The sequence below is a fragment of the Mercenaria mercenaria genome, chromosome 10 (assembly GCF_021730395.1).
Source record: "Mercenaria mercenaria strain notata chromosome 10, MADL_Memer_1, whole genome shotgun sequence".
Taxonomy (NCBI): domain Eukaryota; kingdom Metazoa; phylum Mollusca; class Bivalvia; order Venerida; family Veneridae; genus Mercenaria; species Mercenaria mercenaria.
This window is the reverse complement of record NC_069370.1, coordinates 76,515,488-76,581,491: the sequence shown is the minus strand read 5'-3', so window position 1 is coordinate 76,581,491 and position 66,004 is coordinate 76,515,488. Positions and strand designations below refer to the sequence as shown.

The 66,004-nt window shown below is 36.6% G+C and overlaps 3 protein-coding genes across 4 annotated transcripts; 1 reads left to right on the top strand and 2 right to left on the bottom strand.

Annotated features, from left to right (window-relative positions):
* Positions 1-11,866: 11,866 nt before the first annotated feature.
* Positions 11,867-21,001, bottom strand: LOC123561087 (tetraspanin-18-like). 2 transcript variants are annotated; one of them, XM_053516542.1, is made up of 9 exons: positions 20,870-21,001; positions 19,874-19,962; positions 18,328-18,454; positions 17,046-17,188; positions 16,587-16,661; positions 15,587-15,691; positions 14,471-14,650; positions 13,333-13,419; positions 11,867-12,623 (listed from the first exon to the last, which is right to left on the bottom strand). In XM_053516542.1, exons 2-9 carry the CDS (start codon positions 19,931-19,933, stop codon positions 12,504-12,506), a joined length of 897 nt encoding a protein of 298 aa, XP_053372517.1. In that variant the 5' UTR covers positions 19,934-19,962; positions 20,870-21,001; the 3' UTR covers positions 11,867-12,503. The 2 variants fall into 2 exon arrangements, with proteins under 2 accessions (XP_053372517.1, XP_053372518.1); XM_053516543.1 differs by having other exon boundaries at positions 20,758-20,887.
* A 1,732-nt stretch (positions 21,002-22,733) lies between these two features.
* Positions 22,734-39,193, top strand: LOC123561089 (tetraspanin-9-like). The gene is made up of 9 exons (XM_053516541.1): positions 22,734-22,884; positions 27,321-27,395; positions 32,053-32,173; positions 32,694-32,839; positions 33,317-33,391; positions 33,545-33,649; positions 35,367-35,567; positions 38,118-38,204; positions 38,530-39,193. Exons 2-9 carry the CDS (start codon positions 27,336-27,338, stop codon positions 38,593-38,595), a joined length of 861 nt encoding a protein of 286 aa, XP_053372516.1. The 5' UTR covers positions 22,734-22,884; positions 27,321-27,335; the 3' UTR covers positions 38,596-39,193.
* A 22,264-nt stretch (positions 39,194-61,457) lies between these two features.
* Positions 61,458-62,198, bottom strand: LOC128546463 (uncharacterized protein F54H12.2-like). The gene has a single exon (XM_053517003.1). The coding sequence runs from the start codon at positions 62,196-62,198 to the stop codon at positions 61,458-61,460; it is 741 nt and encodes a 246-aa protein (XP_053372978.1).
* Between the last annotated feature and the right edge of the window lie 3,806 nt (positions 62,199-66,004).

Genomic DNA, 66,004 nt, shown 5'->3' with positions numbered 1-66,004 from the left:
GGCATATAGCTTTGAAACTTATTTTTTCTTTTTCTAGGTCAATTACAACCTCTCTGGGTCAAGTCCCATAACTCTGACATGTATTTTGAGCAAATTATGCCCCCTTTTGAACTTAGAAAATTTTGGTTAAAGTTTTACATGCAAGTTACTATCTCAAAAACTAATGCAGATATTGAATTGAAACTTCACATGTGTCTTCGGGGTTATAAAACTAGTTGATAGCAGCAAGTCCCATAACTCTGACCTTCATTTTGGCCAAATTATGCCCCCTTTTGGACTTAGAAAATTCTGGTTAAAGTTTTGCGTGCAAGTACATACAGCTATTACTAAAAGGCATATAGATTTGAAACTTATTTTTTCTTTTTCTAGGTCAATTACCAACCTCTCTGGGTCAAGTCCCATAACTCTGACATATATTTTGAGCAAATTATTCCCCTTTTTGGACTTCGAAAATCCTGGTTAAAGTTTTGCGTGCAAGTACATATACAGCTATTACTAAAAGGCATACAGGTTTGAAACTTATTTTTTCTTTTTCTAGGTCAATTACCAACCTCTCTGGGTCAAGTCCCATAACTCTGACATGTATTTTGAGCAAATTATGCCCCCTTTTGGACTTAGAAAATTCTGGTTAAAGTTTTGCGTGCAAGTACATACAGCTATTACTAAAAGGCATATAAATTTGAAACTTATTTCTCTTTTTCTAGGTCAATTACCAACCTCTCTGGGTCAAGTCCCATAACTCTGACATGTATTTTGAGCAAATTATTCCCCTTTTTGGACTTCGAAAATCCTGGTTAAAGTTTTGCGTGCAAGTACATATACAGCTATTACTAAAAGGCATATAGATTTGAAAGTTATTTTTCCTTTTTCTAGATCAATTACCAACCTCACTGGGTCAAGTCCCATAACTCTGGCATGTATTTTGGGCAAATTATGCCCCCTTTTGGACTTAGAAAATTCTGGTTAAAGTTTTACATGCAAGTTTCTATTTCCAAAACTAATGCAGATATTGAATTGAAACTTCACATGTGTCTTCGGGGTTATAAAACTAGTTGATAGCAGCAAGTCCCATAGCTGATATGCATTTTGGTCAAATTATGTCCCCTTTTGAACTTAAAACTCTTTTGATATTTAACCTTTTTGGGTAATATTTTCCTGCTTCTGGGACAATATTTCGAATAGTCGAGCTTGGCTGTCTTACGGACAGCTCTTGTTTAATTGTCATGGAAGGCAGATAGTTTTTAGCTCGACTATTCGAAGTGACAAGGTGAGCTATTGTGACCGCTTGATGTCCATTGTGCGTAGTGCGTCAACAATTTCTCAAAAAGTCTTCTTGAAAACCACTGGGCAGAATTACACCAAACTTCACAGGAATGATCCTTGAGTGGCCCCCTTTCAAAAGTATTCAAAGAATTGAATTCCATGCAGAACTCTGGTTGCCATGGCAACCGAAAGGAAAAACTTTAAAAATCTTCTTGTCCAAAACCTGAGGGCCTAGGGCTTTGATATCTGGTGTGTAGCATCATCTAGTGGTCCTCTACCAAAATTGTTCAAATTATCCCCCAAGGGTCAAATGTGGCCCCGCCCCGGGGGTCACATGGTTTATATAGACTTATATAGGGAAAACTTTGAAAATCTTCTTGTACAAAACCACATGGCCTAGGGCTTTGATATTTGGTGTGTAGCATCATCTAGTGGTCCTCTATCAAGATTACTCAAATTATCCCCCTAGGGTCAAATATGGCCCCGCCCCGGGTGTCCCAAGTTTTACATAGACTTATATAGGAAAAAAAGTTTAAAAATCTTCTTGTCTGAAACCACAACACTTAGACCTTTGATATTTGGTTTGTAGCATTGTCTTATGGTCCTCAACCAAAATTGTTCAAATTGTACCCCTTTGGTGAAAAGAGGCCCTGCCCTTCGGGTCACAAGTTTTATATAGACATATAGGAAATAGCTTTAAAAATCTTCTTGTCTGAAACCATACGACCTAGGCTTTTGATATTTGGTATGATGCATTGTTTTCTACCAAAATTCTTCAAATTATGCCCCTGGGTTTAAAAGAGGCCCCGCCCTGGGGTCACTTAGTTATTATGCGAGTTATAAAGGAAAAATACTTAAAAAATCATCTGATCCTATTTCCAAGACTGTTTAATTATAATTACCTGATGACCCCAAGTAATATGATGTCACTTGACTGTGACCTTGACCTACTGACCTACTTTCTTGGTTTTAACTCACCTGAGCCAAAGGCTCATGGTGAGCTTTTGTGACAGCTCAATGTCCGTTGTCTGTCATCAGTCGTCCGTCGTGTGACGTGTGTCTGTCAACATTTTCTAAAAAAATCTTCTTGAAAACCACAGTGCAGAATTACACCAAACTTCACAGGAATGATCCCTGGGTGTGCCCCTTTTAAAATTGTTCAAAGAATTGAATTCCATGCAGAACTCTTTGCCATGGCAACCGGAAGGAAATGATATATAGGAAAAAATACTTAAAAAAATCATCTGATCCTATTTCAAAGACTGTTTAATTATAGTTACCTGATGACCCCAAGTAATATGATGTCACTTGACTGTGACCTTGTCCTACTGACCTACTTTCTTGTTATGTCTTCCACCACACAGTGGTGTGGGAGACATATTGATTTACTCCAGTCTGTGTGTGTGTCTGTCTGTCACAAAGCTTGTCCGCACTCTAAATCGAACATTTCTCATCCGATCTTCACCAATCTTCAACAAAATGTGTCTGCCAATAAGTGCTCGGCCAAGTTCGATAACTCGCCAAATCGGCCTAGGCACATCGGAATTATGGCCCTTGATTTACCAAAAACACTCACATTTCTTGCGCAGTTTTACCCCTAAACCGGCGCCTATACTACTAGTAGTATAAGCGTCCTTTTGGTGTCAAGAAAGCGCATGCACATGTGGATTAAGTAAACAGTATATAAAGACTGACTTACTATTTAGATGATTAGGTAGTTGTGTGAGAGACATGCGCTTTTCTCATAAGCATCTCTAGTTTTATAAGATACAGCCTTGAAATTTTGATGACATACACAGTTTTGCACACCAGTCGTAAAACTGAATTTCATTGACCATGAATGTGACCTACTGACATTCTTAATATTTTATCATCAGTTTGACATTTGAAACATGTAGCTCATATTACTCAGGTTAGCGATCCAGGGTCATCATGACCCTCTTGTTTAAGATACAGCCTTGAAATTTTGTTGACATACACAGTTTTGCACACAAATTGTAAAACTGAATTTCATTGACCATGAATGTGACCTACTGACTTTCTTAATATTTTATCATCAGTTTGGGGCACTCTTGTCCAGATATGCAGAACCCTTGGAACCTGGAGGTAGGGTGGATGGCGGTTAGAGCATGTAGCAAAGATAACGTCCGTTCAGTTCGAGATCCAGCGCTCAAAGAAAGATGCTGGGGTGTGTATTTTAGAACGAGGCAAAAGCAGCCCTTGAAACTAAGAAATATTCCCCGCTTATTGGAACGAGGCTCAGTGTAATGCTGATAAGCCCAAATAAGGAGCAGGCTTCGTTATGCTGCCCAAAGAGGCTCTTGAAGGGAAATTGACTCACTCTACTAAACATAAAAAAAGAAGGGGCTCGCAACGGGATATCATTGGCCTCTTTAAAACTCGGTTGAATATAACTATACACAAACTCCACTTGACATTTGTAACATGTAGCTCATGTTACTCAGGTGAGTGATCCAGGGTCATCATGATCCACTTGTTTCGAACAATTCATCAATTTCATTTTATTATTTAAAGCGTTAAAAGTAAGGTAACAAACTGAAATTTATTTTAATAAGTAGTATTGCCGAATCGAATATTAAAAACAATGTTCTTCCCCGAGGGGCACACCGTCGGGGAACATTTGCTGAACTTTGCCATTTTTGGCTTAAAATATTAGCAGTAAAATAAGGAAAAAGTGCTTATAAAATGTTTATTTTGGGTAAATAACCACAAATAAAAACTTGTTTTGAAAGAAAATGACAAAATCTGAATGTTTGTGACACAAAAGACAACATCTGTTCGTCCGTCTGTACATAATTTAGGATAAAAGCTGTTTTTCCGTAGGGAAACTGTCAGTGTTTTTCATTAACTTCAAATAATTGTAGAATGTTCCAAACACAAGATATTTTAATGAAATAACTTTTATAAATTAAATTTAAGGTATTAGATTACTAATAGTAATGTTTACAAAATGGCTATTGCTTGGTATATTCTGAAAGGTAACCGTGTTTTGCACTATTTTGCAGTTTTGAAACAACTTTTACCGTGCCGTTTTTTTTAAATAAATTTTGTATAACTTATGGTATCTCCTCAAGCTCAAGTAGAGACAAATTTCAAAGTGACAAAACTATCCAAAAACGTTTGCAAATTCAGCAAATGTTCACAAGAATATTGTTTTAGATTTATATTCAGTTAGACAATACTACTTATTAAAAGAAATTTCAGTTTGATACCTTACTTTTAACGCTTTTAATAATAAAATGAAGTTGATGAATTGTTAAAAAAAAATGCGACCAAGATTAGCCGGTATTTATTTAAAGCACCTGTATTTATTCAAGTGAACACCGGTCGACGCATAACAATGCGATACGACATCGCAACAACGTTGTTGAGAATGTCGTTTGTCGTATCGCATTGTCGCGCGTCGTATCGCATTGTCGTGATGTCGTATCGCATTGTCGTGTGTCGTATTGACATGTTGCTTGTTGTGCTATTGGCGCATAAGCGACAATGCGATACGACACAACATCGCAACAATGTCGTTTGAAATGTCGTGTGTCGTATCGCATTGTCGCGACATCATTACATATCGTGCCAAAATTGCCAACTCGACACACGACATTGCGAGGCGACATCGCGACATTTTGACAAATGTCATATCGCATTGTCGCGATGTCATATTGCAATGTCGTGCATTGCCTTTGAGGGGTGACGGACGACATTTCACATGGCACTAACTGGATTCTGTAGACAGGTGAGGAATTAACCTGTATTCACCTTGTTTTCTTTGGCACAATGCCAATAGGCGAAATTTGTAAATTTTCCAACCTTGAAATTGTAGAAGGGCCTGCTACACACCCCGCATCGATTTCTTTTTTAATTTTCTTCATTGCAACTTCATGCAGTTCTTTTATGGATTTAAGATTTTTTTACCAACGTGCTTGGCGAGGACCAGAATAATTCATTTTAAACCCAAACTTAAAACCGTTAAGGAGAATGTCTGCATCGGCTGATTTATATAGTTTCAACCAGGATTCTTAACTTCAAGGCCCTGGGATATTTGGCTTGTAGCACTGTGTAATGGTCCTTTACCAAGTTCAGACTGTGTCTCTGGGGGTCAATGCTGGTCATGTCTGAGATTTTGTCTGAAGCTCTGGTGTGTAACTTTATTTAGTGTTCTTTACCAAGATCAACGAAGTCCTGTCCCTTTGGTCAAAAATTGAAAATGCAAACATGATCATACTCTAACACGCTATATCACCTTTAAATGCGTAAAATAATGAACATCCACTTTTCATATGTCATATTTGAACTTTAAGCAGCATAGATCCATTGTGTCAGGCGAGCAATATAGTAGTCCGGCATGTACAATACGGAAGGTACAATACGGAATTTAAAAGGTACAATACGGAATGTTTTCTGCCTGTTCATATTCAGTTGTGAAATACAAACCGATTTTTACAGAATTTTTATAGGCATATAATAAAAAAGAATATCTTGTCGTATCCTGTAGTAAAACACACTAACACACTACTTAATAGGGAACAGCTACCTTACAAATAGTAAGAATCGCACAGTTCTGTAATTTAACTGCAAACCATGGTAATCGAGTTCAAATATTGACATATTCATAATATAATATTTTTGGGTAAATACAATATTTTTTTCAATATTGTACACCAAGCTGTAGAAAAATTACACTTACCATGTTATCCAGATTCATATCAGTTTAGTCATCAAGTTTTGAGTAAAATAAGCATAAAAATGGATTAAGAAAACTAGATCTGGTTGCAAACCCGCTATGTTGGTTTTCTCATGGTGCGGCTCATATTCTCTTTGTTTTATAACGTAAGCACATATATGTTTCACTTAGCTTGTGATTTTCATTCACACAATGAAGTTCCCTCTGTATACCAAATAATGTTTAAGTTTCTGTTTTCAAATTGATCAGTGCCGTCTTTGTTGTTTAAATGTATGTACAAATGAAAGCAGTAAGATACAATAATACAACCGACGTATAACTTAGCTTGAACAAATATGTTACTTTGTCTTCAAGTTACTATTTGTAATCAAAGGTTCTAACATGGTAACGTATCTATTCAAACAATAGTATTAATTCAGAAAGATATGAAATGGGTTTGCGATCAGCATGGATCCTGACCAGACTGCGCGGATGCGCAGGCTGGTCTGAATCCATGCTGGTCGCACTATGTTGGTTTTCTCATAGCGCGGCTCAATTATGTCTGTTGTAACAGTTCGAGATCGGATCTGCGCTTATAGTGTAAGTTAAAAATCTTAAGCCGTATTTATATATATAAAAAAAAAGACCGAACATACACAAATCAACTGAATTGAAAAAATCTGAAAACATAACTGAGGTCATTAGAAATATATAGCGACGTTGAAAACAAAAAGTCTTATGTTTTATTGTTTAACCCACGATGAGTAGTCTCAATTCAGATTTCATATTTTTTCTTTTTAATTGCAAATACATAGTCTCCTGTCAGTACTTTGCATTTTGTTATGAAAACTTTTGTGAGACTAAATACTAAAACAGCGAAACTATTTGACACAGCGAGGTTTATTTCTCATGAATGTACCCTTTAAGCGTACATCGCCATCGACAATCATTTTCAGAATGTGTTGATAATTGTCAAGTTCAAATATATTATGTAACGGGTATAATTATGACTGAATATTTAATAAATTTCTGTCTGCCCATATTACATTTCGGTCCGTATAAGTAAACAAATTGCACGGACGGTTGTTTTAACTGTTGAAATGTCCTTTTCTACCCATTAAAATCACAGCATCCGGGATCATTAACTCTGTATCCGGGATCATTAACTCTGTTCACTTCATTGAAAACAGAATCCGGGATCATTAACTCTTTTTGTTCACTTCATTGAAAACAGAATCCGGGATCATTAACTCTTTTTGTTCACTTCATTGAAAACAGAAACTTTTGTAAACGCATCTACCCACTCGGTTGCAAACGACCTTTAGAACATATTTTATTTTGTTTTCCCATACAAGTCACAATATTTTACTGACGTATGTAATTTAGAAATATATATTTACGGATAAACGCTGAATAGTCTCTATTTTGCAAATGCGTCTACCCGTATGAAATTTTATTAATTTTAATTCATATTTACCGGTTTCTATAGCTTAAGTGTCTTGCAAACTATGCAAAGCCTGCAATAGCTGTATCATGTAATGGATCTTGAGTATACATGCAATGAGATGTTGATATTAATTAAAACAAATGTAGGCTGTAATCCCGGTTGAATGAAATATTTTAGAAGAACCTTTGCAAGCAAAGAAAATAATACCAGACTCGATTTAATTAAGTCTAATAATGGGAGGTAATGAAATATATAACACCCCTCGAGCCCCCTCATACTGGAAACCAAAATAGAAGTTTCTAAGTCACTTAGAAATGGTAGTGAAGTTTGCCAAAATCCTGGTTTTGCAAAGATATCCTGGTGGCTGTTAATAACTGAAAGTGGCGCCAGCTGCTTTTCGGTGCTATAAAAATGTAAAAGGCATTCTGATTGGCTGATCGTAAAATTAGTAACATCACCGGAAATGGGAGATAAAAAAACCCGGCATGATGCGGTTTATAAAAAGTACGTGCATACTGGTTCAAATGTATAAAAAGCGCATCTTGCGGCTTAGAAACCGCATCTTGCAGTGTTAAAACCGCAAGATGCGGTTTTTGAGAGTTTTGAACCAGTTCGTACACCATAAAGTTGTCCTTTGCATAAACTAACACACCACCATAGGTATCACCAATACGATCCTTTCGTACAGTGTCATCAGTTGGATTTGCATTACTCAACCACGTCTCCGGAAAGTCTAGGAAATCAAAAGTTCTGAGTTCCGTATAAAGATCATCAAGTTTGTGTTGAGCACCTTAAACATTTAGATGCACAGACGAAACATGGTTAGAAAAGCATATAAGATTTGAATGCTACTTCTGTAGCTAGCGCGATTCAGATCTCGGACAGAACTATCTGGAGCCAAGTACTGTACACTATTATGTAATACTATTAAAAACAGGGCACACCATTTGCTTATAAATAGAAACGAAGATAGTAATTCACTCGAATATAGTCCATATCAGTATATAGTGCCATTTTCCCGACTATTGTAAAGGCCATTTCATGCCAGATATAAGGTTTATTAATGTTCCATTGTAAAGAGAAACAGCCGGATGATTTTAAGCTACGATATATGCTCCCAACTTTGTGTAAAAGCTGTTGGATATAATGGAAGTGAACGTAGATATTTCCTATAATGTCTAACCACGCAAAATTAGCGTTTCTTCCTCACGTATCACAGTCACGTGACTATGGTTTCATTGCTTTGTGGTCAACCCCATACTGATCGGCCGAAGACAGACCTTCAAGATAAAGGTAGTCTCACAAGAAGTGAAAGGTTGGAAGTGGTGTTAAAAACGTGTCGTACATTGCTATTTTTACAGCAGAGGCATTTGATACCTCCAATCCCGCCTTGTAACGATAGTGTTTTTGATAAACCGCACACGATAGACGAATTGACACATTAACCTATGTTTGACAAAACGGCCAATGTTATAGTTGCTGTTTACTTACCGTTCCACGAAAATGACGCCCTGGACGTGTCAGCTTGGTGTTTTGATGTCTACATTCAGTTCCTATGTTCGACCTTGATGTAGTTTGCCCTTACAGGTGGTGAATGACCAAAAATTAGATTATTTCTCTTGGGTAAATACAAGAACATTTTCATTTAACCCTTATTTTATAGATAATGACAGGAAGAATTAAATAATATTTCAAAATTTTCTTAACGATTTTACAACTTTTAATGATTTACTTTTGGCCCCAAAATTTTCGCAAACAATGTTTCGTGAAAGTTGAATCGAAACTACGACCATCGGATAGGAAATGATATCAATAAGGAAATGAGCGCCCATATGTACATTTCCTGCAGAAATAAATAATGTATCAATTTTTAATGTTTTCTGATTTTACTGCTGTCATCAAAGCTATACAAACAATAAACTTTGGAACTCTATGTTACTCGTTAATAGAAATATTGTTCTCTGTCTGCAACAGCATATATCTACTTACTTTCTAAGTAACTCATTCACTTACGTGCAGCTTGTCATGTTGTTACTTATAGATAATAATTTCGGGACATTGGAGTGCACAGTGTCACGTATACATACAAAAATAACAATTTCCTTATTTTCAAAGCAATGTCGTATTCATTGTCAACAGTAGTTTTTTTATACGTATTTTTATAACATATTTGATAAAGTTCATACACCACGGCATGTGAGACATCTTAACCAAATTAAAAATGGCACCGCACTAAAGACATGTAGAAAAAATAATGAATTGTTAGAGCGGACGTACTGGTCTAGCGGTAAGACCTCGAACTACGTCACTAATAGTCTTCTGGATGTGACTTAAATCTATGTTTTGCAACTTGCACGTAAAAGAATGATCAAGGGAAGCTCTTGAACTGAAGCATTTCTTTATCTTTCACTGTCCTTCAAAGATTCTTACAAACTTATTCAAAAGATTTTAATTTTATCAACTTATAGAACAGAAATTTTAAGTGCTGTGTTGCGGCTGTAAAAGCTTTCAAGCTTAAGGTTGTTATATATCAATTGGAGTGCATACAATGTATACAAGTAACAGGGTTTCTTATAAACCGGCGCTAGTGGCTGCGAGGGGTGTGGCACATTTCGTTACCTTTCACGAACACACCCAGGTTTCGTATTATTTTTAGTAATGATGTTACAAAGCAGACCCAGCAGAGTTTAAGCTACCATTCGCAAAAAGTGATTTCGAAGTAAGTTGCCTGTGATAATGAAAACGTCCTCGCTGGTCTAGGTCGATAGGTTAGCTAGCTCTCACAATCGTCGTCCGTCACGACCGGTGGTTCCTCTATGCGAACATCAATGCATAAAATAATGCTCTAACAGGTACCCGAAAACGTGATTGAATAGTCGCTTTAAAACCCTAAGTGTGTCGGCAATAAAAAAAACAATAACACGTATCTGTACATTCTTTTATTTGTTAGAAGCTCATTTTATTTCTGGCATATAGGGGAATCTAAATATTTCAGGGGATAAGTTATTTTTTACGTTTAGACGTCGGCTATACATCACATGGAGATTTCTTGCAAATCCAGGAATCGCGCTAATGATCCTTTGATGATCTGCAAAAAGTCCCAGTGTGGTTTGTACCCGTTATTCTTTCCTTATCGTCAGAAAAATTGATTATAGCTATAATGTTTTGTTTCTTTTTATTTTCGTAGTACACTCACTATTATAATTGGTACACATTTGTATAGATATTGGATAGTTGATTCCTTTTCCCGAAAACGTCAAACATTTGTATAGTATAGCGCATATCTCTTATTTGCTGGAGGAAGAAAAAACCATTAGTGAATTGTTTATTATCACGTAACTTGTAATAGATGACTTTACAGGAGTATGTCTCCAGATGTACCTCTCAATATCATATGATATACATTACGATATACATAGAATAATTCATATAACATACACCAGACGGTGACTAAAGAAAGAGTTTGAGAGCTATACTATCTTACTTTCTACATAGAATTCAGTACAAAATTTACAGTCTATCGTCGGTACCTGCCAGTTTAATTATGTATTGGTAAAATAGTGTGTCTATTTTATGACATTACTGAGAGTACACTACTTTTTACATTCAGAGCACGAATTTTTCAGTCCATAACTTAGTTTTGCGACATTGTGTACATGCTGTGGCCGTAACTGTTATAATACTTAGAACTGAGAAATACTGGTTTAGGCTACGTTAACAATCACTTACAACTTATTCTTGAAATAGTTTATTAGTCCAATATCCACCATAACCGATCTGGTTGTTTTTATATCCCTGTTGATCAAAGTCATATAGAAAAACACCTCTTGTAAGGCTGTAATTGTCAAGAGGCATCAGTTTATTTCAAGGACTAATCGTGCGGAGTCACAGTCGATATTCAATCGGAACCCATCCAGTGCCATTAGTCGCATCTAAGTTCAGTGCAATCATGATATCTTGAGATCAGGGCTGTATTTTAGAGGTTATCAATAGTTTGGTGGTTTTAAATCCCCATACAACAGCGCCGTAATCTAGAATAGGTGTAACACACCTAAAGTACAGCTTGTCAAACGTTTTAAAAAACAACTATTTAAATGGGCGATTGTTTTATATTATGCTACCAAAAGCTGGATAACTGGAGGTATTGTTCTGGGGCAAATGTAAGGTTTGAAACGTCAGAAGTCAAAAGGTATGTTATGAAAAGAATGGCAAAACGTCAACAACTGTATCCCAAGGTATGCACTTTTACACATTTTTCCGTTTGATTCAGTAAAGATATTCAACCTTTGGGGTATCATATCTTCTGTATTTATAATTAACCTTGTACCCCAGGCCAATGACCTTGGCCTCAGCGTTAAACATTGAAATTTTATGATTTTAAGCAAACTATGTCAAATGTCAGTTATCATGGACGGCATTATTTTGTTTGAGGGCCTTTATACATGTGTTTACCTTCGTTAATAAAAAAATAATAATAATAGTAATAATAATTATTATTATTATTGTTCTTTTTACAGACAGAAAGTATAATTTCATGAATGAATACTGCTTTATTATTTACTTATTGTTAACAATTAGCATATACATACACTGAAAATAGATGATAAAGGGTAACCTTAGTATTTAGGAATTTAAAAAAACATGCAGGGGACCATATGTAAAAACTATTATATAACATAAGTTGTTGCTAGTCATCGAAATAACTTGAGCTATATATCTGATTTGAGCAACACATTTGAATTTCTTTAAATATCACAGTAACAGTTTTCAAATATAAACAAACATCAGCGGTTAATCCAGCAACCTGACAGTCAGCAAAATTTACACCATCACGACAAAAAGAAATATCTTTGAGAACGACGTTCTTGAAAGAAACGTTTTAAACACGGCAATAACGTCATAGGAATTTCGAAGTTTTTATGGCAACTATATTTGAACATATGAGTAACATTTCTTGAAACAGAACTCTGAAGAATATGTCCAATTGGCGTAAAAATACCAAATGTTCCTTTTTGGAGCGACGAGGCATTTATAAATATGATATTGTTTGTTTTTACAAAAGAAGTGCGTGTATAAACCGTTGAGTGTATATAACACTTATTGTCTGTTTTTCTACCAAGATGATCGAGGATTCCTCTGGCGTTTTCCCCGTTGTTGTTGGTGTTCCATTGGGGTCACTTTGTTGTCGTCATCTTTACAGTAGAGCACCAACGCAAACACAATCATCAGCAGCTGAAATCACGAGTTTAATATTGTCATATTGTGAACTACGTGATACCTAGCCAAGCATCAAAGTAAGAGAATTTAGGTAATAACAATTTGCCCCCTTTATAAATCACCGGTTCATAGATTGTACTTTTGGCCGGTCCAGCTGGCGAAAGTCAAAACTTGAAGACGAAAATATGAAAATTCATTTATGAAGTCATAAAACACTTATTGAAAGTCTTGCCTATCAATATTCAAAACTATTTGACCTCGGTCCTTCAGATTCCAGGCAATAGTTTTGACCGTTGACCTGCAGCCATTTAATAAACATGTACTATTAGCCCGGGGTCCAAAGCCATTCAACTAGAACGTTGTATTATGAAAATAACTCATTATCTCAGCTATATCAGAAGTTAAAAAATATTTACAAATACTAGTAACTAACATAATTTTTATATATGTAACATATGGTCCAAAATCCTTAACACTTTTTTTTGAAAAGATATGAGTAAGTGTTGTTTTGCGTGTATAGAATATGACAAAATGAAGACGAATCTTCGAGTAACAAATTTAAATCTTGAATATATGTTTTGTTACTTTTGTATAATACATAATTATGAGATTAACAATAAAATGTGGATTCCATAACGGTCTCCATAAATATCACCTTGATCAGATCCACAGCCTTGGATATAATATATCCCTTATCATCATAATAATTGTTTGACACACTTACCTGGAACGCTAGTATTCCTCCTGTGCCTAAGTAGGTGTACTTTTTGTTGTCTTCTATCATAACTTTCCAGATTTCGTCAACACATCCCTACAATGACACTTTGTTAGATACACGTGCGTCTTAAAGTATATGTTTTTGATGAATATGTAGTAAAGTTTTGTTTTTCACTTTATACAGTTTTAAGAATCATTTTAAGGAGTGTGCTTGTACAGTTACTGTAAGAATAATGCGATATTTTAAAAATGGATGCAAGGTAAAGTCTGCAAGTGAATATAATATTTATTATCAGGTATGGGGACGAGTATATTGGTACGAATACTTATTCGCGTGTTTTGAAAATATTAGGACATTAATCTGCATGAGAATACATTTATACAACTCAGATATATATATATATATCTCAGAACCATGTTTTGGTAAGGCTTCGGAATAATTTCCCAAGTGAATCTTTGCGGTTTTTAACTGATTTAAACGTGCAGTTCTCTGGTATCATTTAAATTATTTTCAGCATTCATATAAAAATGGTAGCACTCTTTCTCGGTGCATGTATGACGCCAAATGATATGTCGGCGTTACGTCAATATTCCCACTGAGTTTAAAACATATGTATGTATTCTTATTGATTTTGTTTTCAAGTCTGATATGTTTAAGTAGCATTTCTTAAATAATATTTCTTCCATTGTTGTATAAATATATATCAAGTTGAAAACCTATCGTACATTGCTTATGAGCCAAACTAATGAAAATAAATTTTGGATTGTTTTATACGCGTAGCTGCACTAACAACTAAGTACATGCACTAACAACTAAGTACATGCACTAACAACTAAGTACATGCACTAACAACTAAGTACAAGTACAACATCTAACGCGACTCATGCGAAGCCATTCTCGTATAGATTTCAGCAACATGTATAAGTTGTATTAGATTTTAAAATTTTGATACATCCCTGTGTAAAACATATAGTTATGTAGGAGATAATATTCCAAGGTTTTAAATCTCTGAGTCCAGTCTCAAATCTCAAGCATTTGACTGGTAAACTCTAAGGTAAGTTTTAAGATTAACCAATGATAAATCTGGGACTGGTCTCCTATAGGTGTTTTAGAACCTTGAACCCAGAATTATGCGAGTTTGTACCTTGTTGTAATTGTTATGTTCTGCATCATTTCCATTGGCCTTAGCACAATCAAAGTTGTTGGTTGTTGGGAGTTTTTTACAGCAAGCGACCGGTGTCTTCCAATTAGAGTCTTCCTCACCAAACCAAGCACTGTCACCTCTCTTGAAATCGTCCGATTTCTCAAGTCCACAGCAGCCAAACTGACACAGGTAGAAAAAGTTTATACAATGATGCGAACATTGTGAAAAAAACGTTTACCATTACAGTGAAATGAAGCAGATATGTAGCTGTTCTTTAATGATTATATAGACGTACTGAACGGCAGTGGCGTCGGCCTGAAATGGTTTTAGTACGAGCACGAAGTTCGTCGCTGAGGACTAATATGGGTATAGGAGAGCTAAGAATCATTGTTGCCGAGTTGTTTATTATATGTCTAAACATAATAACGATAACTCAGTTGCTTGAAAAAATATTATTTATTGTGTTGGGTTTAACATCGCACCGACACAATTATTGGTCATATGGCGACATTAGAGCTTTAATGGTGGAGGAAGACCCCAGGTGCCCCTCCGTGCATTATTTCATCACGAGTGGACAACTTGGTAGAACCATCGACCTTCCGTAAGCCAGCTGGATGGTTTCCTTACATGAAGACTTCAACGCCGCGAGTGAGGCTCGAACCCACATCGATGAGGGGCAAGTGATTTGAAGTCAGCGACCTTAACCACTCGGCCACAGAGGCCCCCTTGAAAAATATAATCATATAACATGAACGTAAACGAATTTTTATTGCCATGACCCAGTCTCAAATCCCATCAAAGTGGCGTAATTCATCTCCGGCGCACCAATAACCCAATAAGACTTCCTGTAACCGCTTCCAGTTATTATTCCAAGGTTACAGAACAAATGTGTTACTGACAGGCGCACGAATTGAATAACGGATACGTGCATGCGTGAACTGGGAACATTACCATATTAAAAATCGTCACCAGCGAGAAATAGCAAGTCGAACAATTTCAGAAGTGTTCAACGGGTTGTAAATTAAGCGTCAGAAGATAATTCATATCTTGCATAGAATGTAGATTTATAAGATGCAGTAGTTACATTTAAAAAAAGTACAGAAGTCCAATACACACCTCTGTCATGGCAAAGTTCCAACCAAGAGACTCTACATTTGTGCCGTTTAATCCTTGGTAATTCTTCAGCAGTGTTTTAAGCGGACTTTTCATCGCATTCTTCAACTGCAAAATATAGGTGCAAAAGTATTTATATATTCTCAACAGTCATTCATGGACCGTTTAGTGCTGACACAAAACATGTATGTCCATGTATCTATTTTGTATCATACGCAAATCAACTTTTAAAATTGAACACCATGTTTGACAATAATTGCAAGTAATCAACTTTTCAATCGGTAGACAGTTTTGATATCGTGATTTAGAAATGTAACACTATTGCTGTGGAAAACGGGTCCTGCAAAGAGGTATTGTTAAAATCATTAACGTAAGCTACATTTCTGGCATGAAACTAGTGACATGTGATGAAGTTTGTAAAGCTCTTATTTTATAATGAAACAATATTAAACCCCGGTATGGGAATGTAGTTTTCCGACAGGCAGATTATATTTACATATTTGCAGTTGTTGTGCTCCACTTGCCGCACTTTTTTATTATATAAGCTGATCGTGTCTACTGGATGTTACAGTACATCTTGATGATATTCGTTTTATGTTCTTCAGTGGTCGATACCATGTTTAATCCCATTGGGCACCAGTTAAATTAAGCTTATATTTCGGATGTCAATGTATTTGATTTTGAATTTACATAATTATCTCAGTCTATACTTAGACTGTTTATTACCAGACCATTGCAGCAAAACAAGACATCATCAGTTTAAACATGACGACTTTTAGTTATATATATATATATATATATATATATATATATATATATATATATATATATATATATATATATATATATATATATATATATATATATATATACACTCGTACATCTGTGTGGACAACCGTAACGACTTTTTAAAGTACACCTCTGTGCAGCGAAACCAGCCGTCTTTACTGAATTCATATATGAATACGCAGACATAACGACTGTGTAACGAAAATATATTTACCACGTCTGGGTAGCCAAACAGGAAGACGATGAAGACAATCTGTGCCAGCACAAGCACAATTAGAATCACCGAATACTGTTGAAAAGAAACAAATATTTCACTTTTTCAATTTCGTATGTTTCATGCAAATAAACGTTGTTGAGATACACACCAATACTAAAATTCATTGCACCGAAATTCATTCATATCCAAACTTTTCTTGGTAGCTGACAAATACTATATGCATATAAGGTTATATATATTTATGAAAATGTTTATTTCTTCTTAGTTGCAAATTAAACACACCTACCTGATTATAACACCAGTGACTGAAAATAACATTCGTGTCTAAATATAACACACGTCCAGTACTAAATATAACAAAATTTTCATTACTGTAACATACGTTACAGAATAAAATGCGATATTAAATATAGCATACGTTACCTATAACAAGATATATAACCAACTATAACTCACCAAGAGGAGCATACACTTTACTCCACAGCAGGCTCCACAGGACCCAAGGAAAGAAATTGTGAGGAGTACAAATCCAATGATGATTAACATGGTTGCAGTCGTACCAAACAACTCCGCAATGTCAAATTTTTCTGCTGTGAAATCTGAAAATACACGTATGTGTGTAACTTCGGATTCACCTATTCGTAACAAGATTTTCTTAGTTTTTAATACTGAAAGTATACATTTAATACTGAAAATATTCATTTCATACTGAAAGTATACAATTGATACTGAAAGTATACATTTAATTTAATAGCTTTGTTGATGCTGGACATTCAAGTTTTAAACATACGCATGTTTGAATTTACCATCAAAACTAACAGTAAATGGATAATCCCTTTTCGCTGTAAAATAAACTAATGTTGTCTAAATATTTATTCTCTTTCACATTGATTCAAGGAAAAAGCATGGAAAAAACTCATGATGTTCGAGATTCAGTAATCTACTGTTTAATTTGTTTTGTTCTAGATATTTTCTAATAGAACGACTATGGTGACACGACTTTTGGCGAGTAAAATGTTTTATCATCTCGTATCAGCATAAAGGTATTACAAAAGGACTATGATAAAAAGTATCTAAAACTCAGATTCCAGTTACCCTTTATTTATAAACAGAAGCCGGTGACGAAATAAAATGAAATAGATGAAGCGACTGGCTTATGAAAAGTGACAGTTAAAACGGGTCTTTCAAAGCAGATACTGTTCTCCATACTCCGCTGTCATTGGGATAAATAAAGTCTGCTGCTCAATGGTGTGGACAGTTAAAATCAAATGAACTAAGCTTTCAATGGGAGGGAACAATGTGGCTTTTATTTCTGTTTTACATCTCACACTAAGAGAACATAGCAAGCCGCATAGCTTAAGTTACCCTGTCCATATCGGTTTGAAACATCATCTGCCATATGCAGCTGTATATTGGAAGGAATTCAAATTTATGATCTGATCATGTAAAGTTCGGAATCTCTGCCAATATGTTAATAGCCCTGAAACGATTCATTAAAGACATCATACAAAAGTGTTTTACCGGTTAATTTACTTCTCATAACTTTCAAATCAATTTCATTTTAAATATAGTATCCCGGCGTTTAAAAGTAAAGCCTATATCTTTTACATCGCTTGCAGAGGAATTTCTCAGTTAATTTATGACGGGTTGTGAACAATGCGGTCAAATATTCTAAGCTCACTACTCCCAATTCAGCACCCTGGAAATAATTATTATGCAAAATTTAACTTTTATTTACCAGCGTCGCCAAAGGAACCCTGGGAGCTTTCAATGATTTTGTCAAGGGCAGGTTCTGTATATTTCTCGAAAACATCCCCTGAATACTTCACGAGAAAACCTACTATGATAAGCGCCAACGACACTATCTGAAATAAGATAAATAGGTGTACTATATCTGTTTTATTAACCTTTATCCTGCTAAATTCTAAAGTGGACTGTTCCATCATTCAATATGGGCAATGCCATTTATTATTTGAAGGGGCGTTTTCTGAAAATTTACTGACTGATTAGCGAACAGTGCAGACCATGATGTTCAGGCGGATCTTGGTCTGCACTGGTCGCAAAGGCAGAATCACTTGCCACCAGCAGGCTAATGGTTAATAAGCAAAATAGACGACGTAAGAGTAAAAACGGTCTCTATTTTATATCTCTCGTCGTTAGAAAGTTGAGGCATCCATATTATAGGATTATGAGTGCACAAAAAGAGAGACATCAAGCATAATTTTTAACTGGGTTGAAAATGTATACGTTATCAGATTTGTTACGAATTTTTTTTTTGTTATAGACGAATTCTGCTGCAGAAATTGATATCTGTCCCATGAAAGAATGAATGCTTTTTTCGAAGCAAAGGTAATAGTATTTTTAAGGATGAATTTGGATGTAAAATATTGAGTTAAAATAACATTTTTGATGATATTTTTTGCATATATATATATATATATATATATATAGAGAGAGAGAGAGAGAGAGAGAGAGAGAGAGTATGAGAAAAAATATATGTTCAAACAGTGTCAAAAGTTTAATTATAAACCCGAGCGCTTTCGGCTTTTTAAAAAAAGCCTTTTTCAAGGGTAGCATAAATCAAAACAACACAGCAACGGCGTAAATACTCTATAATTTTATCTTTATGTTCTTGTATCCTTCCGGGATCCAGTGTGTTTGAAAGGCATTTCGTTGATGTTTTTTCTTTAATATCTCACTTATATATATATATGTGTGTGTGTGCGTGCGTGCGTGCGTGCGTGCATGCGTGTGTGTGTGTGTATTCTGCAATGCAGTAGAGGTCTATTGCGTAAATCGACGGTTGACCAACATTTTCAGATCAGTCTTACAAAAAATCAAGCACAGGGCATTATTTTTATTGGCTAAATTTTATTGGGATATAATCAGTACGTTGAAAAAATATGATTTAATAAAATCCGGCAATGTAGAACAATGTTCGTTTCAAACGTGCAAAACTGTCTTAAATCCCGATGCGAATAAAATAGTAAACGCATTTTTAGTTCTTTCTTTTTCCTCAACAGATAAGAAGTGATAACATGCAATAGATGAAGTGCATTTTATTTCAAATATAACATGTCCTTCGGACGACAAGTTTACTTTATCATTTTATGCATTTTTTTTTATATCTGTTTGATATATTTTCAATTCAAGGATTTTTAACTTCTTGATAATTATTGGTAGATCTGTTAAAAACGAAACATACAGTTTAAGATCCATAACATTATCATGAGCAGCTTTGAAACACGTGAATAGAAAGGTACTGGTTCAGCACTATGACTCACCACAAGTATCAGGTTGATAATAACCAGCAGAAAGCGTCCGACAGTCTGTATCAGTCCCATCTTTACCAGTCCCTTTTTTCTTTAAGATTCTATATCAAAATAATAGAATAAAATAATTAGAAAGGTTTGGCAACATAAGATTCTATATCAAAATAATAGAATAAAATAATTAGAAAGGTTTGGCAACATAAGTAAATGTCATATCAACAATAGGTCTACTTCTTGTTTATAATCACATGACAAAGGTAAGTCGATACGACAACCTCATATAAACATTTCTGTTATTCTGTCTAAGAGAAAAAACAGCCATACAGAAGGACAACGAAATCCAACACTAGGTTAGATAGGTCGATACCCGGGCTAGAAAAAAACATTCACCGGAAAGAAAATATGTAAGTCATTTTGTCCCTGATCTCTGATTCACGTAAGGAAATTGAAAAGTCATTTGCGGAATATATGTCCGACAGCGCAATACTTGTACGTAATCGAGGAAAACTTGTTCGGTTCATTAGCTGTAAGGCATTGCATTGATAAACAGATTTAAACTCAAACCAAGCTGTCAAATAGTCCTAAAATCCAAGAGTTCGACCAGTTATTAAAAGAAGAAAAAAAGATATTAGTTATTTGTTCACACTCCCCTCCCTCCCCACCATAGAAAAAAATCATAAAAAGGATTAAAACACTGCAGAGTTTTCTGACTTGTATTCTTCAACATTTATATACAAATTGTTATCAATATTATCAAGAAGAAAGTTGTCGAAGCACATTAAGACAAGAAATATCAAATCATTTAGAATTTTCCTTAAAAAGTCTTAATATTATTCTTTGCGTAATTTGAGAGCAGATAAAATTAAAGAAGAAAAGAATACTGAAAACGCACTCACAGTTTTAGTCCAAGTATTGACTATCGTATAATATAATTCATAAAAGCTCCAGGAGATAATGAAAACCATCCAAATAATGCTAACAAAACACTCAATAAATAAAAAAATTTACCTATCAAAACAATCCACCTTGAATGTCCTACCCTAAGCGGAAGAAGACGTAAAACTATCTCGGTTATATGTTACCCCTCTTAAAGCTTTAGGATAGATTACATTAAACAATCTTTAAGAACAATACAATTTATCTTCAGATGAATAAACCGTCAACTAACTTTAGAACAATGGGAATGTATCCTATAGTATTTGCAAAAGAGAGGCACACGGGTGTATTGTAAATAATAAGATATGCACTATGTTTGTTTCGCATTTATATTTTGACAGTTTGAACATTTATGATTTCTTTCAAGTAGGGCTTTGTTTGGTGCAAATCCACAAGTTTTCGCGGATGTTAAGAAAACAATTTTACATGTACATTGAATATCTGAATTTGAATGAAATTATGTCAGTTCAACAATAAACATTGTGACATACATTTATTGTGTGATAAACACTATCATGTAAACCCTGTGCAATTTTAGGGGGAAATATGAGTAAACGTGTTTAGCAGCCCAGCTAAATTGTCTAGCTTCAAGGGATGAAAAATCTTAATTTTTCTTCTTTTCTTTCCTATTGTTAAATGAACACAGCTATATGCTAATTTCTGCGGAATTAAGATTCTCCATACAGTCAAACAATATCATTGTGCTATTTCATTTTCCTCAATTCAAAGTACTAGAGCTACAGATTATTTCAAATTAACATCTTTTACTTGTTTGTATACGAGAATGAAATACCTAATTTAACTCTAGACTGTTTCTATCAATAAAAATATTTAACTTGTTAAAAAATACGAAAGTGACCAGATAAACATGGGTATAGATTATTTTTTAAATTCATTAGATTGAAAGATCAATAAAAAGTTTTGATAAAATGTCTTCAAATGCTTTGATAAACTGGATAAAAATCGATATAAAAAGGTCAAAAGTGACCTAAAATAGGGACGCGGTGTATAAGAAATATCTTGCAAATACCCTTGTGCTGATTTGTATGTTATACCTATACCTGAAGCATGATGACGGCAATAATTCAAATAATTCAATCTGGGCTCCTATTGTCTTGAAACGTACTAAATTACGTATACAAGTACTCTTTCAAAGTCACCCGTTACCAATACAAATATTGGAGTCGTGATTAAATACAAAAGAATTGAATGATACATATCAGTATATTGTTTCACGAATAGAACTGGTTAAAAAGATTTAATAAATTTGTTTTTCAAAAAGACAATGTCAAAGCGACCAGTTTCCTTCTTGGAATTTGTACATGTTCGATATCTAATAATGGTCAACGGATCAACAAAATGAATATTCCACGCTTTTTAACACTGAAAATAGTAGAATAACCAAGCCTTACTTTAAATGAAAGTTTTTTTCTTTCTGTTTTTTAATTAACTATATGGCTCTTACATTCAAATCTAAACTGAAATCAAATGCCGTGAGTTCGATCCTCGGGCGGGGCGTATGTTCTCCGTGACTATTTGATAAACGAAATTGTGTATGAAATCAATAGTCCTCCACCTCTGATTCATGTGGAGAAGTTGTCAGTTACTTGCAAAGAACAGGTTTGTACTGGTACAGAATCCAGGAACACTGGTTAGGTTAGCTGCCCGCCGTTACATGACTGAAATACTGTTGAAAACGGCGTTAAACCCAAAACAAACAAACAAACAAATAAACTGAAATCAAAGTTATTGGCGTAAGTTCAGTGAGATTCTGTATTTATTAAACCTTCAAATATCGCCTAAAAGAACCCACCAAATAAAGAACGTCGTGACGCAAAGACAAAAAAGATATATCAAATTACGGAAAAAACTTCAAAAACTGATCATTTGTTCACAAATATTCCTATCTATCTTACAATCATCGATTTAATTATGACTCTGGGATAGACCGACTATTGAAGACAATGGTTGATATCTTTGATTACCTATATCATATACATACGCAATACATCAGCCAAATTTGAACACACGCTATATTTTTTATTAATAGCAAACATTGGATTTAATATTTTTCAAGAAAGAAAACGGTAGGCTTTTATTTTTGTACGTTCTCAAATTATTAAAATTTGTCCGTCTTTATTTAGTAGAAAACTCACGCAACATATTATAGAGACCGTACCATAGCTCTTCGCATACTTTGATTTTTCAAACTAAAGTGATTTTTACAAGTGCACCGGTTACGATAACAAGAGCTGTCCGTAAGACAGCCAAGCTCGACTATTCGAAATATTGTCCCAGAAGCAGGAAAATATTACCCAAAAAGGTTAAATATCAAAAGAGTTTTAAGTTCAAAAGGGGGAATAATTTGACCAAAATGCATATCAGTTATGGGACTTGCTGCTATCAACTAGTTTTATAACCCCGAAGGCACATGTGAAGTTTCAATTCAATATCTGTATTAGTTTTGGAGATAGAAACTTGCATGTAAAACTTTAACCAGAATTTTCTAAGTCTAAAAGGGGGCATAATTTGCTCAAAATACATGTCAGAGTTATGGGTCTTGACCCAGTGAGGTTGGTAATTGATCTAGAAAAAGAAAAAATAAGTTTCAAATCTATATGCCTTTTAGTAATAGCTGTATGTACTTGCACGCAAAACTTTAACTAGAATTTGCAAAGTCCAAAAGGGGACATAATTTGGCCAAAATGAAGGTCAGAGTTATGGGTCTTGCTGCTATCAACTAGTTTTATAACCCCGAAGGCACATGTGAAGTTTCAAATCAATATCTGCATTAGTTTGGAGATAATAACTTGCATGTAAAACTTTAACCAAAATTTTCTAAGTCTAAAAGGGGGCATAATTTGCTCAAAAAACATGTCAGAGTTATGGGACTTGACCCAGTGAGGTTGGTAATTGATCTAGAAAAAGAAAAAATAAGTTTCAAATCTATATGCCTTTTAGAAAAAGCTGTATGTACTTGCACGCAAAACTTTAACCAGAATTTTCTAAGTCCAAAAGGGGGCATAATTTGGCCAAAATGAAGGTCAGAGTTACGGGACTTGCTGCTATCAACTAGATTTATAACCCCGAAGACACATGTGAAGTTTCAAATCAATATCTGCATTAGTTTTGGAGATAGTAACTTGCATGTAAAACTTTAACCAAAATTTTCTAAGTCTAAAAGGGGGCATAATTTGCTCAAAATACATGTCAGAGTTATGGGCCTTGACCCAGTGAGGTTGGTAATTGATCTAGAAAAAGAAAAAATAAGTTTCAAATCTATATGCCTTTTAGAAATAGCTGTATGTACTTGCACGCAAAACTTTAACTAGAATTTTCTAAGTCCAAAAGGGGACATAATTTGGCCAAAATGAAAGTCAGAGTTATGGGACTTGCTGCTATCAACTAGTTTTATAACCCCGAAGACACATGTGAAGTTTCAAATCAATATTGCATTAGTTTTGGAGATAGTAACTTGCATGTAAAACTTTAACCAAAATTTTCTAAGTCCAAAAGGGGGCATAATTTGCTCAAAATACATGTCAGAGTTATGGGACTTGACCCAGAGAGGTTGGTAATTGACCTAGAAAAAGAAAAAATAAGTTTCAAAGCTATATGCCTTTAATTGATGGCTGTATGTACTTGCATGCAAAAACTTAACCAAGGTGTGACGCCGACGCCGACGCCGACGCCGACGCCGACGCCGACGCCAGGGTGAGTAGAATAGCTAGACTATTCTTCGAATAGTCGAGCTAAAAATGTAAACAACGGACTCTGTCTATGAAACTTTGAAATGAATGAATGACAGTCGATCTCAGTCATAATACTGATTGACAGTGACTGCTAATGACTCCATGTGTTGCAGAAAGGTATTTAGTTTGTAACTGTAATTTCCCGTCAATGGAAATCCTCTCAAAACTGGTAAAATAATTACTTATATTTGGACAAATCTCATCGTCTTTGCCGTTCGGCAGCTGCAAAAAGGGCAAATATAAAAGATTCAGTGTAAGTAATATTTCACTGGTACTGCCAGTTAGTAAGTTCATACTCTGAACAACACGTCAGAGAAATTTGGGCAGATTTGACCAATTATGACGTTGGCAGCATTAGATTATACTTTTTCTTTACACAAAAATTGCCGTTAGGTAACAAAGTGAATACGCCGATAATCCGGAGTTTACCGATTATTGTTCCAGTTCACGCAATGTAATCCAGCAATTAAACTGCATAGCTATTAGCTACTGCTGTTATAGGGAAGTGGTAGAGTGTCTGCCTAAAGCATAGTTTTGCTGTTAATAGACTGCTCCAGATGTTCTAAATATTTAGCACACAGTATCATGGATCAGTATTTAGCAATCTAGATCAAAGTTGAATGTTAAATCAAATGCACCCAATTAGAAAATATTGACTATATTATGTCCCTTTGATGTTTATGCTCTCCGTGTTCAAAAAGAGTTACATTTCCTTGATCACAAAATTTTCGTTATCATGAAAATATTAAATGCTCATAACTCCGCACTTCTGGTTAAAATATTGTCTATATTTCTGTTTTTGAGAAAAATATGGACATTTCTCTTCATTTCAAAGCTTTTTAACTTCAAACCTATGATTTGAAAAATTTAGGTACTATCTCTACATATTATAAGATTCTTTCACTGGTTATAGGTGCAGATGGGAATTTCCGGCCTCGAGGGTAACTGTTTAGGCGGTAACGAGGTTCCTACCATATTCCCATCTGCACCTACAACCAGTGATAGAATCTTTTTCTTGCATACCGATATCAAGATATAATGATAAAAATAAAATCAGTCGAACGGCTTTCTTTTTAGAACTATTTCTTGTAGCAGCGTATTTAAACAAAGCGCGGGAAATCAACGTCCGTAAACAGGAAAGTCGTCATGACGTTTCAAAGACAAATAACAATGTTTAGCTCCGGTTTTGTTTTATCAGTTCCAGCGTAACGTTATGAATTTTTGATAAAATAACGTGTTTTGAATCGAGAAATATACTATCAAGAACAAAGAGGAACTGTCAAGGTATTGGATTTTTATTCCGTTTTTCGAAATAAAATATAAATAACTACATAAATCTTCTACATATATGTAGTTCGTAATACGTCATTTAAAGCACGAGAGTCATCTTACACCCCGGGGTGTAAGATGGATTTTTCCAGCACCGGTAAAAATACCGGAAATCCCCGTCTGGTATGCAAGAAACGTCGATACCGAACGAAGCCGAAATTAGATTAGGCAAAAAGGCGACCTATGAGGTTTTCGTCCGGAGATTCTGATCTTTGACGTAATCAAAGAAAAAAAAAACCCTTGAAAGCAATTCTTTAAAAATACACAAAAAAAAGAAACAAAAGAAAAAAGACGGGATCGGTTCGGCATCCGTTTCTATTCGGTATATATACTAAAGGGCATTTTTGTTATTATAATTTTAAAGTTTATTTTGTATTGCATGCTTCGTTCATTCAAATGAAACGCATCTTTAAATATTTTTTTTTGTTTTTGTCATATTTTTTGTCTTGTAGCAATAAAATTTTCGATGTATTAATTCCCTAGTCTTTTATTCGTTTAGACTTCGAAAAATTATTTCTTAAAAAATAGTGTATCCAAAAATAGTTGTAGCTGAATAAAATCATTGTTTTAGAGTATAGATGTGAAGGAATAATATTAGGTAGATTCAGAATTTGTAATTTTTCTATACTTCAGATAATTTGCAGAATTGTTTGTAGTTGCAATATAGATCTATTTCATACTTTTCAGTGGTCTGAAATTTAACAGTGCAATATATTTGTAGCTTTGACTGTTTCAAACAGTTAAATTTGAATTTTCTACTTAACAACATTGGAACAAAAAAGAATAGAGATACAGATTATAAAAGTACATACAAAAATAATTAAGCATTGAAATGATGCAAACAGAATACATATATATTTACTTGGGTCATTTACTAGTCTTACAATGATTAAGAGTGAAAAGCTGAATATACTAAGATTTGTTGACAAAGACGCTAGATGTTTATTTTCTTATTACTTTCAGAAATTACCATGTTTTTACACTCAAAAAAGATATGAAATTAATCTTTTTAAAAGGTTATTTGCTAAATAGATAAAGATTTCAGCAGTGTGTAAATAACGTCATAAACACACTAAAATGGCTGCCTCCATAATTCGCCATTTTTTAAAAATTCTAAACTGCCATATCGTTTTCAACATTGGTCCAGTTTCAAAAAATTCTTTCAGCATTATAAAATACTTGAGGACGGCTTTCATATAAAATAAACTCATTGTCAGGCATTCCTTGCCATTTAACTGTAAAGTCTTGTCAATAAATTTACTAACTATAGCTATATTTGTGATTATTTTATGTTTTTCGGTGGTTTATCGAAATATAACGGTGAATTATATCCTGATAAACTCACTGGCCACTCAGTGAAAATTATCAAATCTGATACCCGGATTAACGTCAAAAAGTTTACCCAGAATGCAAGTTTGAAATTATTGTGTTTGCAATTGCAGGTTGGAACATTCAGGATGGGATTACTGACATTTGCAGGAAGGATAGTGCTTGTTGTTCTCAATATCATCTTTATTGTAAGATTTTATCCCATTTTTATAATCCTTCAATCCAAATAAGGCCCGTTGTGAAATTCAAAGTTTCACATCAAAAGTTTTGAAAACAGAAATTTTTGTCAAAGATGTCTGTTTCACTGTCAAAGTTACTTGACGTTCTTCTTTTTTTGTAAATTAAGCAAATATAAACAAAGACAATTTTTAACCCACCTAGCATTTCTATTTCTATAGTAAGTTTCTATGATAAACATTCTGAGAAAGATAATGCGCAACCGTGCTAGGTCGAGAAGAAGGACTAGACAAGCATTTTGTCTTTGCCGAGATTTCTTCCGATTTGAAGTTTCTGCTCTCTGTTCTCTACCATTTTAAAAAACCTCCTGAACCATTTGTTTTGGCTCTTTTTAACAGGAGTTTTTGTATTGTGATATCATCAGTTCTTATACATAGTCAATGAAAACATAAAGCAAAACAGGATTGAGGCCTACTTCATCAAACTTTAATAAAGTTTTTGATAATAGTTTTTCTTGATCAAAATCTCTTCCACAGGTTTACACTGGAAGTGACTACGGGCCTTTGATATCACGTGGACTCATTTTAACACCTAAAGTTCTATAAGGCTTTTATGTTAGAAGCCAATAAAGCAACTGCTCATTTAGATTAAATGCACAATTAAATGATTAGAAAATCATTGCTTTCAATATTACACATGAACTTATAAAGGTAAAGCAATAAAGGGAGGTAATCATGAATTATGGATTCATTAATATTTTCCAGTACGTTAGTTAATATTAAATTTTTTATCAAAAATTTGAGAAAACAGTTATCGAAAATAGGATTTGAAAAGGAAAAGATATAAGTCATGGCCATAATAAAAATGTGGCAGCCACATTGTAGACAAAGGCGTTATGAGCCTTTAATATCACCTCTCCCTTTTAAAATGTATCAGATTTTGTCAACCTTTATATTACCTTTAGTATCACCTTTATTGTAAGACTGTATACTGTTTTTAATCATCAATATAACTTTTATTTTAAGATTATATCCGAACTTTAGATTTTTTAACCTTCAAAATACTAGTATTATGTTTGCTTTTTTCTAACAAAGGAGGCTAAAGAAACCATCTTTTTGAATTTCTGGTTATAATTGCTTACAAGAGACCTACTAGTTTAAATGATATTCTGGTTCATTCTTCTTTTTACAAGACCAAGTAGATATGGTCAAATTTCTAAATGTAATAGAGCTCGCTGCTCACATTATTCAACTATAAATGAATCTAAAATTTTTACATCTTCTGCAACTACAGAATTAGAAAGAGTCTTTCATGTAGTTCCAAAAATGTAATTTATGTTATCACATGTAAAAGGTGTAATTTTCAATATGTTGGACAGTCCAACCAGATGTGCTCTAAACGCATGAATAGTTATCGTTTTGATATAAACCATTATCCCGAATCTTTAACTAATGTTTCTGAACATTTTAATTCCAACCTTCACACGATGACTTTTTATTCATGCCCATAGAACACATAAATGGTGATTGGAAACGTCTACGGAGGCATGAGTTAGACACAGTTTACCCAAATGGAATGAACTCAAAATATTTGTACTAATAATTAATTTAAGATTTTTAATCTTTATGTTTTAAATTTCTTACATTTTTTCTGTATAATCAGTCAATTCTTGCATAAAAACTACTTTTTTCACTAGATCCGCCCATGTATTAACGGGAGAAAAATCGTGTGCAAACAAGGCGATTCACGTGCTGTTAATACATGATTTTTATTTTTGAAATGCTTTGCCAGGGATATATGTATGTATTTTTGCGCACACTGATATTTGACATCTGCGTCTTGTTTCTTCCTTAACAACCTCTTCTTGTAGCATTATAGATACAATGTAATCCACATTATGTTTAGCTGTATCTGTTTCCAATCCCAAACGTACTGCCCCCATCAATGTACGCACTAGCTTCTCTTAGAGTTCACTCCCTTTACAAATCTGTTCAGTTATTGTAAATAACTGTGAATAAATAAGTATCGCGTGTAACTTATGCTATTGTTCGTTTTTAGGTATTATATTTATGATTTTGTTAAGTATCAGTCGGTATGTTTTTATCTAATTTCTCGAAGAATTTGTATAAACAGCTTGGAAACTTGACACTACATTCCTACTCATCCGTACTCCAACTGCGTGTCCGTACTCAATATAACTCGAATGCAAAGTTATTATTCTTGAAATTGTGATCGAGTCCACCAAATTGTGAAATGATATGAACAATTATTGGTAATTTTATGTTTGTAATAATGAGAGATAAAAAATCGCTTAAAAACCTTCAGGATGTGCTTTTGATAGTGTTGTTTATTTCCGGGCCCTGGATACGGATATTTAAAACATGTTTGCCGTTTCCAAGAACAACAGGAATGGTAAATAAAAAATGTACCGGAATCGTCGAGTCATCACATATGAAAACAATACATAAATCGTCGTGAAATATTTTTTTATGCAAGAATAGGGACAATACACGTTTGTTTTGTGTATAAACGTCTGCTGAAGCCCTTGGGATATGTTTGTGACCTCGACCTTCGGTCTCGGTCAAAAACAATCCCGCGGGCTTCTGCAGACGTTAATACACAAAAAAACGTGTATTATCCCTACATTCTATAGACTACTTTTGATATATAAAATACAGTAATAATCATTATAAATGTTCAAGTTTTTTCCAGACTTTTAATGTTATTTGCTATCTGCATTTTCTCTGAAAATAATGTATCTTCATAGATCCTTTACATTGTGCATTTCTGTATTATATGTATAATGTTTTTGAATGTTAAATTACGCCAAGCTGTTGCATACATTTTGACGTCGTTGTTATGACGTCATGTTCTACATGACGTCATCAACGATATTGGTTGTAAACATTATACCCCTGATGAAGGCACTGAAAGCCGAAACTAGTTGGAAATAAAATAAAAACCAGTTTGAAGTTGTTCTTCCATTTTCATTTGTATTATAGGTTATAATTATAAACATATATACTAGAGGGTTTTCACTTTAATGTATTAATTTTGGAATCTTACAGTCTTTTTTTTTTCAGTATACTTTATCATCCGTTACGTACGTTTTCATGTGTTTAGGACAATAAGGTTGTTAAGGTCCATATTTTTATCAAATAGAGTTACACCACACACAGTTATAACGAATTTCAATTTTTCTGGAACACTTTAAAAATGTCATTTTTTTTGTTTTGTATACTAGGGTTATGTATGTATAGTAGGTAAATATGGATATCAGAAACGTAAAATATAAAAAGAAAAGGTGTGTAGGCTATTTATCAATAGCCAGCCCTTAAAAAAAGAAAGTGCTGAAAATCTTATTTGAAAACAATTTTTTTTTTCGAAAAAATAGAGCATTCATATGAAAGAAATAAAAATCGCCGTTTTTCTGTTATAGGTTTTATCTTTTTTTTTTCGAGGAAAAATATCTTACGTTTGGGCCATGTTATAAACGTTATCAAAGAAAGTTACGGGCTGCGCTTGGAAACCACTGAGGCCAATATGGATGGTGCATTCCTATAGTAATCATGTTTAACTTACTTTAATGTCATTTAGTTGTAGTAAATCTTTCGATTTTAATCTCAGTCTTTTGCAAATCCGTGTCAATCTAAAACCAGTTTTCTTTTAGTGTAGTACCTCTGCCTGATCTATATTACTTCCGTTAAGCAGATGGCAGATTATAAACCAAATATTTTTAGAGGTAGGATGGGAGAGGGTGTAGTTTTTCTTTGCTTTCTACAACTCTTACTTTATTTTGTCTACCATTTGCTAAAAGCGATTGGTTTAAGTTCTTATCTTCGAAAACACGTTGTCCGCCATACTGCAGGTGTACTTGTATATCTATACATGTTAATTAAGGAAATTATTGAAATATTTGAGTGATGTTATCAATAAAGTGATAAATGAAAGCTGTTATATATAAATACTTTTTGTCAGGCATTATTTTCATTAAATTAATATGAACCACACAGACAAATGCAGACACACATACATACATACATATACACATATCTGTATGTTTCTAAGTAATCTGGTTACACACATACGCACACCAGTATGTTTTAAGTCAACTGGTAACACATACACACAGACACACACTGAAGCACTCACAACATACAAGCACACACTTGCTTATACATATAAATCTGTACTTGTTTAGTAATCTGGTTACTTTTAATGTATGTATCGTTATTTCTACTATTTTATACGGGTATGTCTCTTATAATTCTAAAATTGAATGGCCATTTACATGTGTTTTTAATGCTGTGATGTTTATTTATTTGTATATATTTGATGTTTGTAAATGGAAGAGACTGAAATGAAATAAATGAAATAAATAAATAAAATGTATTTTTTTTTAATATATGAAGTGTGATAATTTTGTTTTGGTTAATTGGTCTCTATTGCAAGAAACATCTCCTTTTGTTTAACAATGTTAAATGTATGATATTTAGCCTCATTGATATTACATGTCGATATTTTATTTGCCTCATTATTATCATGTGTATCATGAAATGAGAGAAATAAAGAATTGAATTGAATATACGTGCACGTACTAGTATACTTTTGCATTCAATGTAAAATTTCGGTTGAAATATAACATGATCGTTATTTTCATTATTGCAGCTGGTTTCGCTTGCGCTGATTATCGGTGGATTTATTTTGAGATTTGCACATGAATGGATCCGACCAACGATTAAGACCGTCCTGGATTCAATTTCTAGTGCCGCCGACAAGATCTATAGCAGTAAGTATATGTAGTTTTATTGCAGACAAAGGTATACTTTGTATCCTTGTGGCATTCTACGACATCATTCTTCTCCCGGGCAAACATGTTTTACAAAGTGTTTCACATAATGGTTCAGTTGTTTTGTTTTTGATAAGTGTAACTGTATGATGGTGTTTTTTTCCTTACACTGCGTTCATCTCCAGAAAAAGATTTAACATGCAAACTATTCCCTTCATCAATCATATAACCACTGTCATGGACTATATATGGCTTTGAACCAAAGACAAAATGTTAAAGCCTCTTAATTCAAATCCTTCCTGAAGACAAATACAATTGCAATTTCCAGTTATCAATAAATTAATTATAAATTTTTGAAATATTTAGTGAGAAAAAATACTGTACATTACAGACCAATTTTGGAGAAAAAAAACCCAGCAAAATATCATATATAAGCAAAAATGAGTTATAAAGTAACATTAAATTTGAAAGTAGCACTATACATCATTTTCATCGTGTTTAAATGCTGTTTTCGTTGCAGCCAATATAGACACTGATAAATTTGAACTCGGCAGTGTTGTGAGCGATATTGCCACAGTGATGATAGTTCTAGGACTGGTTCTCCTAGGACTCTCATTTGTTGGTTGTTGCGGAGCATGTTGTAACTTTTCTACAATTATGCTGGTGGTAAGTTCTTGTTTTATATTCATGCAATCGTTTGCCTGTCTTTAAATGATGTTGATTTCAGTCTTGCAAGGTTTGTAGTATTTCATGTAAAGACATTTTTTTTCTTGACTTGTGGAGTGTGCCAAGTGTTTATACTAAAATACTCATCTACACAATATGATCATCATGCACTCCAGTATTATCTTAAATCCCAAAATAAAAGAAAAGAAACCAGGATGCATTTTTATGCTATCATTTAATTCGTTTTCTCACGCAGTGCTCTCTTAAGTGTAAGTCATACTTTCCTATGCGTCTAAACATAAATCATTCCGTTTTTCATTCAGATTACGTTGGATAAAATAATTAACATGCATGATTTAATAATTTTTCAAGATATAACGTTTTTCAATATCCGTTATAATAGCAATTGTCAAATTCCAGAAATATTGATGAATTAAAACGCATTCAATTTTAATATTCTTTATGTTCATCTTTCAGTATGCAATAATCCTTATCGTGATACTACTGGCCCAGGTCATAGTGATCATTATAGCTTTTGCTTTCCCGAACGAGGTATGTTATATTTCAAATTACGCCGTAAAACATATTCACATTATAATAACATTGTTTTACACGAAACGTAAAAGAGCAACTCCTTATACCTCTAGTATGTCTCGCTTATTATTGTCATGTATACGCCGTCACTTTCTATATGCTTATTGCCAGATAAAGAAGAGAATAAGACCAGTGATGAAGGATTCCCTGGACGAGTATCAAGGTTTGAAAGGATCGACAGTCAACTCTCTAGCCTGGAATTGGGCAATGCAAGAGGTAAGGTATCGTTTAGAACTAAAAGGCGTAAGAGGCTTAAATTTTTAGCCGGAGTAGCAAAGACACATATTTTAAACGGTATAATGCAAGAAGGTTTATTATTCCATTAAAACCTCTCAAATAGAATTAAAACGATAACTCATACACAATTGAAGAAACAAAAAAACCCCCATCAAATTAGTTTTGAATGAATGTCCTTGGTTACATAAATCATTGTAATGGTAAATTTGTGATGCACTGAACTTTTGAAAGAATGTTCTTGGTTGCATGAATCATAATCTTAGAAATAATTTAAACAGAAGATAATCCGGTGTTCCGTAATACTACACTCAGTTCCAAAAGAAAGTGTGCACTTAGTTTTCTGTTATTTTTTCTCGGTTATTTTCATGAAAACTTATAATGTTTGGTACCAAAATTTAAATCAGTTCGTAAACAAATTGGTGTGCATTTTAGATTTTGAGTTATACCTGAGAGTTAGTGTATGAAAAAATGAAACAAAAACGTCGGGGAATTTTTTGAAATATTTAAACTTAAAAAGTGCACACTTTCTTTTGGAACTGAGTAAAGTTAGTTTTCATTAATAATCAACTTGAAGGAAGCCGTAAAGCCTTTGGAAAGCTGCAAAATTAAACAAATAAATTTTAATTTTATATTGCGATGGTAAATAATCTATATTGTCTTCAGAAACAATACATACATTTATGATCCATGTAACAAATAATTATAAAGTAACAAATAATTATAAAGTGCAGTTTTCTAATATTATCGCTGCACTAAACATACATATGCTACCGCTATTTATATTGTTTGAAATGTTTTTCTTTACTGTGATGCTTTGCTGTTCATCGTATGTATGAGCCTAATAAAAAGTAGAAAGGTGAAAAAAAAAAGCATTTGCGTGGCTGTTGTGAAGATAATTGACATTTTTAGATCACATGGAAGCATAGAATGCAACCAATCAAACAGTTAATGAACTCGGTTTGTTTGAGAAATGTTTCTTTTTCAAATATTTACATTGCAGTACAGTAATGTTGGTATGTAAGTTTAGGAATGAGACTAGGCCTATATTCCAAAACAATAAATGAGCCGCGCCATGAGAAAACCAACATAGTGGCTTTGCGACCAGCATGGATCCTGACCAGCCTAAGCATCCGTGCAGTCTGGTCAGGATCCATGCTGTTCGCTAACAGTTTCTCTAATTGCAATAGTCTTTGAAAGCGAACAGCATGGATCCTGACAAGACTGCGCGGATGCGCAGGCTGGTCACAAAGCCACTATGTTGGTTTTCTCATGGCGAGGCTCAAATGCTGTTTCGAGAAGAACGTTAATGATTCTCGTACTGGATGAAGCATGCAATATTAATTAAATTAAAATAAATAAGTATCGTTAATGAGAGGTCTTTTATGGCTATGCAAATTCTACGGTTTTACAAATAAACTTCTGAACGCAACTGAAAATGTTAAAGCTACAAATTGCGAGTAAGCTACGCAGGCGTTCGAACGCGTTGGAACTATATTCCACGTTTATGCTGGAGATAGTGTTTACGTACTTGAGCGTAGACAACATATAAACCATATTCTGTGACTATCTCCTTCTGTATTTCCTGAATTCACCGAACCAGGTATAAGTATTGTGCAACTACGTTTGTCTTATTTATTTTCTAATAATAACTGAAAAAGTTCAACGTGACTTTTATAATATGCAATTCTGACGGCAGTTCCAATGTTGTGGACCAGACATGTACACTGATTTTAATGGCAAAGGAAGCTGGAAATCGGCTGCTGGAGATGGTGTGGATGTTATTACTCCGACTGCCTGCTGCAAAACACTCCCGAGCGACACCGCAGGTGTTGCAAACTGTGCAGGAGATAACACCAAACAGATTGCCAACATTACCTCTATGAGCAACTATGACAAGGTTTGTAATATATGTTCTCTTTGCCTGTTTGTTAAATTTAGACCCTACAGGTTATATGTTGTTTGAAAGATTGTAATTACTCCTCAACTATAAGTGTTCCTCTGACGGGCCAGAGATGTTGAGTTAGATAGAAAAAACCATGTTCAGCAGTATATCGTACCAATTATCTGTTTTTAGCACAATGTTTTAGACAAAAACGTTTAAACTTTATAGCCTTTTTGTAAGGCCAATGGAGTATTGCTACAAATGTAATGATTAAAGAAATACCACAATTTTGTGACAGGGTTCCAGAGGATACTGTAAACATATAGATAATACTTTAAGGTGCAGGGGGCTACAGCAAGCTGTAAGTCTGGTTATGACTTATGATGTTTGATACGTTTTATTACATTGAGTTACCTGTATCGTTTTGTAGTTATAAGGTCTATGGACAGTTTTTCATTTTATTTATTATTTTAAAGGAAAAGCTTTTGGTGCGCGTTTGTTGGATGTAAATGTGTAGTAAGAATATTTACATTCGCCCCATTATTTTCCATTGCAAATTATGACGTTCATTTCGCATGAACAGCAAAATGAAAGGTGCGCATAGAGATAACGGGCCGCTGTTTTGACGGCGTCCGCGTATAGTCAGGGCCACCGTCCCTTAGATGACGTCGCAGTTCCGTCTGGTGAACAGAATGGCCGGAAGGCTGATTTAATGTTAAATGCAACAAAATTTGTGAACTTTATAATACAATCTTGTTTACAAATGAAAGGACATATAATGTAAATATCAGAAATGATTTTTTTTCGTGTGAAATGAACGACAGAATAGAATCGAATTAAATTTGAATCGCTAGCTCATGGATTTGAAGATCCTATTCTGTATTTTAATTCGCAGGAACACCGACAAAAATAGGGATGGGAACAGTGTATATTGTTGCTCTCTACAGATCGTATCATTACCACAAACGTATACTCGAGCTTTAAAGTCAATACATTGAATACTTTTGAGGTTGTTCCCCAGACACAAAATACCAAGGAAAGATTTCACATTCGACCTCAACCTATGACCTTGATTTCTGATCTATTGACCAAATTCACGCGCTTTGGTATCATTCGCCACCTACCTATATACCAATTATGGAATTAATACCTTGAATTGTTATTAAATTATACCCTGTGCACGAAATATGACGGTCAGATTTGACCTTGTCGTGACCTTGTCCTTTTACCTACCGACCAAGTTCATACGCTTTGTACATCTGCTGACCACAACTTACGTATTTATCAAATTTGAAGCAAATACATTGAATGGTTATGTTCCGGACACAAAATAGGACAGACTGATTTGTCACTTGACCTTAGCTGGTGACCATAACGTTGACACTTATTGCACTGATTAATTAAGTACGGATTATCTTATTCCATCCTACCTACATGCAAAATTCAAAGTCAACTCCATAAATAGTTATTAAATTATGCATTGCGCACAAAATATGACAGATACATTTTAGCCTTGAGCTCAATTTGTGTCCTTAACCTTTGCCTTACTGAACAGAATATGCACGCTGCACACTGTCGCATCATTATTTTCTTACATTCGAAGTCAGTAGATTAAGTGTTATTACGATATGCGCCGTACACGAGATATGACAGACAAGTTTGATCTTCCGGTTCTGTATTTACGATCTTGACCATTGAGCTACTAGCCCGGTACATGCGATCGCACATTATCTCATCGCAGCTTGCCTTTATGCCAAGTTTAATGTCAATATCTTGAATAGTTATTAACTTATACTGCGGACACGAAATATGACGGACAGACAGATAGACAGGCAGACAGAGACAGAAAGACGCAAGCGTCATCACAGTCCGTAATTCCAAAGCGGGCATATAGTAGTAGTAAATATTACAATATCTTGAGAAATTTTGCCATGTTTTGATGAGGCGTTTAAAATCTATTTTTGTATGAAAAACCATTCAAGTGTCCGCAAGTACACGAAGGCATGTAGGTGTTCAGACCTTCAAACGTTTAAAAGTCACCATATGACCTAAATTGTGTAGATGTGACCATCAGGCCATATGCGTCGTCTACACTCCTATTTAACATGCGCAAAACAAGATAGATTTAATTAAGGTAGAGGCTTAATATTATAAATTGCAAACTTACCTTACGCGCATATCAATATCACTTACTTGGAAACAAAAGCCAAAAGCTATAGATAAACTACAAAATAGAAAGGCCAAGCAGCAATTTCCAAAGAAAAAATATGAAAAGTTCATGCAGACTTACTCTGTTTCAGTCGAAGTTTTTGTCCGTTTATAAGAAACATTGGCTATTTATCTAACACTAGATTTCAGTCATGACTAGACGTGTATAAAATGCCTAGTATATCAAAGCATAGGTCGCAACCGAGCACAGTTATAGCAGACTTTGTTTGATTGTTCGTGACAGGTGAGAACAAATAAAATGCAACACCCTTCACGCCCCAAAAAGGTTAATACAAGACCCTGTAAATCTGATCACCATATTAAGGACCGTGATTTAATTTGTTATCAATCTTTTAGAGTTGTATTGACGCTGTTTGGACAAGGGTTGTTGAAGACCAAACGAGCTATTACTACACAGTCGTAGGGTTTTGCTTGCTTGCTCAGGTATGATAAGTTATAACATAAGATGCAATGTAACTAATGACTGTTTGACATTCAAAGCGAATGTAAGGCACACAAAGTAATGATGTAACACACACAAAGTAATAAGTAACGAGTGAATCGATCTAAAGTGTTAGTTAATACTGACTTTCTTTGCAGGCAAACATGAGATAATGCAATTCATTAGAAAGCGGATTAGTAAATAATAAACAATTAAAAATTCCAATTGCACTGTAGTCAAATATGCACATGTTGAAATAATCACATCTAAAGCAATTTTATCAGAATTGGTTGTTATCAATTTCTTTGTTGCCATTATTTTTTGCAGATCGTGTTGATCATTTTCGCCTGCCTTGTGTACAAAGATCGTGGGATCAGTGGTGGCCTTGTGTAAAGTGAAAACTTTGATATGGGAAATCACATTGAATGCTGCTTATTAAAAGTACTAATATGTTGTAAATTATAATCGAGGCTGAGCCTGACAGTTATTCATTGTTCCTGTTTGTCAGTTATTGCTTGTATTATACGAATCTTACATCTTGCTACATTTAAAACAAACAAGTCTTTTCTACGTCAAAGATCTCAATGTTTCACTTAATGGGGTGGCAATTGTATTTCATTCATTGTTACAACATTTTTAAAACCGGTAAAGGTATCCATCAAATATTCTTAATGATCATAGGCACTCTCTGTGATCTAAAAATACAGTAAAATGTAAAAGATATTGCACTAGATATAATCTGTTAAACAATACTAGTGTTCATCCATAATTTGGCTGCTTTTTGCAATTGATTATGTTTTTAAAGGAAATGTCCCTAAAAGTATTTATATTTTGTTGAAACAGTATAAATTCATTTGTAGTATATTATGTGTCGTATGTCCATGTTGCGGAAATGACATTTCTTTTTATGTACGCAATTTGTGGAAATAGGAACTTGTGAAATTCTTTTGAATAACCGTTGGTTTTTAATATATGAACAAAAAGGCTTAAAGCTGTATTTTGTCATTGTAAGTTAAAAAAAACAATACCCCCCACCCAAACAACCCCTGCCCCCGCGCCCCCCCCCCAAACAAACAAAACAACAAACAAGCAAGGGCAAGGATCAAACAGAAATAGCCAAATGCACAGAACTAACCTTACCAAAACCAAAACCCAAAAGCGGCATATAAACGTGTGTGTAAATTGTATGTGTAAATGGAAACTTATTTCGGAGGAAATTGAAAGATTGCTAATTTAACTCTGTTCTGTCTGCTGGAAAGCAGACAATTGTGAATCATTGTGCATTTTCTTAAGAATATGTTACGTGTTATTTGCTTTACCGACCAGGAGAAGCATTGTTTTGAGATAATATGACAAATCATTGTTTAACTGATTTATTATTTTTGACATTATCAATACATCTTTCTTATTGTTATATAATTAGTAAAGGCCTGACATAATGAGAGCTGTTGCATAAAGTAGTGTTTTGTGTAAAATGCTGTCTGCGGTAAGAACAGCGGACATTCGAGGTAAAAATAAGGTCCGAATGTAGGTACATTGTTAGAGATGTCAAGGTAAAATAGTCATCCGTCAATGGACAGACATCGTGTAAACAGAAACTAGAAATACCAAGATTCTGTTCTGTTTAAGACAGCATTTGTTTTTTTCATCATAAGTTGTAAACACAATATCCAAGTGCAAGGTATCCGGCTTTCAAAGAACGCAGCCACTCACAGAGCACTCTGCATGAAAATAGTGGTACATGTAAACACAGACTGGGAACATGCATACATAAACACAACTGAATGCAATAAGGGCATTAAAGAAGTTAAGAGCAGACATGAATATGCGTGAAGAGAAAACGGAGAACACCACCTCTCAGTGTCGTTTATTGCGCGGAACTTTTTACCCTCCGCCCTACCCCTACTTTCACCACCCACCCACCCAGCTGAAAACACAATATCTCATAAAAATGTATAAGCCAAAATCAATGGAACTGTAACCGAATGCACTCATTGAATTTGCAAAAGCCAGAGTAACTACAGAAACGCCATTAAAGGCTCGGCGAAGCAGAACAGGGGGCAACAATCAAATCAGTCCGTGCTGGGGAAATATTTAAGGATACAGGTTCCTTACTTTTACATTGTTTTCTTCATCATTTCCAAAGCATAAACATGATGTGTAGGATACCAAAATGAAGGAGAAATAATAAGCTTTACCAGCATACTATTTGCATCAAAATTCAGATGAGATAACAAAATATGTAAAACTCTATTTTTAGCTTCAAAGATATTTAACTCTCTCATAAGTATTTTCAATGAGCCGAAATTGTGAGTGCTTTGTGGCAGTGCCATCAACTAAAACAGTGTATCACAAATTTTCTCTAAATTGTCGAAGAAAAGAGTTACAAAGAAATCAATTATTTTTGTGTCTTTGATTTCTTCCTCACTGAATTAAAAGTTAACGGGTGAATGTAATCTGTAAACTTTTTTTTATAGATATTTATCTTATCTTTTCACGTTTAGCTGGAAACAACAAGTGTGACGCGAGGACACACATGTACTCTATCAGTCACAAACACTTGTTTAGTGCAATTCCTTGCCATTAATGTAAACACTTCTGTAAAGTTTGATGAGTGATTGCCGTTTTCTATAGAATTTCGATTAACTTGTAGTATTTTGTACAAAACAGCTGCTCCTGATAACTTTTCTATCTTAGCGTAAGTATGACACTTTCAGACAACAACTATTTCCTTGTGATCGGTGAAGCGGCATTGTCCATCCGGAGGCGTATAAAATAATCGACTAAAATGATTCCAAAGGAGGGGTGGTGGATACAATTGCAACAGTATGGCTGTTTTTTACTTTTTACTTTCCTTACCTGCACTTTTCCCTGGACATTGACTTGGGTATGACCATTACATCACTTTGACACAAGACGTTAAAAGATTCTAATGTTCTATTGATTTGCACTTCGATTTTCTGACTGTTGAATAATATAGTAGCTTGCGCAAACATTATACAGCCTTGCTCCTTACCGGTGTTCCTTATCTTCCTTTATTGTCGTCATTTCTTGACGACATGTTTTTTTTTTATAAACAAAATTCCAACTATGGGTTAGTATGCTTTTCTATGTGACGGAGAATAATTTTTATTGTGTGGGCTTGCTGTTTTTGTGACTTAACCATATTTCTTTAAAAGCATGAATATCACTTTTAGCTAGCTCTGTATGTACGCTATTTATGTTGGAACATTTATAACGAACGATAGAATATCAAAGTTTCGTGGAACTGTGAAGATACACAGTCATTATAATATTGAATCAGGTTCGGGATAAAATAACACTCGAGGGAGGCCTGTAACTTACAGAAAAATACAGCAGACAACACCACATCCATTCGTGCACTTTGGTAGCATGAAGGAAATATTTTTAACGCACAATAACTAATACTCCAAGCTACGGAACTCAATGTACGACTGCATATTGCCTTCTACTTACTGTAATATCTTATACCTACTACTTAATATACATGATACTGATCAAAATCTGTTCATAATTAATAAGTCGGTGTGCATAGTATCCCATCCAAAGTGGAACAGAATCAAAACCCAACTTAATAAAGATCACCCCATACTAGTAGCTAAACCAATATGTAGGGTTAATTATAATCCGAATGTATACTTACTTTAGTAAGAAATAAATAATGGCAGATAATAAACAGTAAGCAGAAATGGACAACCGAAACGACTGTCGCAATTTAGAAAATATGGTGCGCCATTTCGTTACAAAATTCTAAGTCCCAGGCCCTTCTCATTATATCAGGTAAACAAATTTCTTGAAAACACCAAACCAAACCAGAATTTACATGATTGGTAGTCAGTATTGAAACATTTAGCTGTTAGCAATAAATTGTTAGCTATTGTTTACATTTTATACCAAACAGCAGAAAATTCAAGAGCAGCTTGTGTAAAACATTTCTGATTTCATGAAATTGTGCATAAAAAACTAACCAAAGATGATATAAATAAGGTATAAAGATATAGTATTTTCCGCGTTTCTAAACTTTAAAAACTTGCAGTAAATCTGTTTAAACTGAGGGAGTTAAATAGAGAATGAACGCTTAAAATACTAAAGGTAGTTATCCCACTTGAAATGAAATCGATTGTTCAATGAGGATCAGAAATATTTCAGAACTGTAGAACGCAGTCAAGCAAATATATCATTAAGACTGTTTACGACCGGTAGTCACGTAGGCCCCCTAGCACAGGATAGTGTATCCTTTTTTATAATTATTACTAACTACATCCATTTAGATTGACTCTTTGTACAAGTATCCGACAAAGCAAACCATTCATCCGTTACTTGCTTTTAAACCTGAAACTGTGCGTAACAAGTAAAATATTATCATTAAATTACGGGGCAATATCACTAGGTTTACAATAGTCATCTCCGAAATATCACTAGTGATTACTGTAGTCATCCCTGCAATATCCCTAGTATTACAATAGTCATTTCCGCAGTATCACTAGTATTGCATGATAAAGTTATTGGTAATCGCGATAGGCTTTCCCGCAACAGTCCTTTCATCAATAGCACTTATATTGCAATAGTCCTTTCTGCAAAGTTAATGGTACTGCAATAGCTTTTTTATCAATATCAGTGGTATTGCAACAGTTCTTCCGCAATATTACTGGTAATGCAATAGTAGTTCTGTAGTATCAGTTGTATTGCATAGCTCTTTCTTCAATATTATGGTTTCGCAGTAGCCCTTATCCCAATATTATGGTATGGCAGCAACTATATCCGCAATATACTTGTATTGTAATATCCCTTTCCGCAATATTACTGGTATTTCTGTAGTTCTTTCACCAATATCACTTCCATTGCAGTTTCTCTTTACGCAAGATTTTAGTATGGCAATAGCCCTTGCCTCAATATAACTGGTGTTGCAATCGCCATTTCCGCAATATTACTGGTACTGCAATAGAATTGTCATCAATATCATTTGTATTGCAACAGCAACAACATTTTGAAATTCAAGAAAAAAAACCCCAGTTAGATACGATACCAATTAAGCATGATATAAGGGAACACATATTTACAATAAATTTTGTTTGAGGTAAATTATGATTGCCGGTTACGACGAGAATGGTTGAAACATGAGAATGTGTTTACCTTTGCAGATTAGATCAAGCGCGCGCGCCGAAAGAAAAAAAACTGTAGAAACTTTTGTCAAATTTGAGTTTGAACGTGGAGTAAAGTTTCAAGTTCCTTATCTACTGTATATCTAATAAGTTACACCTAACTGCAGGTTCCTAAGTCATATCAGGTAAGTAATTAATCTAACATGAGATATAAATACAAACTTATAAGCATGGTTGAAACAGGCAATAACTGAAGACAAAATATAAATCAATTGCGACATAAAAGATAGATGAACTAATATCTTCCGTTATAACAGGAAAGAAACGGTGTCACAACAATTACGCTTTTGTGATATGTGATGATACGTTTAGAACTGGCAACCCGTCACTTCCAATTACTTCCATAAACCACCCCTGCAACTCTGTACAAGCACTTTCATAAACAACCTCATCCTCATACCCTTGTGTTTACCAATGCTACAACTGCCTTGAAATTTCGTTTTGGTTACAACTACTTACAGAGAGAATGCGTATAAAAGTATTTTACAATACATGTACATTCAAAAGAAATAATGGAAATATGTATACTTGCATGGGAGTCAGCGGCGCAGTGAACAGCAGGTTGGACTACAATGCCAACGGTCCAGGTTCGATTCCCGGACGCGGCTGATATCCCGACTAGTGTTCAGTGCTGGGTGATTTACTTAAATTGGTACTGTTTCCAGTAGACTGGGCCTAGACTGGATGCTGGGGAGGTAAATATGACGTCTGCCGTGGGCTCGGCTGGAAAGAAACTGTTGCATTCATTTTGCGTGGGGACTTCCGTCTACTACCCACGCTTAACAAGTTAAGTTACTATCTAACAATGGAAAACATGACATCTAATACACAACTGTCAATTCCGATTTAAAATTACAAAACGTTTGAAGTACAGTCTAGTTCTTTGTTTCATCATCATAACATCTTACAACTAGATACTGGTTTGTGAACAATTACAGCCAAGACTCTGAAAGCATCATACTTAACGCACTTGAGACAAATAGTGGACCATAACGAATTCTTTAGGAATTCTCCATTTGAAATACTATATGAATGTTTTTATCAGTGAATTCTCCAGAAGATTATGCTGTATACAAATTGGCTGTATTCCTTGATTTCAAACAGTCCATATCCTAAGTTCTACAAGTTTTTAATATTACTTTTAAATTCAGTAACTGTTGAACAATCAAAATTTTGTACAGATAACAAATATGTTTAATTTTGTTTCCAAAGTAAAATTGCTTTCAGTAATAAAACTTCTATCATATAAAAACAGAAAATCAGGTAGCCGATCAAGCGAGTAAAAGTCAGTGTCAACATTTATTGTGGTTTAAGAGCCTGCATGTGAGGGCAAAAATTTAACGATTAAAACATGGTAAAAGGTGTCACGTTTTTTCATCATCAATATTATATGAGGTAAATATCGATTGTCGGGTATAATGTGCTATGGCTGAGAGTTGAAAATTTATTTGCCTATTCGGTTCCATAATATTCACAATATTAAAGAAACACAAGGAAAATGAAACTAATAAGCATGTGTTGAGGAAAAAAATTAAATAGAAACATTTTTAAATAGGACTATAAATAAGAAAAAGAACAGGTAAGCGAATTCAAATTGTTTAGACGTTTCTCTTACATGCAAACTAACTTTAGTAAATGTTTTATCGGTATTGCTGGTAAACGTTTTCTCTAATTCTTATGGGCTTCTGTGTTACAGGTTTACGCAATCCTACGTTGTACATATCCAACAGCGAAATTGTTGTTTCGTGAACGAAGAGATTATAATTATTCTGAAAGATATTTAATTTCCTGTTATACAGAATCGAGAACCTATGTACAAAAGTATCATGCAACGGTTTGTTGGTTCCTTTTTTTACGAAACCAAGGTAAAAAACTCTGCACTATAGTAATCAGTATCTATATTAAGTTTGTTTTGTGGGAATGTATGAATTTTAAAACAATTAAAAGTCATAAGCATTTCATCTTTGAAGAGATCCTTGTTCACAACCGCCCTACAGTGATTTACATTTGTGTAAACTTTCAGGAAGATCCATCATAAGGTTACTTAGATACAATCATTATGGCTATACTTTTACAAATTCGGAAAAAACTCAGCTTTTCCATGGGTCAAGGGGAAATAATACTATATGTTAGCAAAGGTCGTATGATAATTATTGTAATTGGTGATTATTCAATATAGCCCAAGACAACTTACCAATAACCTTAGTATGATGATGATGATGTAGATGCTTGTCTACAGGCAGATATCTGAATGGTTTTATGATGGACGGTTTGACCGGCTGGAACGCTCCACAGGAAATCACCCTTTTCGGCTTCCGGTAGGGCTATCCTCACGTATGTCGGACCAGACCGGACAGGCACTACACTCCTCCCCGTCCTATAGAAGGAGGTAGTCTTAGACCATGGGAGTTAGCCATGGTCTCTTACTCTCAATAATGAGAGATTCCTGGGTAAAACCAGAACTAGTATTGCGGCTTTTCAGTCACAATACCACAACTACCGGTGACCATGGACATTTCATCCACAGTACACCGGGTTGAGCCTCTATGGCTTAACCGGACTCATCACCGTACATTGAGACTGGAGGGAGCTTCTCAATGTACAGTCTTTTTGCATTAGTACTTGCCAACTTGAGGAGGTCACCCCAAGATTGGCCTCTGGCCTCAGCTACCCTGGATGCTACCCATCCAATCATATAGGGATTGGACTTTTTACAGCGTGGCGGACTGAAATAAGGAGCATCCGTTTCAAGGAGCAAACGGGAAGACTCTAGTTTCCGGAGCATGTCTAGGTAGTCATTGGACTTACAGATCATACTTGTGAACCCAACATAAGTGTTAGGGAACACTTCTAACCATTTCTGTAATATGTCCAAAGACCCTGTAAAGCAGTGAAGGTGAATCAACTGCTCCTTATTGACTGAGGGATGACTCTGTAACAAGTAAAACATAGTTAACAGAGACTCATCTGAAAGGTTTGTCAAACTTCTGCAATGAATAACGAGCACATGCTCCGGTTGCAGCAAAGTCAGGACTTGCTCAACCTTGCGGAGCTGTTCAGCCCATTTTTCAGCAGGTTCAGTTCGATCAAGACCTATCTCCCCCAATCCTGCTACCTCCGGAAATTGGAGAACTTCCGCCAGCTTACTGAACCCTTTATCGGTAAGCGCCTTCCGGGGGTGGAGTCCCACGACCGGTACGACACCCTATTCAGACCATGATTTAATACCCTCCTGTGTAGGGTAAGTCTCAGGGTCACAGAAAACCCCTACAACTCCCACGAGGTGAACCTCGTGAGACTCTAGCGGGTTCAGATTACTCATCTCTTTCAGAGATGGGTTAGTCATCCCCCACTCCCTCATAGTCCTGTCAAGGTGACAATGACTATCAAAGGCCTCAGGCAACTTAGGGAGATTCTGTTGATCATCCTGGGACAGCTGAAATAAGTGTCCAAGTTTCTCAACCTGATGTCGCTCTAACATTGACATCAATGACAATAGAAAGCGCCAGTGCACCAAGGCCGTGACATCATTACCCTCCGGTCTTAATATCACGTCCCTAGAAACCGACACCCCCAAAGTCCTACCCAAATCAACCATTGCCTGCACAGTGGAGGCATCTGGCTGCTCAACCGAGGATAGTGGACTCAGCGATTCAATATAAACCAGTAAATCACTGAGCTCCCGATGTGCTCCTAAAAGCCACCTGCAGCATAGCTTCAGGGCGCTTAACCTGCGTTGAGATATTCATCTCCTGAAAGAGCCAGATTAAACACACCAGGCAAATGACAGAGAAGCGCATGTTTGCGACTAACACCTGCCCCACATCCTCCTACCGGACACCTAGGGCCATGCCCTGGTTGCCCTGTTTCTCCCAAAGACAGCTTTGGCCTCTTAGCAAGGGTTTCTCCACTCAGCGTATGCTGAACTGAACGGCCTTTAACATGGGACCCTTTCCCCAGACCAGCAGGCTGCTTACCCTTACCCGGCACAGTAATGACTAGCTGAGGCTTGTCTTGCCGAACAGAAGGTCTTTGTGCCCTCTCTGCCGGGCTTCTAGAAACAGGGCCTTGTGGAACCTGCCCTGTCCCAGAAGCACTGTGCTGGGTCTTACTCTCGTCTCGCTCACGCGGACGAGGCTTAACCGGACTAACCGGCTTCCCACTGCCTGAGGGTTTTGTTGGGCTGTTACCTCCCAACAACTTTTCGGCAGTTCCAGAAGAAACCGATTCTGACTCGCTGTCAGCCTCTCCCCCAACAAGCAATTGCTGCTCTGCCGGAGGGACCGACTCGATATTCTCACCAGTCCGTTCAATAGCCGGATCTGTCCCTAATCGGATGTCCCTACTCTGTTCACGTGGGGCATCCTGCCACTTGGATTTACGAATGGGCCCCAAACGGCTCACATTCTGGGAAATCCACTCACGGGAGTGACACTGTAGAATGTCTAACTCCCTGGCCAGATCCCTTAACCAACTGAACTTATGCCTGTTTCTGGCTTCACGGACATGGTCCAACAGGATTTCAAACCTGTTCGGTCGCCTACTAGAGGTGATTTTTACGGCCAGTTCCTTTGGGTTCATCAGGTTGCCCATCTTGAGCACCTTCATTGCCCTGCCCAGACCGTCCCTGTACTCTTCAGCCATGATTCTGAAAATAGACCCAAAAATGATCAATTTTGAGTCCTCACTCTTCTTAGACAGTCTGGACACTTGTATTGATTTATGTCTAGTGCATCTGAAGCGGTTATGTTCACACAGGACCCATGGAACCACTCTTTACAGAAATCACACTGGATCATAAATCTACCCTGCCATGGCTTTCGACATAAGCAGTAGACTCGGTCGCTGCCTTTAGCAGCAGTTATGTCACCTGGATTTTGCTCCCAGTGCTTAATCCACCGTGGCACCTCCCTGTCCTTACACTGTTTTAGTCTATCATGGTTTACTACCAAAACAGCATTTCTAAGTTTAACACGGAAGAGGAATGATGACAATTTGGATACTATCACCCCTGGTCCCTTCCATGGTGGACAGAGCTTGCGGCATTTACCCTTCAATACCGCAGTATCAAGCAGGTAGACCTTATCACCTACCTCATAATTCCTCTCAAGTAAACGCAATTCATAATTGCGCTTCATTCTTTTTGAGGAAGTTTTCATCATTTTGCGGGCTATATCATGTGCATCCCGCAACTTCTGGACCAATTCATCTGAGTAATCACTAGGGGACTGGCATTTACCCAGATGCTGAGGAAACATTAGGTGAGCAGGCGCATTGACCTCCCGACCTAACATTAACTTATTGGCCGTAAACCCGGTCATACGGTTCACAGATGATCTCAACGCCCCAGCTATTTGCTGAAGGTGCAAATCCCACTGGTTTTGTGATTTGCCAATGAAACACCTAACCGCATCCATCAGAGTGCGATTATACCTTTCTACCTGACCGTTTGCAGAAGGTCTATACGGAGTAGTCCTTGCTTTGTGTATTTCAAGAACTTTACAGACCTCCGTAAACAGTTTCGATTCAAAGTTTCAGCCCTGATCAGAAAATATCTCAAAGGGCACTCCAAACCTAGTAAAGAAACCGTCCACAGCTGCCCGTGCAGTAATTTCTGCGGACTGGTTAGGGAGTGGTATACATTCCACCCATTTGGTGAACTGGTCCACCATCATAAGCACATACTCATTACCCCTAGGAGTTTTAGGTAAGGGACCTAGGAAATCAATATGTACTCTTTCCATGGGCGAACCTGCCTGGTACTCAGTCAATCGGCACTTTCCTTGCCGATCGGCTTTCTTATTCTGATTACAGGTTTCACATTGCGACACGTACTGTCGAACGTCCCTGCCTAACCCAAACCAGACAAATTTCTCCTTAACCCTCTCCTTAGTGCGTTTCACACCCTGATGCCCGAAGATGGAAGTCTATGGTTGAGTGCTATAGCTTCCTCTTTCAGGCTTTCTGGTATAACAAGACGAATGTCATCTTGTTCTGAGTCATTCTGTATAAAACACCATCTAACAGAAGAAATTGTTCTTTGTTTAACCAATTTGACTTAGCCCCTGGACTGGCACGAAACAGATCGGACGGATCCGGATCTATTCTCTCTCGTAACCAATTCAAAACAAACAGCAATTCCACATCCTGTTTCTGAGCATCTCTCAAATCTGCTACTGAGAACCCCCAACTACACAGCCTTGATTTATCCCTCAGAGTTCCTTGATCTGGTACCGGGTTCGAACTCTGAAGGCTAGACCCCTGACTCTGTATAGAGTCGGAGTTACCTGTCGCACCCGTAGGTACGGCAAGTCCTTTGTCCTTTCCGGGGGATCGGACCTTATACTGTGCACTTGGTTGCCCTGCAGTAGACACTGAACCTGATTGTCCAGAATCGACTTTATTACCGAGACCCTTACCTGCCTCAGTCTGATTTTTGGCACCCTTCCTCGTGGTTACCATATTAATGCTTGTAACTTCAGTTCCTGGGCTGTGCTCAGACACCTCCCAGGGAATGAGTTCTACAGCATCCCTGAACATATCTACCACAATAGGGCTTACTCCCCCAGAGTGGTCTACATCCATGCCAGATAAAATTACTTCATCTGGTAGGCTACTCTCAGATATGCATTCTGCATCTGAGACTTCTATTGCAAGGGCTGACTTGCCACTCTCACCTTCAGTCTTAGTGGTGGTTCCGTCTTGATACCCGTAGACAGTCGTTCCCATGCCTTTGTTGGTCCCAGGCTTTCCAGATGCTCCGTGATGGCCATCCACAGAGGTATTGTCTGGGTTACCCTTATTTACCAACGGCACTGCGTCGTCTACATCTTCATAGAAGTTTTCCCAACTATCATGGGCCTTCTTACAATATTTACACCCGCCACAAGGCAACTGTTCCAGTCGTGTACCAGCATGATACTCTTCGCAATGCCCATCCTCAGCCGGCATTCTAGACAAAGCGTCAGCATTACCATGCTCACGACCCGCCCTGTGCTTCAGCACCATATTATACTGAGACAGCTCCTCTAGCCATCTCGCCAGTTGACCTTGAGGCTCTCGGAACCCCATTAACCACCTTAAACTCGAGTGGTCAGTCCGTACAATAAACGGTCTGCCAAGTAAATAGTGTCTGAACTGCCTGGTAAATCTAACTACAGCAAGCAGCTCCTTTCTTGTGACACAATAATTTCTCTGCTCTTTTGTAAGAGCATAACTACCATATGCAATGACCTTTTCTTTGCCATCCTGGACCTGAAGTAATTCTGCTCCAATAGAATTATTAGAGGCATCCGTGTCCAGGATGAATTTATCAGTTTCGGTTGGCAAGGCCAACACAGGCGGCTGCGTCAGAGCTTCTTTTAAAGCTTCAAAAGCTCTAGCCTGCTCTTCCCGCCATACAAACTGACGTTGGCCTGTCACAGCATACAGAGGTTCAGCTAACTTCGAAAAGTTCTTAACGAAGCCTCTATGGTAGTTCGCTAAGCCCATAAACCGTTCCACATGCTTTGCACATGTTGGAACCGGCCATTGCTGGACCACTTCAATGTCAGTCTTAGACATAGCTAAGCTATTGCCATTGACATTCCTTCCCAAGAATTCTATATCTTTCTGAAAAAAGATACATTTCTTAGGCTTCAGTTTCATCTTGTATGTGCGAAACCTCTGCAAGGCCTCTTTCAGATTAACCATATGGTCTCTGAAACTTTTACCAAGCACTACTATATCGTCCAGAAAGGCTAACACCGCTTTCCATGTTAGGCCTCTGAGGACTAAATTCATAATTCGGGCATATGTAGCTGGTGCTCCACATAGACCGAATCCCATTCGCACATGCTCAAAAAGACCGTATTTCGTTATGAAGGCAGTCTTTTTCCGGTCTTCTTCCCTGATGGGAACTTGCCAGTAGGCAGAGTTAGCATCAAGCTTCGAAAACCATACACTCCCGGACAGAGTGTCTAGACAGTCATCCACTAAGGGCAAAGGAAACACATCTTTCTGACATTTTTCATTTAAAGATCTATAGTCAATGCACCATCTGACTGTGCCGTCCCTTTTCCGGATAAGTACTGGGGCGGAAGCCCAGTCAGATATTGACTCTTGGATGACCCCTGCCTTTAACATTTTATTGAGGTGGGCCTCTTCCTCACCAGCAAAACACACAGGCGTGCGCCTCATGCGTTGCTTAACTGGTTCAGCATTACCCGTTTCAATAACATATTCCATTGCAGTAAAATTACCAAGATCAAACTCATCTTGAGCAAACACATCTTGGTACTCAATAAGCAACTGAGCCAACTGCTGCTGTTGCTCTTCATTCAGATGTTCACAGGAATCGGAGTATACTTGCTGAAGGTGGGGCGGGAGAGCACTATCACTCTCCGGCCTAGGAACAGTGTCCTGTTGCCGACCCAGATCAGAAATCTGATTTATTTTATACTCCTCATCCTCCTCCCCCACTTCAATAATTTCGGACACTGGATAAGCTCTCCCTATCTCAGATCCCTTTGAAATTAACTTATACCTATCAGTGGGGTTTACAACACAAACTACTGGATCAGTGAACCCTTCCCTGACCACCCTAGGCTTCCATACCTTAGACTGGTCTAATGGCTCAATGACATAATCAGTAAGTTCTGTGTCCATTTTACATTTTACATGGGCCACCGAATGAGGCGGAATAACCCTGCGTTTAGCCACAGTAACCCTGGACACTGAAGGAAAACCGTTTATGCTATCAACATCAAGAGTTATGTGCATGCCGTCAAAGATTATTATACCCCTACCCATGTCTAAAATCGATTGGCCTTTATCACAGAGAATGTCAAAACCTAACAACATTTGTTGTTCTATTGGGGCAACATATACATTCTCCTTATACCATTTCGATCCTATTTTCAACCGGACGGGGCCAACAATGTAGCCGTTTAACCATAACTCCCTCCCAGCAGTCATAAGTTTAACCTCTTTGACCTTAGGGGGCTTATGCCGCAAGGAATTATAGACCTTGTCTGAAATAATTGTGACCTGGGCAGCAGTGTCCACAATTGCTTTTACCGGTTGATCACCCACTTGAATTCCCATGGAAAATTGAGAGGCCGATTTTACCTGGCATACAATAACATGCTCAAGATCAGATTTAACCTCCACCTTAACCTGGTTATTACAAGTGCTATTACAGTGGTCTTTCTGTTCTTCCGGAACAGGGAATTTATCTAGGGTCGGGGTGCCACTGCTTTGTCCGACCCTTTGTAGTTTAACCGATCCTGTTGATCGGTTCTTTTCTTTGGACAGTCCCGGCGGAAATGTCCCTCCTTGCCGCACCCATAACACCGAAAAGGCCCTTTCTTAGCTTTAGGCTTTGGCCTATCTCGGTTGTGCTTAACTGCCATGACTTTATCAAATGTCTGTTGCAACTGTTTAATTGCCTCCATGACAGTTCTATTATCCGGTGCTTCTCTAGCACTTCCGGATCCTTCACTCACAGCGTAAACCCGTTCAGATTCACGCCGCTTGCTTTCGCGTTTTGATTTGTCATATATGGCCGAATGTCCCTGTTGGTACTTTCGAACCATCTGTTTAGCATGTTGGATACTAGGAGGATTAAGCATGAACATATTCTGTCCAGCATCCTTATCCAATAGGCCCTGACAGAAACGATTTATGACCTGATTGGTCACAAATGAATCTGGCAGACTTTTAAATGCTTTCGCCGCAAGAGTCAAAAGCCGGTCTGCATAATCATCCAACAACTCACCATCTTTCTGGCAAGCTTGTTGAAATTGTGTTTGAGCTGCTGCCGGCAGCTCCTGTTCCCCAAAACGCGCTTCCATTTTACTACGTAAACTATTATATGAGTTCACGTCCGCTCTATCATGTATTAATACATAATATTCAATAGCTTTGCCAGTAAGTGCCCAGCACAAGCCATCAAATTTTTCTACATCTGACCATCCGCAGGCCTCTGCATATCTGGTAAACTTTAAATCAAAAGCCTCCCAGCTGCCTTTACCGTCAAATGTCAGATGCTTTGGCAAGGAACTTATTGACTTCCTTGTCCTACTATAGTCAGCACTCACCTCTAACTTTGGCGATGGTTTAGTTGCTTTCGCATTACCATCACCCTCTTTAGGGGTGCTAGTTTCACCAAGGTCGAACTTTAATTTCGTCCTTGGTACCTCTGTTTTACTCCTGCCCGCCGGTGTTGCAGATACAAAGTCGGCCGGACTTTTCAACAATGGCTGAAATTTACTCTGAAATTCCTTTTGAGCCATTGCAGACATATAAATAGGTCTGGGGATGGCCCTTGCTGGCGAAACCCCAGGTCTAGCATGAGCAGACCTTATACCTTCGGCCTTTATACGTGATGCTATACTAGGCTCCTTAGGAGTCTTAGCCTCTTCATCACCTTCCACCTGTACCCACATTTTATTCCGGGTAAAATCAATTTTACCCAGCTCTAAGTCCGTAAATTTCTTACGACAAATTACCGACAGCGTTTCTGGGGTTAAATTCCCAGTATACTCACGAACGGACAAAAGTGCCTTGGCAATTTTTTCATTTATGCCCGGTATTGTTTTTAATTGCTCAAGTGTCGCAAAATTAATTGGGACCACCTGTGCACTTACTTCTGTAGCAAAAGGCTTACCTTTTGAATCTTCTTTCTGTGCCATCTTCGATAAAAATCAAAAGAATAACAACAAACAATATAGAAATAAATTTATTATTTCAATTCCAGACTAATCCAAAAAATATACCTTTTATGGATCCTGAAAAATTCACCAAAGGAAACTGAAATGCCGACTTCCTGGATTTCCGATGGCACATGCGCAGACAGTTATCCGCGAGATTCAAATAATTATTTCAATTATTCGACTAAATACACTCAAAATAAAATTTTAAATGTATCTGACCAAGAATGTAATCGTCTAAATACAATTACGCCCCCCTTGGTCCTTTATCTCACCCGAATTACAAAGTTTTTAGATCGGCAAAATGGCCGAATCTAAAAATCAAATTCTGCTAGGTAACGATTTATTGGTCGACGAAATTGGGCTCTAAATCACCGCTGCCACCAATATTGTAATTGGTGATTATTCAATATAGCCCAAGACAACTTACCAATAACCTTAGTATGATGATGATGATGTAGATGCTTGTCTACAGGCAGATATCTGAATGGTTTTATGATGGACGGTTTGACCGGCTGGAACGCTCCACAGGAAATCACCCTTTTCGGCTTCCGGTAGGGCTATCCTCACGTATGTCGGACCAGACCGGACAGGCACTACATAATCAACCATTATGTGAGGCTTTTGTGATTCAAATTGAAATACCTTCGGAATCATAAACATTGTCCTTGTTTAATCATACCAAGGAGACAACTCTGCTCATACAAGGTCAAGGATTCAACATGTGGATTATGTGAGGTGTGGTGATTATAGCTGAAGTACCATTTTTATTGTTATTCCAAACAGGTCAATGGGAAAAACTCTGCATTTATTAGGTCACATAGGGTAATGCTACATAGGAGCAAAGGTCATGTGCTGATTAATAATTATTTGAGGTTTGGTGAGTTCAGCCTACATCTTTTTGAATTATAAGCTTTTTCAATTTCGAACGGACACACGTAAGCACACACTCAAGCACGCATGGACGAACAGCTGGACGGACACCGCCAAAACATGAGAAACAAACAATGAAAATCTAACATGTAAAAACTCAATATGAATTTATTCTTTGATATTGTATGATTTCCAAAAAGAATTGTTACAATACAGATTTAGTGTCAGTTCAAATTACATCCTCTTTTAAGAATGCTGAGGTATTTTTGTTTGCATGTAGGAGTTTACAACAAAAGTCAGACTAGTACATTTACATATTTATTTAATTAAGTAAAAGTAAAACGAAAGTTCCAGGTACAGACTGCTGTCAAAGAATTATAAAACCTTTAAGATCACATGGGACAAATTCCATTTCTACATGTGTCAGCAGGGTTTTGCTTATATACTTACTTCTCATGATTAGACAGAGTCAAACCAAGTCTGTCACCATTTTGTATGGTTGCAGTATCGGACAGCACTGTAAAACATATTCGTTAATATGTATGTTCATAAGTAAAAAAGTATATATGCAGAATAGTAGTATATTATCCTGCATGACATTATGGGAACATTTTTTTTTACTCAGCATTCCGATCCATTCTGATTATGATTACCTCGTCTTCTGCAGATTGTAATCATCTCATCTTTCGCAAGAATAATTATAAAAAAAATAGTGTTTTGTTATTATTCACATAATGATAACGTTACATTGTAACACTACCCGATTTATTTCCCTATTAAACAAAGACGACTGAATCTTTGAGCTACTATGCAAACCATTTACTGTTCGATTTCATAGTTATTACAGTACAGCGTCGAACGACATAGAGACGCGCTTGATTTCATTGTTATTACAGTATAGCGTCAAACGTCATAGCGACAGGCTTGATTTCATAGTTATAACAGTATAGCGCCAAATGTCATAGCGACGCGCTTGATTTCGTAGTTATTACAGTATACCGTCAAACGTCATCGCGACGCACTTGATTTCATAGTGATAGTATAGCGTCAAACGTCATAGTGACGCGCTTGATTTCATAGTTATAACAGTATAGCGCCAAACGTCATAGCGATGCGCTTGATTTCGTAGTTTTACAGTATAGCGTCAAACGTCATAGCGACGCGCTTGAAAAGAAAACCACACAACAGACAACAATTTGATGAGTATCTTCAAGGATGTAGATAGTAATCCTTGATAACATGTTAGAATCTCAGAGAGTGATTAGCCCTTGTGGCATAACCTTTCCAACCTGAACGACAAACAATGTTTTCGTTCAGTGTTTTGGATATCCTTAAACAATTGTATAAGTCATACCTTTTATACAAAGAATTGCTTTATAGTTTATATGCTATAAATCATCTTTAAACGTAATCTGCATGCAAAATCAAAAACAAAAACAAATCTCCAAACAGTTCCGCCTTTGTTAAGGGCACCCGTTACAAACGATAATAACTGCCCAGTTTCGCCTGTAGATTACAAATTATTTTTGTGTTAAACAAGGATTACAAAAGTGTTTGCGTTACAAAGTATTTTATTAAAACCGTTTGCAAAATACCTTGCTTCTGTCGTAAAAATTAATTGCGCGTGACAGTATTCGTTATTGATGGTAATATTGACCAGAATTGTTTTTATAACTCGGAATATGTGCTTCACTAATCACGAAAACAGGAGTGTGTAGATGAATTAAGGAAGAATTATTACAATTACACTTGCTGTTTCTGTAAGTTAAACTAATACTTTAAACTGCTATTAATGAATAGGTTCTTATCTATTATTATTATTATTATACCAGATTTTTATGACAAAAACGTTCAAAGGCGCTTTATATATAGCAAACGCAGCAACATAGGGCGCGAAATTCATCCTCTACTAGTACAGACACAGAGCGATCTGACCAGAGGGACAGAGTCAGATAAAGCCCCCGGAAACCCTTTTTAGATACAGGCCTGCCGGCTAACTTAGCCCAGACAGTCTGGTTCTTTAACGTGTCCGGTTTATAGCACCGATACACGCGAAGCCGTCTTTCCTTGGAAGAACCAGTACATGCCTCTTAGTTAGGTGGGAAACAAACAAGAGCATCTCAGAAATTTCCATGGCCTGGACCGGGATTCGAACCCCGGACCTCTGTATTGACAGTCACGGGTGTTACCGCAAGACCACCGACCCACCTATGGGCCTAGATCTAGACAGTATATGTAACATGTCTGTACGGCAGATAGCTATAAAAGGTGTTTAGCAACCGTAAAATGTCGTTGCTTTTACTATAGTAGTCCGGTTTTATTTGCTTTATTTTTGGAGATTGTTGTGGAAATGCAGTTTTAAAAGTGGTCGGCTTTGTTGTTGCTAAGCGTTGTTTTCGTATCAATGAGGGTACGAAACCGACCTTCTAACCGAATTTATACTGTATTGTATGTTGTAGTTTTTAAAAAAGTAAAACAGACTTCATAACGAAGACACTGATCCATGCACACGTTGGTTTTATTTCTTTATCATTTCTACTATTACCTGTTAAAGTGGCACTTAGTCATGCTAATAGTATCTGCAAGTATTGTTCAAGTTTATATCTTAATAGTTATTTGATATAATAGAAAATATATGTGAACAATATAATATTATCGTTTTATTCTGGGATACTAGTTTACTGTGTTTTCACAACCCCCCCCCCCCCCCCCCCCCCCCCCTAAAAAAAAAAACAACTTCGAAATAATAAATAAAATAATTCCTAGACATATTCTGCTTTTGTTTGCAAAAATACTAGACACATAAGTAACGATAAGCAATTGTTAACAAAAATATAGAAGGTTGCGTTACATTTTATTGCCTTTATTTTCCTGTTTTTTCGTATTTGTTTTCATATTTATTGTACATTTGATAAGAGCTTCTATTTGTTTTCTGAATTAGTATCTGTTCCTAACAATGTCAAACTAAAACTTACACCAGATGCGTGACAATCTCTTTGTGACAGTATTGGTAAATATGTGTGCTTGTTTTGATGTCCATGTGTATCGGTTTTCAAATGCTGCCTACAATTAAAGATCACATTGATTTGCTATTTTGACGTGATTATGAAGTTAGCAACAGCTGTGAACTTCCATGTTTCCAAAATGTTATGCATTCTGCCTCTCATAATGCAATATACATTCAAGTATATCGTGATGTTCGGCCATCCGTCCTTTTCGAAAATAAAATCATGTAACTATTGAAAATATTATATACTTCTACCAGTGCATAGTGCATTACCATAATAATAATAAACCTGTCTAGCTTTTCAATTGCATAGGTAAAGGGAATTAATGGAACGTACATGCATAGCGCTATAAGGACTTTGCAAAATACACATAATTTCTCTCTACACCCGAACTATTTCGTGTCTTCTATACGTTGATAATGACGTTTGTTAAGCTTTCTTGATGACGGTAAATTTCAGGACATTTATAAAGCGTTTTATAGTGTCCAAACCCAACGATCTTTCTATAGTATCTTTAATCATCTATACATCACGCTTCAGTAATCTTGCTATTACATCACAGAAACAGGTGACAAACAGATTTATAGATCCGGTTAGAAACTTATGAATGCTTGTCTTTATAAATAAATAATGTATATTAGAATAATTTGTTTCACCATGAAATAAAATGAATAATATGTATACTGTTTCAACAATAAATAGGCACTGCATTATCTTCACTATACCTACATTTTGCAAACAATTAGCAATATTAAATTATATCAAAATACTTTGTAAGTAAAACCTAAAATGCAGCCCTCCAACTTGTACACGTATACTGTAAAGTCGATGTCGATTCCACTGGTTGTGATAATTAAAGTATATTTTGACGTTTTGATTTAATTTGAGTTTTACGGCGCACCAACTCGTTACATATTATATGGCGCCGAGCAGGACTATTAAATTTGGATTTACATCTCATTTATATCAAAATAAAAACATGATGCATGGAATCAAAACTTTTATACTTGCTGGAATCACAGAGTTACGTCTTCTCATACAGATCGTCCCAGAACCACATGGGGCAGTAATTAAAGATTTCAAATTGTACCCCTACTGATTAATATGTAAAAGTCACCTTTGGCTACACTCTATATTTAAACGAAGGTTCACTTGCAGAAATACAAATGTACTCATATTTTGCAGATGTTCGTTCATTCAAAAACACGGGTGCATATGTAAAATACAGATATACTTATAATATGTAGGTGTACCTACATTAAAGACTGGAAAAATCTTAATAACAGTTTTAATTATACCTGTAGGTATGCCTTTAAATACAGGTGTACTTTCATCATAATTTCAACCCAAGTCGTGTACATCTTATATCATGCGCACGACATCTTTTCTCGAGCACTCGACATTTTATTTCGTGCGTACGACCCTTATCCTCGAGAGCACGGCATCTTATGTCGAGCGCACGACATCTTATATCGTGCACATGACATCTTATCTCGTGCGTACGACATCTTATCTCGAGGGCACGATATCTTATCTCGAGTGCATGACATCTTATCTCGAGCGCTCCACATCTTAACTTATGCGCACGACATCTTATCTCGTGTGCCCGACATCTTATCTCGAGCGGCTGATATATTATTTCGTGCGCACGACATCTTATCTCGAGCGCCCGACATCTTATCTCGAGGGCACGACATCTTTTCTTGTGTGCACGACTTCTTATCTCGAGCGCTCGATATCTTATTTCGTGCGCTCGACATCTTATCTCGAGCGCTCAACATCTCATCTCGAGGGCATGACATCTTTTCTCGTGCGCATGACATCTTATCTCGAACGCACGACATCTTTTCTAGAGATGTCGTGCGCACGAAATAATATTTCTAGCGCTCGAGATAAGATGTCGTGCGCACGAGATAAGATGTCGAGCACTCGAGATAAATGTCGTGCGCTCGAAAGTAGTAAAGGGTGATGATCTGGCACCCTGGTCATGTTACTAAAAATAGTAACAGAATATGATGATGTGGCACCCTATGGTAATTTAGCCATCCAGGGTGCCAGATCATCATCCGGGTGCCAGATCATCATCCTGGAGGGTGCCAGATCACCATCCGGGTGCCAGATCACCATCCTGGAAGGTGCCAGATCATCATCCGGGGGCCAGATTACCATCCAGGGTGCCAGATCACCATCCAGGGTGCCATATCACCATCCAGGTGTCATTCACCATCCAGGGTGCCAGATCACCATTGGCTAAGTTGAAAAAGACTAGGACCTCTGGTATTTTTGAGGGATGAGTTTATGGCACCTTACTATTACCCTAGATAGGGAAAAAATAACAAAACAAGAATATTTTTGTGTACACATTTTTTTTATTGAACAAGTAACTGTATTAACAAAGAACATTAAGGATAATACAAATAATCATGGTCTAACACATACAATTTTAACAAAGCTAAAGCAAGTTTATCAGATTGATCTGCTGTACAACACTGACAATGTTCAGGTTTAGCTAGTGATCTAGCTTTTGCAAGTGTCCATAGAATTGTTTAAAACCAAGTTCCACTTCTCCATTGAGTGTTCTCAATATAAACGATTTATCTAAGATGTATTGAAGTTCATGGGTATTCATGATTCCAGGTGTCTTTCACTCGATCTGTCCATATACTCATCCAGCTTTCCCGTGGATCTGATTGATGACGGGCTAACTTGTCCCTTATATCTACCCACATATGCAGGGTTTGTACTTTCTCACTGCCATGCACGTCCATGAGCTCTAGTTTTGGAGACCATTTTTCCATGACATTGTAGAGATTCAGTTGATTAAGAGCTTCTTCAATGTACAACTCTACCCACTCGCCTGTAGATGTGAACAAACACAGTTGATGCTGTAATTGACTGGGATGATACACAACACATCCAAAACAGTTCTTATGCACTTCATCGGAGATGAGTGTTTGAAGTTCTTCCACAACACAATCGTTTAAGGTGTCTCGCATATTCTTCAGTTTTTTTTTAAATATCGGTTCGTGGTATTTCATCTTCTCAGCATCTCTGAGTTTTCTGGCATAGGCATGACCATCCATGTTTTTAATAATCTGTCACGACTTCTCTTAGCCCGTTCATTTCAATTTGATTGTCAAATTCTGCGTACACTATCACGTTCGCGACGTTAGGAAGTTGTTGTGCAAACTGAAGATCTATCCTCAGGTTCCCCGTTTTTATAGGGTGAAGTTGACCTTCCTCGCAACCTTGATCTGCGGTGAGATCAAATCCCTAGAGAGTGTAGCCACTTTTATATTCTGTCATAGTCAATCAAATTGACCTGTTGAGTCCAAGAGCTCCTGTTGCCTGGTAGAGTGACATGTAGGATCGCAAACATTCTCCATTTTCAAAATCTGGTTGGAAGGCTTTGTTGTGAATGGTTTTCCCGTCGATACTGATTTCTAGTTTACACAAATGGAAATGTCTGAAATAAAATGGATTGGTGCCGGGGTCTCCATTCATATCTGCATTCTCACCATACCAATGGCCACCACAGGAAGTAATTCAACCGTTCTCACGTTGAATCCCACTTGCTGGATATCAACTTTTCCTTCGGCGGTGCCCATGAGACAGAAGTTGATGGAGGCTCTGTTCAACTTGAGGCGCATGTCAATTCCATTGGGGAGGTATTTCTCTTGTAGGAATAAATCCAGATGTAATCTTCCAATGAGTTCACAGGATTTGCTTTCGGCAATACGAGTTCTGCGACGTTTCCATCCATAATTAGCTGCAGCTCGTGTATTATCCTGCATATGAGTAGCTGTATCTTTATCCCAGAGATCAAACGCCCGCAGTTGTGTGTCTTTACATTCTTTGTTGTAGGACAGGAGGTTTTCAATGTAGGCTCTGTACGGATAGGTGTGTGAGTTGCTCGAAATCAATTTATTGTTCAAATATAGATCATTACCACTGAAAATACTGTGGAAAAAGTTGTTGACCACAGAAGTTTCAGTGCCAGCCTCCAGGTGTGTTTCATCAGCCTTGAGCACTTTGAATTTGATGTACAAATAGGACTGATTCAAATCAGTCCATTTTTCTGTTTGTGGAGAAATAATAAATTCGATGGGCGCTGAATTATTCAAAGCCGAAATCGGGTAATGTTCCGTCCATTGTCCATCTTGCATGGCTGACATGGTTGGAGGTACAGCAGAAACATCAAGTTCTGTTTTGCTACACTCGCAAGAACCGTGTTGCATCATATTTTTCAGTCGAAAATATCAAGAGGTCTAGAATGTCTGAACCTTCTGTGACTACGTCTCGACGTCCTTCTTCGACGAGGTTTAGATAAAGACTGACGACGAGACTTTGGTTTTGAACCGTTTATAGTTTTAATCAAAGATTCTCCCAGGGACAAAGCTGTTGATTTTCCAACAGACTTTAATACCTTTTCTCCACGAGACTTTAACACCTGTTTTGGATTTCTTCCTGGCATGATATCTTTCATGTTTGAGGGCTTTAATTGCTGATTTAACCATGGGTTTTACAAAAGGAGATGTTGTTTTGATAGCTGATTTAAAGATAGATCCAAGACCATGACCATATTGGCGTGGAACACCACGATACACGGGATACATTGTGATCATAAGTTAAGTCGTGATTTCTTTCGAAAATGCAACTTCACCATAGACTTACCACCAACAAACTGAACGGTTTGTCCAGTGTCACCCCTTATATTTATACCTGTTTCATCAAAACTGGATTTTGAGATTGGGACATAATGCAACTTGACAAATTCTTCGTGAACATGATTTGAATCTCTCTTGCTCGGTTCAAATGGAACCATACGAAGGATGGGTGCCTCAATATCTCCCAGAAAAGTAAAATCTGCCAGATCAGAATAAATGAATAAATGATTAGTGCCAACATTCAAATCTACACCGTAAGGAAAAGGATTTTCATCCCCTGGATAAAGATCTCCCAGATGTTGACTTTCTCCCCCTAGCTTAAGTAATCAACTAGGATGGAAATGTATACCCACATGCGATGTATTAGAATTGAATTTGATACGTCTCTTTGGTTTGGAATAACCAATATGAAACACCATGGACAGTTTATGGAGAGTGTCATCAAGTTTTTTTTTAATAGCATTGCCGATTTCTGTAATGAGATGCTCCGGGGAAGAATACACACCAGATTTGATGCAGCAATGAAAGGTGTACCGATCATTGATTTTCTTACACCTGTCCGAAGGAAGTTTACTAAATTCCTTGCCAAGTTTGTGATGCATTGTAACAATTTGTAATTGAGATTCTTCCTTTGTCACATTGACAATTTGAGAAGGAATGATGAGTTCGACTAAAGCCATTTCATAATCATCTTTATTGACATGAATAGGTTTTGGTAATTTTGTCCTGAATTCACTCTGGGTATTGTTAGAAAACATACCCATAGAGCTGTTACTGAGCACCGTTATGTAAAACGAATTCATCGCTGCTGACCAATAGATACACTTTACAACGTAGGTTGTTTTATGAATTTTAAACCTGGGGTGGGTAAAATGTAACCAAGTGTGCTACTGAGCAGAATAAACCAAACCCTATCTTCAGATTTCAGACAGAGTTGAATGATGTAAACCACATGCACAAAATAAATGGCAAAAATTTGTGACATGTAAGTGAGACGATTTTTTGGCTCTCGAGTTTTACAAAGCGTCGTAGTATTGTCTGTCACCTCCACGCTAGCCGAATCTGACTGAGACATCCTGCCAAAATGTAGATCCTTTTATACCAAATGACTTTCTGGAATCCAACTGTCAAATTTCTTTGGATAACCTTCCCAATGAACTTAAATTTCTTTGATCTTTTTTCCACCTACTTTCCTAGTGCGGCGAGCAAGGACGGATTCAATTTCGTAAATATCTTTGTCTTTTATAGTCTGAATTTCAGGCAAATAAAAGGATCCTTCAATTTTACCCCACCCAGATCTTCTAACCGAACGGTTGGTGACAAAGAACGGCGAATGTGAATGACCTTGAATAATTCTTTGGTCCTGTTTGGGAGATACCCTTTGTCAAAAGTTCGCTTTGTTTTGTTGATGCGAACTAAATCACCAACTTTCACCGAGATAGGTTTTGATTTTGTTTTTGATCCTTACAAGTGTTGTGATACTTCAGGTTCTGTTTTTTCAGTGACCGATGCGGGTGTTGTTTGAATACTCCGATGAAAACTATGATTGTAGGCATGAACCAAATCATCTAAAATATCAATGAAACGTCGCGTTTTTTTCATGTGTGAAATACTTCCACATGCGCCTTTAAAACGTCTTTGAACTCTTTCAACAATGCTCGCTTTAGTTTCAGGATTTTCTGTAGTGAAAAAATGAATATGTTGGGACTTTAAAAACTTCTGAAAGTCTTTGTTTTTGAATTCAGACCCTTTGTCAGTTTGCAAGGACTTTGGGGATCGACCTGAAGTTTTTGAAATAGACTCAAACGCTTGAATCAAAGTTTGACCTGTTTTATTATAAATTGGAACAACCCAAGCATATTTTGAAAACACATCAATGACACACAACAAATAACGAAACTGATCATTGTCTTTCATTAACCTTTGTAAGTCTGCTAAATCCGCCTGCCACTGATCATCAATCCCTCCCACCTTTGTTTGACGTCTTTTAAATTTTCGACGAATAGGTTTATGCAACGTGTAGGTTTTCTGCTCCTGCAACCATGACCTGACTTGATCTAAAGATAAAGATTTAATCTGCTTTCGAGCTGTCCGATACAGTTTTTGTACGCCCGAAAATCCTGCAGGATGTTTAGGATCGTAGTAAATTTTATGAAGCACTACCTCTCTTTTACTGTCCATGTTAATAAACCTCCCACGACTGGGACGTTGAAGCTCTGGGTTCACGTTTTATAGACTTAGGTGGTGTAGGCGGTAAGTAGGAACTGGTCTCAAAAAATTCATCCCAATCCTCTTCATCCACGGACCCGTCTCTCTGCATCCATAACCAGCGCTGTCTGTTGCCAACATATTCCTGGGGGACATTAGATTCTCTCAGACCTCGAGAAAATTCTTGCCATCCTTTTGGGTTGGATCGTTTACGTTGTCTTAGGACATCATTGACTAAATCAATCATATTAGATCCAGGAATAGGTTTTCCATTGACTTCTAAATTCCCCTGAACATTCCAACTCATGCTCGGATGGTCTTCCAACATTTGAAGAAGAAGTTTGGCTTTACGACGCATGGTTACTGGCACACTATCAATAATACGATCATGCAAAGTCTCAGGCTTCTTCTCTGTTTGTACAGTTTGCTGTTGTTGCTGAAATTTTGATGACGGTTGCACTGCCCTTTTTTATGAGCCAGTTGAAATTTCTGTATCGTTTGACCGTATAATTGAGCTTTTTCACTTTCAGACAAATCCTCTCGATGAAGTACAGACCCCATGTCTTTCTGAAGCTCTGATGATTGTGTGATGTTAGGGTTTGGTGGTAATCTTGGACGTTGCTGTTGCTCTGCTTTCCAGCGATTCATCCCTTCCAGCATTTTAAAAGGAACAATGGCCATCTTCTTCATATTTTATCTATCAATTTTCCAAGACTGTTGCTGAGCACAGGTGCTAGCGATAAAGCTAACAGTGGTAAAAATCCTCCTTTCTGATTTAAAATTTGTTTTTTCTTCTGGATGGGAATCCTTTTGTTTGCCAAGTCCCGAAGTTGTTGACGCTTTGGATGCAACTGGCGCTTCTGAGCTTCTGATAGAGATACATTCCCTTTTAAAACTTTTTGACAGCACTCTCCCACGCAGTTGATCAGATCTTAGGCGCTTCCTTGATTAGTTTTTTCCTAAACTGAGGCTGTGCTTTGCCTAAAGCTAACATCATTGCCCCATGTTTCTTGATCAACGGTGTTTTACGTTTTGCAGTTCTTTTGCATGCTGTCTTCGTGACTGTCCCAACAACAATTGATGTTGTTTCTGTGAATACTTGGGCTTTTATAGGCGACAGGGCATCAAAGGCTGTTTTTGCAGCATCAATATACTAGTCCCGTGTACACAAC

Coding starts and splice junctions, on each gene's coding strand:
- LOC123561087 (XM_053516542.1), bottom strand. CDS start 19,933: ATGGGACTGATACAGACTGTCGGACGCTTTCTGCTGGTTATTATCAAC. Junction 17,189..18,327: donor GGGTTCCTTTGGCGACGCTG/GTAAATAAAAGT, acceptor GTGTATTTTCAG/ATTTCACAGCAGAAAAATTT. Junction 15,692..16,586: donor TGTTTGGCTACCCAGACGTG/GTAAATATATTT, acceptor TATATTTTGCAG/TTGAAGAATGCGATGAAAAG.
- LOC123561089 (XM_053516541.1), top strand. CDS start 27,336: ATGGGATTACTGACATTTGCAGGAAGGATAGTGCTTGTTGTTCTCAAT. Junction 27,396..32,052: donor TTCTCAATATCATCTTTATT/GTAAGATTTTAT, acceptor TCATTATTGCAG/CTGGTTTCGCTTGCGCTGAT. Junction 32,174..32,693: donor CGCCGACAAGATCTATAGCA/GTAAGTATATGT, acceptor TTTTCGTTGCAG/CCAATATAGACACTGATAAA.
- LOC128546463 (XM_053517003.1), bottom strand. CDS start 62,198: ATGATGCAACACGGTTCTTGCGAGTGTAGCAAAACAGAACTTGATGTT.